Source organism: Amborella trichopoda, chromosome 1, assembly GCF_054954075.1.
Source record: "Amborella trichopoda isolate Santa Cruz 75 chromosome 1, AtrichopodaSantaCruz75HAP2 v2.0, whole genome shotgun sequence".
In the NCBI taxonomy this organism is placed as follows: domain Eukaryota; kingdom Viridiplantae; phylum Streptophyta; class Magnoliopsida; order Amborellales; family Amborellaceae; genus Amborella; species Amborella trichopoda.
In genome coordinates this window covers 19,053,187-19,125,275 of record NC_142336.1, presented here as the reverse complement: position 1 = coordinate 19,125,275, position 72,089 = coordinate 19,053,187, and the positions used below count along the sequence as shown (strand labels likewise).

The following is a 72,089-nucleotide window of genomic DNA, read 5'->3' as shown; positions in this document are numbered from 1 at the left end:
GGAAGAGATTATACAATATTTGAGTTCAGAGAAGCTCAAAAAGATAGAAAATAGTAGAGCAGCCAAGACTCTTAGGGCCTCATCTGCACATAGTAAGGGCGAGGAAGATGCAAATTTAGAAGAAATAGAGGAGGAAAAACGTTATATTGAAGAGGGAGATGACTCTGATGATGATGACCTCGAATCTAATGCATATGATGACGCTTACCCTACTCCTTCTGATGATGATGATGATGACTAAAGAATAAAGAGTTGAAGATGCTTGAGTGCTTGACACATAAAATTCTAGTTAAATATTAGGCATTCTTTAGATTTTTCTTAATCCTCAAGCATTTTCATAATTTATATTCTCTTCCATCAGCGTTGAAGCAATGCGCCTCAAGACCAGACCCATTGTTCTCTGGTTGATGTTTGATCAGGTCCTAGCAATATGGATTTTGTGGGATTTTTTCAATTATTTTCATTTGTTTTCAATTGTTGTAAGAGTAATGTTAATACATAATGATGAATAATCGCCAGAGTTCTTTTAATTAATGAAGGGTGTAGATAACTGCAACCTTAATTGTACACAAACCCCAGCAAAGCATGTGGTAAGTAATAAAACTCAAAATTCTTTCTGGGATATATCCTTGGAAAAAGTATATATAAGGGTGAGGCCCCAAACAATCAAATTAAGGCACACCTCAAAAATTCATTAGAAAAGGTTGTTTTGATGCTGAAAAACCCTTCATTCGATCATCTTGACCTCAAGATGTATGGAAATGAGAAAAAAATAGATTTCAAGTCTTAGAAATAGTGCATCTCGTAGTGTATTATCTAGACCGCCAATTTTCAAAGATATTCAATTGTTCATAGATCTGTTCGATCTATACTATTTTTCAACTCTAAATTTTATAATTACAGATGAAAATAAATTTTCAGGCCATCATAAAGAACATGTCTCGGGACTATTTAAAGGTGCACCCTACTTTGATTGTTTAGGGTATCTTTTGTTGAAAAAAAAAACAGAGAGAGACAGACCAGTAATCAATATGAACCTCAGCAAGACCAAACATGCTGAACAATCCAACAAAAGCGTACAAAAAAATTGACACCATTGATTTAGGGAAGAAACTCATCAAAGCAAAGTAGTTCCTTTTTTATAGCAACCAACTCAATAATTTCAAATTTTTCAAGTAACAATACACAGCCATATTACCAGCGTTTACCATTAAACAAGTTCCACAGCTGCGAAAATTCCTTTAGAAATTTTTACCGAACTGTCCATTTTCTCTCTTTGTTTGTATGAAATAAAAGTGTACATTTGCTCCTAACAATAGATCAATTCTTCATCTCTTCATTCTGGTAAGAAAACACAAAGAACTTTCACTAGAAAACATACATGCTCTGCACGAATAAAAAGGAAAGTTTCAACCTCATCTTAAATTTTAATTGAACAATTTAAAGATAAAGCCATCAAAATCTTCAAAATCTTCAAATAAATTAGAGGGAGAAAGAGAGAATCAAGATACAACAATCAATAATTGGAAAGCTTCAACTTTCAACCGAGAATTCAATTGCAAAATTCAAAATCCATAACCATTAAGATCTATGGAAAATTACGTACACAGAGAAACATAAAGAGAGAGACATCATGCAAATATAATCAAATAGAACAAGAGAGAAATAAAATAACCCATGAAAACCCAAAACTCATAATCCAAAAAATGAAACTAGACAGATATCACCTATTAAAACCGAACTATCAAACATATGAGAAAACAAGAAAACCCTAATGAGTAAGCTTCAATTTCTGCGCAGAGAACTCACCGCAATGATATCACGATCTGTAACTGGGAGTTCATCTCCACTTGAAAAGAAGGAACCAACCGACTCAAAGAATTTCCCAATCTTTGCATCCATCTCTTCTCTCTCTGCAACTTCAATGAGGCGATCAATAACAAACAATAATAATAACTGGAATCCTATTTCCTATTTCTAGGGTTTTTGTTGGGGTTTGAAAATGGAAGGAGAAATGAGAAGTGATTCAGGGTAGTGTGATTCCTTTAGGACCAAGTTTTCTTTCCTTGCGTCCTCCCCATATGAACTCCATGGAAGCGGTACTATTACTACGCTGTTTCTTTCGTGGCCAATGTGTGTATGGTACTGCCGAGGGAGCTCACTATACATTTAATCCCGCGGGGACTACATTACAATGAGGTCATCATTGCTTACAATTTCATATTTTTTAGAGGTTGGATTTGGAAAATTGTTTAATGCAGGCTGGACTGCATTTTTGTATTTTCCTCATGCATGAGAATTCCTCACGGCGTCTATGAGGTGGCTGATTCGCTCATTATTTCTAATGATATAATTGTTTCTATGTAATTTTTTTCCATTAATAAAATTTTGAACATTTGTCACCATTATTATGGTAGCATAGAGTAATTTCTCTCATTAATGCTTGCCTTTCCTACCAAATCACCATTAGTATGGTAGCAGAGGCTAAATTTTCTCATTAGTGCTTGGATGGATTGGTTCTAATTCTCTTTCACCCTCTTGTGCCTTTCCTATCAAATCACCATTATTATGGTAGTAGAGACCTTCTAGAGTTTGTCAAGGAACTCAAAGAACTTTCTTTTTTGGATAGTTCAGTGAGGATAGGGTCTCTTATCAAAAGTAGATATGGAACTCAAGATGTCATGTTGTGGTAAGTCACAATCATACTATCTAGCCTTGAGTCTTTTTTAGAGATAAATTTGATTATTTTTAACACACTATTAAAGATTTACTTGCGATAAATAAACGTTAAAAAGTAACCCTTCCAATGATAAATAGGATGATTTGACCCATAATGATTTTGTAAAGTAGCGTGACCAACGCACACAGCTTATCTCTTTTCTTTCTCTTTTCCTCCTCTTTAAATAAAGTCTATCCTAAAAAATCTAAAGAAAACAAACATAAATAATAGTTAGTTCTATAAAGGAGTTGGCAAATGGTTAGAATTTAAATAGTAGATCAAAATATGAAATTTTAAGAGAAATTATATATATATATATATATCTTCATGTCCCCTATTTTTAAGTTTCATATCTCTATGAACCCAATATTTAAATCTTATGTTTTTATATCTTCTAACTCCTTAGACTAACTTTTCTCACTTTAATCTGATTTTTCTAACCCAAATAAATTATAAAATAACAAACATTTTTAAACCTATATTTTCTCTCTCATCCCTCAAACTTATCGCTCTTTCTCTCTCCCCAAGCCCCTTCTCTCTCTCCCCCAAGCCCCTTCTCTCTCTCCCCCATGTAGTACCCCAACTCTCTCTCTCCCCAGTCAGTCCCTAAGCCCCTTCTCTCTCTCCCCCGTAAGTCCCCAAGCCCCTTCTCTTTCTTCCCCCCTTATGGCCCTCTCTCTCTCTCTCTGTATGGCCCCCTCTCTTTCCATATTACCCCCGCTCTTTATTTGTCTCTTTCCCTTGTGTTTCCCCAAACCGCTCTCTTTCTCTCTCTCCCCCAATGTCACGACCCCGCTCCCCGACCCCTGCCCCCCGCCATCCCATACCAGAAAGTGACAAAGCGCGGAATCGCGAACACAGAAGTTGCGGATGTCACTCAAGTGGGAGTGGCTCAACGCATAATTTAATTTGGAATCACAGCAAACCATGAAATAAAGCAAAAACTCATACAAAACAAAATCCAAAACTGAGTAAAATAACGTCATTTATATACCTATTCAGACTCCAAAATTTCCTGTTACAACAAGTTAAAGGCACAACAGGCCTGATCACGAAAATTCCAGAATCCTTCAAAATACAATTTCACACATCCACCAGACACCTACCATCAAAAGAGTCAGCAACTGGAACTTTCAAAACGATTGCCACCACCGTCCAGCTGTCCACACTAGGGTATCAGATCTCACTCTACACAGAGGAAAAAAAGAGTAATATGAGCTAAAGGCTTAGTAAGCAAATTCAGCACCCTTGCATTCCAACCTAAATGCACTCCTAAAGGATAACAGACCCACAACTATCACAGTTCATGTAAGATCACATAATACAATCATACATTAATATATACAGACATAGTGAGCAGAAAATTTCAGATCTCAAGGCTTTCCATATTTTATGAACTAAATGGTCATACATACATATATCACTATCACACAGTCAGAAGCTTGGCTAGGGCATCCAGTTCAGACAGATAGAAATTAATAGGGCGTACTCTCGAAGTAGAACTCACATTGACCAGGCTATGCCAGTCCTGTAACTTGTGACTTCTACCCTCATTCAGGAAGGAGGACAATGACAAGTGGGGGCCTCACTTCGTAATGTCCTCACTCACGTACGCAGTCCCCAGCGCGCTTTGAGTTTACCATAGGCTGAGGCCTTGCAAGACACGACCCTCCTTTGATGCCGTCAGGCGAGAGGGCGTTGCACTACCATTGGAGGACCCAATATGTAGTGCTCATAATAAAGTGGGGGGCGCGACCCTCCAGTTATTTACAGTTACATCTCGACTCCTCTCCTATCATAGGAGTTGAGGTATAGTATATACCCCACTACCAATGGAGGACCCATTGAGTACCAATCAATTATCAGAATTACAGTACCCAATGGAGAGCCCATTGCGTAGTAGCCAGAATCAAAACCAGAATCATAAGCAAAATCAGATAACATAGATATAGTATCCACTACCAATGGAAGACCCATTGCGTAGTGGCCAGAATCAGAATTATATAGGTATCAGACCTAATACAAGCATGCTTAAATATTCACTCATTTCAAGAGGTTAAGAACATTCATGGTACCATAAGTATGCCATTTCAGTATCATCTTACAAAAGAATCAACCATATTCAACATATCAAAGCATAGCAGACGTATGATCTACTCAATGACTAGGAATTCATTATAATTCTTATCATAAATATGCATGTGCAAGGTGAGACACAACATCCAACTTATGAGGGAAATTTACTTCTTTTCAATTGCTCTTTCAGATTGAGTATGAGCCTCCCTCAATCACAGAAAGTATGAAGTGTAATTGAGCATGACCAATTCAGGGCTAATATAGAGTCTTGAGATTCTCAAATGTCATATTAGGGTATGTTTCATAATCTGGGATATAAACATCAATTTTATACAGAATTTCAATATAATTCCAAAACAAACTTTCAAGTTAACATTCTTAGCTTTCATGTGATAGTAATTTGAGATTATTTTGACCTCATTTGGTCCGTCAAAAGCATAAAGTGACAAAAGCAATAGTTTTGGAAATTTATGAGTTTGGTCCTCATAATTTGATGTATAACTCTTGATTTAGAAATAATTTCAAAATTCTTTGAACATGTGAATTCAAAAGGACACATAGACCTTTCAAATAAAAGTGGTACAGTCCTGGAAAATCATGGCTTATTCTAGCATGCTATCATACATTCTCAAGCTTGTATTCAAACAAAAACTATGAAAGCATGGATGCTATAATCCACTTACCTGTGCCAAGAGACCTCCAGGTTTACCCAAGTTTCTAATGGTGGTTGAATAGAAAGCCTTAAAATTCTAAGGCCAAGGAAGGTGGCGTGAGGGAGAGGGAGAGAGAGAGGGAGAAAGGGTGTAGCATTTGGAGTGAGGTTGGGGCTTAACATGGGTAGGGAGAGGAGGGGTGGCAGCATTCCACAACTAAGTGGCAAACAAGGGGGGGAGGGGGGGCACGGGGTGAACAAAGAAGATGAAAGAGAAGGAAAAGAGGTAGTCCCTTGAACTACCCTATTTAATTGTGCATTGTGATAACACATTACGTACGGTTTCCACGCACGGTGTTTCTCCTGTGTCGTCCACTCGCCTGTGAAAAGCAATATGCTGAAAAAATTCGGGCCCCAACATCATCCCCCCCTTTAGAGGATTTTGTCCCCAAAATCATAATTCTGTTAATCGACTAAATAGGGAAACTTATCCCGAATATCATTCTCCCGTTCCCAGATTGACTCATCTCGGGAATGGTATTGCAACAAAAGATGGACGAGAGGAATTTCTTTATTGCATAGTATCTGCACTCTCCTATCTAGAATCTTAATTGGCTACTCAACATACATTCAATCCTCCCAGATGGGAATTAGCTCATATTTCAAGACATGGGATGGATCTTGCTGAAACCTTCTTGACAAAGATATCAGCCTGGTGGCAACACAAAGCCGATAAGCCATACTTCCAACCCTCTCCAAAATTTCAAAAGGCCCAATAAACTGTGGGCTCAACTTTCCCTTCTTTCCAAATCTCAAAACACCCTTAGTCGGTGATACCTTCAAGAAAACTCGATCATTTACTTCAAAGTAGAGGTCTCTTCTTCGATTGTCGTCGTAACTCTTTTGCCCACTTTGAGCAGTCTTAAGTCTTTCCTGAATCAAGGCAATTTTTTCTGAGGTAACTTGAACAATTTCTGGCCCTAACGGCCTTCTCTCACCTACCTCATGCCAACAAATAGAGGATCTACATTTCCTCCCATGCAAAGCTTCAAAAGGCGTCATCTGAATACTGGATTGGAAGCTGTTATTATAAGCAAATTCGATCAGAGGCAGATGATCCTCCCAGCTTCCTTTGAAGTCAGTAATACAAGCTCTCAACATGTCTTCCAGAGTTTGAATTGTTCTTTCTGATTGTCCATCAGTCTGAGGGTGAAAAGCAGTGCTAAAAGTAAGTATCCTCCCTAGGGATGATTGCACACTGTTCCAAAATCTTGAAGTAAATCTGGTGTCCTTGTCGGACACGATGCTGACAGGTGTTCCATGTAACCTCACAATCTCTTTAATGTACAAATGGGCAAGTCTATCCAAGGTATAAGTCGTGCGGACCGGTAAGAAATGGGCTGCTTTAGTCAACCGGTCCACAATGACCCAAATACTATCATGCCCGGCACCTGTCCTAGGTAACAAAATCCACGGTGATGTGCTCCCACTTCCAATCGGGTACTGGAGACAAACTGTGCCACTTGGAGACATCTCAAGCACTTGCTGACATCTCAAGCACTTGGAGACAAACTGTGCCACTTCTCTCTTCATATTATTCCACCAGAAAGTTTTCTTCAGGTCTTGATATATCTTGGTTGTAACAATCCTAAAATTTCAAAAAAAAAAAAAGGGGCGAAAAGATGCTTTTAAATAGGTGATGGTCTGTTTGAGTATGATGGTCTTTGGGGACCATCACTATTTTCAAAAACTTTTACTTAGTTTAAAACTTTTGCTGCTGCTTTTGTTTGCAGCCTTTGCAGTTGCTGCTTGCAGCTGGCAACGTCCTTTAGCGGACGTGGTCTTTGTATGTTGAAAACAGACGCTTAACGCGACACCTCAGGTATGAGGTAGAGCGTAATAAAATATTATAATAATACGTTATAAGAATTTAAATAGGGGATGTGAGCACTCCCACCCTAGAAAATTTTGAGATCTCTCTCTCTCTGGTCGAAACACAGTGAACTCCTCTCTCGAACCGAATTTTTTATCGGAAGCTCCCTCTCAAACATTTGTGGGTAAGTGACATCGTCTTTCTGAAAAATAGTCTATTTTTAATAAATAGTGATATTTCTGTCTAGGATCTTTATTTTATTAGTTTATGTATAAGTGACATCATTGTCTCGAAAAATAATCCATTCTTTTTAAAAATAAAATGAAATAATTATTTCTGCTTATTATCATGAATTTTAGGCACGATAAATTTTATGCGCACACGACCTCATTATCTTGAAAAATAATCTTTTTAATAAAAATTGTGATATTTTATCTATGTTAGAAATTTTGAATGCTGTAAATTAGAAAAATAAATTTATTTATTTTTCTTGTCTATTGTTAGAAATAAATGTGATATTTCTGCTGTTAGTAAAATTGTGATATTTCTTTCTACTGTTTTGAATATTTAGACATTGAAAAATTCATGTGCAAATGATTGCCTTATTATTTAAAAAATGACATTTTTGCAATTGATTATAGTATTGTTGTGAAATGTTTATTTGTGGATTGATATCCCATAAATTGTGATAATTTTGTATTCTTGAATTTCTATAAGAGTGTTTCTATACATATTAAATTGGAAATTATGCTAGAATGCCTTTACAAACTGCTACCTTTCTAAATTTGAGCCCAAAATATTTGATTGGTTATTTTTGAAATGTTATAGAGAGTGATTGTTATTAATGGTTTAAGTGAAATTCATATTAATGATTTCAGTGATATGTTGAGTACATGATATTGCTGCTTTCGAATGTTTAAAGAGATTTAGAAATAATTTAAGTATGCAAGTGGACTCATCCGGTTCACCGGTGAGGTATAAGTGGACCTATCTGGGATGCCGGTAGGGATTAAGTGGACTCATCCGGTACGCCGGTGAGGTATAAGTGGACCTGCAGGGATTAAGTGGACCTATCTGGGACGCCGATAGGGATTAAGTGGACCCATCAGGACGCTGATGGGGTATATAGGTGACCTACTTGGGACGCCAGTAGGGTACTTTGTGAAATCCTTTGAATTATGTACGGCCGTTAAAAGTGTTTTAAGCATTTCAATTACTCGGATTATACTTAATTATGCATTTATTGAAAGTGAAACTGTTGATGCATTTTTGTTAATAGATCTCCTTTAAGAAAATATTGATATCTTTCAATCGTGATTATTTTTAGGAATATGATGATCACTTACTGAGTAGCCAAACTCATCATACTATGGTAAACATTTTTCAGGATAACTGCGGATTCATTTTGAGTGCTAGTCAAGATCAACCTTGGAAGATACTGTTGTTGTGCTAGCTTTCTTTATTTACTTTATAAGACCTCGCCACTGTAAATTTGTCCTATCAATAGATGTATATATGTTTTATCTGTCACATCTCAGGAATAACAGTATTGTAAATTCTTGGGGTGTGACAATTATGGTATCAGAGCAATAGGTTTAAGATCCTTAGGAAATTTAAAAAGAATGTACTTAAAATCACATTTATTGTGTGTACAGATCGAGATAAAGTCAAGATCCAGAATAGCTAAAGCCAATACGGAAGGAATTCACAAAGCCTTGGAAAATATGGTTGCTCTAATGCAGTATCAGATGGAAAACAACAATCCACCCAGGCAGTCAGTTACAGGAAATGGTGGGAGCAATATCGAACAATTTAAGAAATTAAACCCACCTTCTTTTAAGGGTGCTGTAAACCCACTGGAAGCCGAGGGATGGATTATGCTATTGAAAAAAATATTCAAGGTTATGGAATGTCCTGATGACAGGAAGGTGGCCTTGGCAGTTTTTATGTTAGAAGGTGACGCACAACGCTGGTGGCGAATGGCAAAAGGAGTATTGGTCAAAGAAAATAAAGCCTTGACTTGGGAAGTATTTCTAGAGGCATTTAATGAAAAGTATTTCCCAGATTTTATTCAAGACCAAAAAGAAATGGAATTTCTAGAATTAATCCAAGGAAATAGGACAATAGCACAGTACGAGGCCAAGTTTACTGAATTAACCAGGTTTGCACCACATATGATTAACAATGAGGCAAGAAAGGTGAAGAAATTTGAAAGGGGTCTCAGGCCAGCTATTAGAAGCAGAATATCAGTCTTGAAATTAAGAACTTATGCTGAAATAGTGGATCGTGCCCAAATTGTCGAAAAAGATTTTGAAGATTACCAAAAGACGAAAAATCAGAACAGTCATGTTAAACCTACATCATCTAATCGACAACAGTTTGAGAGGCCAAACAAGAAGCCAAGGCCCTCGCCATTTCAAAACCCAATAGAACGATGTAGAAAATGTGGGAACAATCATGGATCAAGCCCTTGTTATTGGAATACCGGAGCCTGTTTTAAATATGGAAAATTGGGACACCAGATTAAACAATGTCCTAGCTTACAGACACAACAGCTTCAAAAACAGGGAGAGATAGCTCCAAAGCCTCAGATGAAGGGAAGAGTATTTGCGATTACCGAGCAAGACGCTCAGGCCTCAAAATCGGTGATCCAAGGTACTCTTACTATCTTCCAAAAAGTAGCTCATGTTTTGATTGATCCTGGATCTACTCATTCATTTGTGTCACAACACTTTGCATGCCACTTAAAGGTAGAACCAGAACAATTAGAATACATTCTAGAGGTAGCCACACCGCTGGGAGATTCAATTAACACCAATATAATGTACAAATCATGTGTAATAAAGATAGAAGAAAAGGAACTGTTGGTTGATTTAATACTCCTAGAAATTCAAGATTTTGATGTAATCTTAGGCATGGATTGACTTTCTGCATACCATGCAAGTATTGATTGTTATAAGAAAATTGTTACTTTTAGTATTCCGAATCAACCAGTATTTTACTTCAATGGTGTCAAAGAAGACTCCCCATCATATTTAATCTCTTGTATTCGAGCTAATCGCCTCCTTCGAAAAGGATGTCAAGGCTTTCTTGCCTATATCAAAGAAGATAAGAAGGAAGAAATAAATTTGGATACCACTCCGGTTATCCGAGAATTTCCCGACGTTTTTCCTGAAGAATTGCCAGGATTACCGCCGAATAGGGAAATTGAATTCTCCAATGAATTAGTGCCAGGGGTAGCACCAATTTCTAAGGCACCTTACAGAATGGCTCCTACAGAACTTAAAGAACTGAAACAACAATTGGAAGAATTATTAGATAAAGGTTTTATCAGGCCCAATGTGTCACCTTGGGGTGCTCCAGTACTGTTTGTCAAAAAGAGAGATGGGACTATGAGATTGTGTATTGATTATAGACAGTTGAACCAAGTGACAGTGAAAAATAAGTATCCATTACCTAGAATTGATGATTTATTTGATCAATTACAAGGATCACAAGTGTTTTCAAAAATTGATCTTAGATCTGGATACCATCAGCTTAAGATTAAAAGTGAAGATGTACTCAAGACACCTTTCAGAACAAGGTATGGCCATTATGAATTTTTAGTCATGCCTTTTGGATTAACCAATGCACCGGCTGCATTTATGGATTTGATGAATCGAATCTTTAGGCCCTTTTTGGATAAATTTATTGTGGTATTCATCGATGATAATTTAATTTATTCCAAGAATCAAAAGGAACATGAGCAGCATGTAAGAATGGCATTGCAAATATTAAGAGAAAATAAATTGTATGCCAAACTTAGTAAATGTGAATTTTGGCTTGAACAAGTAACATTTTTAGGACATGTCATATCAAAGAAAGGTCTATCAGTTGATCCTTCAAAGGTTGAAGCCGTTGTTAAAAGGAAACAACCAAGTAATGTGATTGAAGTTCGAAGCTTTTTGGGATTGGCAGGAAATTACAGAAAATTTGTAGAAGGATTTTCTCGAATTGCAACCCCATTGACTCGATTGACACAGAAAAATGTCAAATTTGAATGGACAAGTGAATGTGAAGAGAGTTTTCAAGAACTAAAAGTTCGTTTAACTTCAGCACCTATTTTAACTATTCCTGAGGGAGTGGGGGATTTGTGATTTATAGTGATGCTTCACATAAAGGTTTGGGCTGTGTATTAATGCAATATGGGAAAGTAGTGGCATATGCATCCAGACAGTTGAAAGAATATGAGAAAAAATATCTAATTCATGATTCGGAGCTAGCCGCAATAGTATTCGCTTTGAAAATATGGAGGCATTATCTATATGGTGAGTAATTCGTAATATACACGGATCATAAGAGTTTGAAATACCTTTTCTCTCAGAAGGATTTAAATATGCGGCAGATAAGATGGATGGATTTCTTAAAAGATTATGATTGTACAATCCATTATCATTCAGGAAAAGCTAACGTTGTGGCAGACGCTCTAAGTAGAAAATCAACGGGAGTCTTAGCTCATCTAATGATCCAAGAAATGCGATTGTTAAAGGAAATAGTGGATTGGCATCCAACTCCGTCCATTAATGGTGTGGTAAGTATGATTGCCAATATTAAGGCGAAACCCCAATTAATCCAACAGATTCGATTGGCACAAAAGAAAGACCCTCAGCTTATAACAATTATAGAAGAGGTGAAGCAAGGAAAGAGAGATGAATTCTCTATATGCAATGAGGATTTGCTAAAATTCAAGGGTCGGGTTTGTGTCCCGAATGACGAGAGTGTAAAGAAAGCTGTCTTAGAAGAAGCACATCATTCTCGTCATACAATACATCCCGGAAGTATTAAAATGTATCAAGACCTGAAGAAAACCTTTTGGTGGAATAATATGAAAAAAGAGGTAGCACTATTTGTGTCTAAATGCCTAACATGCCAGCAAGTAAAAGCTGAACATCAAAGGCCTGCTGGGTTGTTGCAGCCTTTACCGGTGCCAGAATGGAAATGGGAGCACATCTCTATGGATTTTGTCTCTGGCTTGCCTAGAATAAATTCAGGACATGATAGCACTTGGGTCATTGTGGACCGGTTAACCAAAGCTGCCCACTTTCTACCGATTCGCACGACGTACACTTTGGATCGACTGGCTCAACTGTACATTAAGGAGATAGTGCGGTTGCATGGAGTTCCTGTCAGTATTGTATCGGACAGGGATACTCGGTTTACTTCTAAATTTTGGGCTAGACTACAGTACACCTTTAGTACTGCTTTTCACCCCCAACTGATGGACAATCGGAGAGGACCATCCAAACCTTGGAAGATATGCTGAGGGCCTGTGTTATTGACCTTACAGGAAGCTGGAATGACCATTTACCCCTGATTGAGTTTGCTTATAATAATAGTTTCCAAGCCAGTATTCAGATGGCACCATATGAAGCCCTGTATGGAAGGAAATGCAGGTCACCCATATGTTGGGACGAGGTTGGTGAAAGAAAGCTTTTGGGGCCCGAAATTGTCAAGATAACCACAGATAAAATAACATTAATTCGTGAAAGGCTCAGGACAGCTCAATGTCGGCAAAAGTGTTATGCCGATAACCGAAGGAGAGATCTTGAATTTGAGGAAGGTAATCGAGTTTTCCTAAAAATCTCACCAATAAAGGGTATAATGAGATTCGGCAAGAAAGGAAAGTTGAGCCTACGTTACATCGGACCATTTGAAATCCTGAAAAGAATCGGAGGAGTCGCTTATAGACTTGCCTTACCACCCGAATTGGCAAATGTCCATAATGTCTTTCATGTATCTTCACTACGAAAATATCAGCCCGACCCGTCCCATATCTTAAAATATGAACCTTTACCGATCAGGAAGGACCTATCCTTCATTGAGCAGCCAACTTTGATACTGGATAGAAGGGTGCAAGTGTTGCGTAACAAGGAGATTCCTTTGGTCCGTGTATTATGGCAGTACCATTCAAGAGAAGAATCGACTTGGGAACGAGAAGACGAAATCAGAGAAAAATACCCCTATCTTTTTCAGTAATCAGGTACACGAATTTAGAGGACTAAATTTCTTCAAGAGGGGAAGAATCTAACAATCCTAAAATTTCAAAAAAAAAAAAAAAAAAAAAACGGAGAAAAGATGCTTTTAAATAGGTGATGGTCTGTTTGAGTATGATGGTCCTTGGGGACCATCACTATTTTCAAAAACTTTTACTTAGTTTAAAACTTTTGCTGCTGCTTTTGTTTGCTGCCTTTGCAGTTGCTGCTCGCTGCTGGCAACGTCCTTTAGCGGACGTGGTCTTCGTATGTTGAAAACTGACGCTTAACGCAACACCTCAGGTATGAGGTAGAGCGTAATAAAATATTATAATAATACGTTATAAGAATTTAAATAGGGGATGTGAGCACTCCCACCCTAGAAAATTTTGAGATCTCTCTCTCTCTGGTCGAAACACAGTGAACTCCTCTCTCGAACCGAATTTTTTATCGGAAGCTCCCTCTCAAACATTTGTGGGTAAGTGACATCGTCTTTCTGAAAAATAGTCTATTTTTAATAAATAGTGATATTTCCGTCTAGGATCTTTATTTTATTAGTTTTATGTGTAAGTGACCTCATTGTCTCGAAAAATAATCCATTCTTTTTAAAAATAAAATGAAATAATTATTTCTGCTTATTATCATGAATTTTAGGCACGATAAATTTTATGCGCACACGACCTCATTATCTTGAAAAATAATCTTTTTAATAAAAATTGTGATATTTTATCTATGTTAGAAATTTTGAATGCTGTAAATTAGAAAAATAAATTTATTTATTTTTCTTGTCTATTGTTAGAAATAAATGTGTTATTTCTGCTGTTAGTAAAATTGTGATATTTCTTTCTACTGTTTTGAATATTTAGACATTGAAAAATTCATGTGCAAATGACTGCCTTATTATTTAAAAATTGACATTTTTGCAATTGATTATAGTATTGTTGTGAAATGTTTATTTGTGGATTGATATCCCATAAATTGTGATAATTCCGTATTCTTGAATTTCTATAAGAGTTTTTCTATACATATTAAATTGGAAATTATGCTAGAATGCCTTTACAAACTGCCACCTTTCTAAATTTGAGCCCAAAATATTTGATTGGTTATTTTTGAAATGTTATAGAGAGTGATTGTTATTAATGGTTTAAGTGAAATTCATATTAATGATTTCAGTGATATGTTGAGTACATGATATTGCTGCTTTCGAATGTTTAAAGAGATTTAGAAATAATTTAAGTATGCAAGTGGACTCATCCGGTTCGCCGGTGAGGTATAAGTGGACCTATCTGAGACGCCGGTAGGGATTAAGTGGACTCATCCGGTACGCCGGTGAGGTATAAGTGGACCTGCAGGGATTAAGTGGACCTATCTGGGACGCCGATAGGGATTAAGTGGACCCATCAGGACGCTGATGGGGTATATAGGTGACCTACTTGGGACGCCAGTAGGGTATTTTGTGAAATCCTTTGAATTATGTGCGGCCGTTAAAAGTGTTATAAACATTTCAATTACTCGGATTATACTTAATTATGCATTTATTGAAAGTGAAACTGTTGATGCATTTCTGTTAATAGATCTCATTTAGGAAAATATTGATATCTTTCAATCATGATTATTTTTAGGATTATGATGATCACTTACTGAGTAGCCAAACTCATCAAACTATGGTAAACATTTTTCAGGATAACTGCGGATTCATTTTGAGTGCTAGTCAAGATCACCCTTGGAAGATACGGTTGTTGTGCTAGCTTTCTTTATTTACTTTGTAAGACCTCGCCACTGTAAATTTGTCCTATCAATAGATGTATAAATGTTTTGTCTGTCACATCTCAGGAATAACAGTATTGTAAATTCTTGGGGTGTGACATTGGTACTCTCTGGGTGCACAATTTAATGGGAGTGGTGTGCTTCTTCTAAAATAGCCCGTTTTATACCATAATCATTTGGAACACATATCTGATCGTTGAACCTTACTAGATCTGCTAATAGAGAAACTATCTTTTCTCCCCAGCTTTATTTTCATGACATGAGGATCCTCTTTCTGTGCCTTAAGAATTTGTTGAAAGAGCTGGGGCTCCAACCTTATACCAGCAGTCATTCCTACCCCATTTCCAAGGGGTGGATATGGGTGTCATTTCACTGCATCTTCTATCAGTTTCATTTGTCGAAACATCAGATGTGTTGTTGATGCCACCGACTTCCGACTCAAAGCGTTAGCTACTACATTAGTTTTTCCCGATTGGTAATTGATGATACAATCATAATCATTCAGTAGGTTCATCCATCTTCTTTGCCTCATGTTCAACTCTCTCTAGGAAAACAGATACTTGAGGCTTTTATGGTCTGTAAATATCTTAAACTGGGCCCCGTAGAGATAATGTCTTCATATTTCTAAAGCAAAAACTACCGCTGCGAGTTCCAAGTCATGAGTAGGGTAGTTTTTCTCGTACGGCTTTAACTGCCTGGAGGCATAAGCTATGACCTTTCCTCGCTGCATCAACACACATCCAAGCCCTTTAAGTGAGGCATCAGAATATACCACAAAATCTTCGTTTCCTTCGGGCAAGGTTAGTATCGGGGCTATAGTCAATCTCCTCTTCAATTCCTGAAAACTCTTCTCACAATCAACTGACCATAAAAAATTCCCCTCTTTCTGAGTTAGGCGGGTCAAAGGGAGCGCTATCTTTGAAAACCCTTTAACAAAGCGCCTATACTATCCAGCCAGTCCCATAAAACTGCGGACCTCAGTCACATTTGTCGGTCTTCCCCACTTCAGAATAGCTTCAACCTTACAAGGATCAACTACGACCCCGTCCTTAAAAATAATGTGCCCAAGGAAGGACATGCTACTGAGCCAGAACTCACTCTTCCCCAACTTGGCATACAATTTTTTTGTTTTCAGGGTTTGGAGGACTGTTCTTAAGTGCTACCCATGCTCTTCTAGGTTTATTGAATATATCAAAATATCATCTATAAAGACTACCACAAAATCATCCAGAAATGATCTAAACACCCTATTCATCAAATCCATAAAGACTGCCGAGGCGTTGGTTAATCCAAATGGCATTATAGAGAACTCATAGTGGCCATACCGGGTTCTAAATGGGGTCTTAGGGACTTCCCCTTCCTTGACCCGTAGTTGATGATAACCCGATCGGAGGTCAATTTTAGAAAATACTTGGGCCCCTTGTAGTTGATCAAAAAGGTCATCAATTCTAGGCAAGGGGTACTTGTTCTTTATAGTGACCTGGTTCAGCTGTCTGTAATCCATAAAAAGTCTTAAAGATCCATCTTTCTTTTTCACAAACAGGACCGGTGCACCCCAAGGTGACACACTAAGTCGAATGACCCTTTTTCGAATAATTCTTGCAATTGCTCCTTTAAATCTTTCAATTCAGAAACCACATCTATTTCAAACTCTATCTATCTGACTAGAGGTGGAGAGGTTAACTCTTCGAAAAAACTTTCGGATACTCCCTCACCAATGGTATCTCCTCCGACTTGGACTGGACATCCCGATTTTCTAGTACATATGCCAGATACCCAACACATCCTTTGGCTAATAAGTGGGAAGCCAGAAGGGCCGAGATAAGGTGTATAGGGAAAACATCTTTAATACCAACAAAATTCAACTCAGGTAAATTTGGGCGTCTGAAGGTCACAGTTTTATAACAATTTACTGTAGCATAATACGTGGACAACCAGTCCATGCCCAAAATTATATCAAAATCTTAAATGCTTAGCAATATTAAGTCTATAGGCAAAATACATCCTTCAACCAGAACTTCACAGTGTTTATAAACAGTATCAGTTTCTATAGACTGCCACATAGGTGTACCAACAACCAATATCCAATTAAGCAATGCAGGTTTGACATTTATGTGGCATGCAAAGTGAGGTGCAACCAAAGAATGCATGGATCAAGGGTCAATCAGAATTTTAGCTTCCCAACCATAGACAGGGAGCGTACCTCTAATAACTGAAGTTGATGCCTTAGCCTCCTGCTCAGTGAGAGCAAATACCCGACCTTGAGTCTTGGGTCGGTTTTCAGGTCCCCTCACTGGGCAATCTCTAATTTGGTGGCCCGACTTGCCACATCTAAAACATGCCCCAGTCTTCCTACAGTAATCGGTCGCCGAATGGTTATCCTTCCCATAGTGTGGGCACATCTGGCATCAACCCACTCTTACATCACCTGCCATGATTTTTAGATCTTCCTGCCCCCTCGGATTTTCTCCTCCCCTAAGGCTCCTCTTAAGTCGTGGACAAGCTTTCCTCCCTAAATTTCCAAACTGAGCTGGTCTCATCTTCCAGTTTCCCCAAACTTGGGATCCTTCACAGTCCCTTTCAATTTTTATAGCTAAGTCTACCAAAAGGGAGAAGACCTTCAAATCTGCGGATATTACCTTCCCCCTTATCTCTGACCTAAGGCCCCTCTCAAACTTATTCGCCTTCTACGCCTCGGTATTGATGATGTGGGTGCATACTTTGATAACTCCGCAAACTTGGTTGCATACTGTTCCACAGTTAAATTTCCCTGTTGCAGCTTGATAAACTCTACTTCTTTTCTTTCCCTTACTGAATCGAGAAATTACTTCTCGTGGAAGGCTCCAAGAAAGTTTCCCCAGTTTGTTTCCGTTTCTGCTTCTGCCCAAGACTGTTTCGTTTAGCCCCACCAATGCTCAGCGTCCCCTTTTAGCATAAAGGCTTCCAGCCTGACCTTCTGTTCTTCTGTGCATTGCAATACTTCAAAGATCTTCTCCATTTGTTTTCTCCATCTTTCAGCCTTTTCGACTCCCCCAAGCCCTAAGAAGGTTGGAGGAGCCAACCTCTTAAATTTCTCTGTCAAACTACTATCATTTGAGTCAGGGGTAGGGGTAGATGGGGCTGACATAGTTTCCTTCATCATTTGCATCATAGCCCCTAAAGTCCTAACAAACTCCCCGAGGGCATGAATATTTTCGTTACTGGAACTTATATCATTGGCTCTTGTTCTCGGCATCTTCAACCTAAAACAGTTGCACCCAATCACCAACTTACACAAAAACTACTCTAAAGACACTTCTACAACACTTTAAACCAAGAATCCTAACCTGCTGCTCTGATACCATAACTGTCACGACCCCGCACCCCGACCCCCACTGTCCCATACCGGAGGGCGACAGAGTGCAGGATCACAAACACAGAGGTTGCGGATGTCACTCAGGTGGAAGTGGCTCAACGCATAATTTAATTTGGAAGCACAGCAAACCATGAAATAAAGCAAAAACTCATACAAAACAAAATCCAAAACTGAGTAAAATAACACCATTTATATACCTATTCAAACTCAAAAACCTCCTATTACAACAAGTTCAAGGCACAATAGGCCTGATCACAAAAAATCCAGAATCCTTCAAAATACAATTTCACACATCCACCAAAAGAGTCACCAACTGGAACTTTAAGCTTCAAAACAACTGCCACCACCGTCTAGCTATCCACACTAGGGTATCAGATCACACTCTACACAGAGGGGAAAAAGAGTGGTATGAGCTAAAGGCTCAAGAAGAGAGGTCAGCACCCTTCCATTCCAACCTAGATGCACTCCTAAAGGATAACAGACCCACAACTATCACAGTTCATGCAAGATCACAGAATACAATCATACATTAATAGATACAGACAGAGTGAGCAGAAAAAGTCTACATCTCAAAGCTTTCCATATTGCATGAACTAAATGGTCATACATACATATATCACTATCACACAGTCAGAAGCTTGGCTAGGGCATACAGTTCAGACAAACAGAAATTAATAGGGTCTACTCCCAAAGTAGAAGTCACATCAATCAGGCTAAGCCAGTCTTGTAACTTGTGACTTCTACCCTCATTCAGGAAGGACAATGACAAGTGGGGACCCCACTTTGTAATGTCCTCACTCACCCATAAAGTTCCCAACGCACTTTGGGGTTTACGATAGGCTGAAGCCTTGCAAGACACCCCCTGGTGCCGTTAGGCGAGAGGGCGTTACACTACCATTGGAGGACCCAATATGTAATGCCCATAACAGAGTGGGGGGCGCGACCCTCCCAGTTATTTATAGTTACATCTCGACTCCTCTCCTATCATAGGAGTCGAGGTATAGTATATACCCCACTACCAATGGAGGACCCATTGAGTAGTAAGCAATTATCAGAATTACAGTACTCAATGGAGAGCCCATAGTGTAGTGGCCAGAATCACAACCAGAATCATAAGCAGAATCAGATAACATAAATACAGTATCCACTACCAATGGAAGACCCATTGCGTAGTGGCCAGAATCAGAATTATATAGGTATCATACCTAATACAAGCATGCATAAACATTCACTCATTTCAAGAGGTCAAGAACATTCATTGTATCATAAGTATGCGATTTCAGTATCATCTTACAAAAGAATCAAGCCATATTCACCATATCGAAGCATAGCAGATGTATGATCTACTCAATGACTAAGAATTCATTACAATTCTTATCATAAATATGCATGTGCAAGGTGAGACATAACATCCAACTTATGAGGGAAATTTTCTTCTTTTCAATTGCTCTTTCAGAGTGAGTATGAGCCTCCCTCAATCACAGAAAGTATGAAGTTTAATTGAGTATGACCAATTCAGGGCTAATATAGAGTCTTGAGATTCTGAAATGTCATATTGGGGTATGTTTCTTAATCTGAGATATAAACATCAATTTTATACGGATTTTCAATATAATTCCAAACAAACTTTCAAGTTAACATTCTTAGCTTTCATGTGATAGTAATTTGAGAGCATTTGGACCCCATTTGATCCGTCAAAAGCTTAAAGTAACAAAAGCAATAGTTTTGGAAATTGCTGAGTTTAGTCATCAGTGACGTATTCTCATAATTTGATGTCTAACTCTTGATTTAGAAATAATTTCAAAATGCTTTGAATATGTGAATTCAAATGGACACATAGACCTTTCAAATAAAAGTTGTTTGAAGGAAATTGAACCCCATTTGATTATTTAAAACTTATGAAAGCAAGAACAAAATTTATGTGTTTTCTTCAATCTGTCAACAAATACATGTCCATATACTTTAAAACACAACTCTCAAATTATACTAAATTTGGGCAAGTTAAAACATGAAACTCATAGTAAACTAGTGTATCTTTCAAATGGTTGTGGTTATGAGTAATTTGGATTTCATTTGGCCAAACAAAACATCAGCACAACAGGAATGATATTTCTGAAATCTGCTGAAATTTGATAATAGTGACATGTACTCAGAAACATAAACATAGCTCTCAATCTGTATAGAATTTCAACTGAGATTAAACAGAAAAATCATAGTAGACACACATAAATTTCATTTAAACTGGGTTTTAACTCATTTTGATGTATATAAGTCAATGAAAATTTCAATTTACAAAGCATGCATCTTTCTGGAAAATTGTTGAATTTCATACCCAACTTTTGGCATACTTCAATAGTAACTTTCAAACTAAAATAGGCATTAATGCAATGTTACTTTCAGCTTGAACCAGATTCACAAGGGTGTTTACCCACCGATTTTTATAGCCAACAAAAATGCGTTTAAGGCTTAATCTATCATGCAAATAAGAGGTATAGTCCTGGAAAATCAGGGCTTATTCTAGCATGCTGTCATACATGCTCATGCTTGTATTCAAACAAAAACTATGAAAGCATGGATGCTATAATCCACTTACCTGTGCCAAGAGACCTCCACGTTTACCCAAGCTTCTAATGGTGGTTGAATAGAAAGCCTTAAAATTCGAAGGCCAAGGAAGGTGGCGTGAGGGAGAGAGAGAGAGAGAGGGAGAGAGGGTGTAGCATTTGGATTGAGGTTGGGGCTTAACATGGGTAGGGAGAGGAGGGGTGGCAGCATGCCACAACTAAGTGGCAAACAAGGGGGGGGGGGGGGGGGGAGCGGCACTTGGTGAACAAGGGAGAGGAAAAAGAAGGAAAAGAGGTAGTCCCTTGGACTACACTATTTAATTGTGCATGGTGGTAGCACATCACGCATAGTTTTCTACGCGCGGTGTTTCTCCTATGCTGTCCACTCGCCTATGAAAAGGAATATGCTGAAAAAGTTCGGGCCCTAACACCCAACCCCTCTCTCCCTCCATATTTGCCCTTGTGTCTACATTAAGCTATGATATGGATTGTACCCATATTGTCCCCTTTTACTAGTTCATATGTTTTGACCAATGGCATTGGGATCTGCATTCGTAGGGACCTTGCAATTTTATCTGTCCCACCGAAATTAGGTTTTCTTATGGACCTTACAATTTTCCATATGGTCTTGACTGGATTTACCTATTGAACCTCTAATTCTCCACTGCTGAACCTTCAAATCCTTAATCAATCCTCAATTCACCATTGAACTTTTTAAGCCCTAGTCAACCACCTATGAAAATTGAGTAAACTAGGGTTCACTGCATCAAACAATGAGAGAGAGGGGTAATACGGAGGGAGAGAAAGAGTGTGATTGGGTAATACACGAAGAGAGAGAGGGAGAGAGAAGGGCCTTGGGGGGAGTAGAGGGAGACGTTTGGGGGATGAGAGAGAAATGATAGGTTTAAAAAGGTTTGTCATTTTATAATTTGTTTGGGTTATAAAAATAGAATTAAAGTGGTAAAAGTTAGTCTAGAGAGTAGAAGATATAAAACCTAGAATTTTTATGGCCCAATATATGTTTTGAAATCTTGGGTCTGTAGAGATATAAAACTTAAAAATAGGGGATGAAAATAATTTTCCCTCAAAAAATAGAAAAAAAAATTACAAGAAAATTACCAAGCCAACTCAAAATCACAATATCAACTGGGGATGTTGTTGGGTAAAATAGTGGAACATAAACTTAATAGGAGTGTGGTCCCTTGTGGACCATACTAAGCAAACGATGTTTGCTGATACCGGACTGTGCTTGACAGTCTAGGCCAGTCAATTGGGAAAAACTCATGTTATCGAGACATAGAATATAAACCGATAATGAATCTAATGGGTCATCCCTTGATGAGGTCAGAATAAGCCCAGATGAGTGAGCTAAGGGACTGTGTGACCCTTGTGTGTGATGGTGGCCTTCAAAAATGGGGGCTAAAGCGTCATCCATGTATCATCACACGACATGCATATTGATAAACCGTTTCGGGAAAGCAAGCCCCCTTTTAGAGTGAAACGTATGTATATGCGATAGATACCCCTATGCGTCATAGGAGCTATGGTCGGATCTGGTCTAAGTGACATTGGCCCGTCTTTAGGGAAGAACTAAAAATCCACAGACCGGGATTACGACCCCTTGACTCATCAGCCAAACTTTGGTGACCCACTGATGAGCCCCTGCATGGACTGTGGGTCTTGGGAAACATTAGGTCGATTTGATAAAGCAAGTATGATCCATAGTCCACAGTTGAAGGTGTAGTGCCCCAAATTATTTATTTCTAGACCATATGGATTCTTATCACATCTAATGAAATTAATTGTGTTTATTTTATAATGATATAATTTTAGAATTATTATATGAATTTTTCTAGATCTCTGGATATTTTATTTATAAAATTTAGATTTATAAAAATAGAGATATTAATTTTAAATATTTTAAATATTCAAGTTAATTCTAAAATCATTTTATTGATTTTTAAATATTTAAAACTAGTATTGGTCCCATTGTGCAGATGGCCTACCATGCCCTAAATTGGTGGGGGCAACAAAAGCCACCACATTGGTGGCACGCCCCAATTTTTGGGGCTTCCACTTCCAATGGGGTGGCACACCCCACTTTTAGGGAGGTTCCTATCTTTTATTGTTTAAAAGAGACAAGCCAAGGAAAACCCTAATAAACTCTAATATTGTTTAAAGCCTATAAAAATAGGATGGTCTCTACCCAAAATCTCTACGCCTTATCTTTTTATTTCTTCTAAGAAAGTTTCTCTCTTTCATGAAAGCCCAAAGGGGGCACACCCCACTTTTTCATCTTTGATCTCTCTTTCTCAAGGCTAAGGGTTTTAGGGTATAGCAAAAAAAGAATTCATCTCTCTCAAACTATGTTGTTAAAGAAATTCACCTAGGGCCGTTTGGGTACCTAGAAATCTATTACGTGATAATAGATTACAAGGAAATATGACATTTCCACTGTTTGGATACATTTAATCGTAAAGAAATAGAAAGAGATTACGTCAAATTTCTCCAAAAATCAGAAAATCTATTACGCATGATGATAGGTAAAAAATCAGAAAATCCATTACCCACGGTGATGGGTACTTTTGGGAAATCTTTGGCCTGCATTTTTGCCTAACCTATCCTCATTTAAAAAATCTTCTCTTATAAGCTCTCTCTTCATAATAACTAGGTGATTCCTCCCTTTTGAAGCTCGTCCCAACATCTGAAGGCATCAACTGTCATAAAAAAACAACAATAATAAAAATCAAAATTAGTAATCAATGATAAATTACACAATACAATCATAATAAAAAAGCTCATCCCCTCATCTGAACGCATCAGCTGTCATATAAAAAAATAATAATAAAAATAAAAATTAGTAATTAATAATAAATTACATAACACAATAATAATAAAATATTTCACACAACATAATCCTCATAAGAGATTACTAAAATCTCAATTGAAATGACATACATCTTTAGTCTCCTCCAATACCTCAAAATTGTATACTCCAATTACCAAACCTTCTAGTTTACTAATCAAACTTCTGCATATTTTTTAACTCGTACCATAGAGATTTTGAATTTAATATCTTAAATTTATTGTTTATTTGAAATTATATAGAGAGACAATTGAAAGACTTCTATAAAACATACATAAAAATAAGGCTTATCATAATAAGATCATGTTAGTCCAATCATATTGTTCCAATGACTTATCATGTTGAAACCAATGTCATGTTAGAAGGCATGTGATTCCATGTAAGTACCAAAGGTATGACTGTAAAATGGTACAAGTTATTATTAAAAAATATTTTTGGAATGGTGATGATGTTATTATTAGAAATCTTTTTGGAATGATGTGATAATGATTTTAATTCCGTATTTTAGTGAAATTTTGTGACAAAAGAGAAAGAATTGATAATTCTGCATTTTAGTAGGATTTTGTGACAAAAAAGAAAGAAATGATAATTTGTAGGCATGTGTTGGTAAAATGTTGGTAATGCATTTCCTATATTTCTTTCAAACATAGCTAAACAATAACTATGTATTTCCCAGGTTGCATCTAAATACTAAGTAACAATCAATTTACATGTAATGCATTACGCAAACAATATTTTCCAGTTATCCAAACGGCCCTCTAGGGTTTGAGTTTGTGGTCAAAGGGGTTCAGATTTTATTGGTGTGGCTTGGCCTAAACTTGCTTTCTCGGTTGATCATTGATCATGTGCCATCGGATGGTGGTGACTTTGTGTGCGGTATAATAAGCTCGGTTGAGGTAACTTCCGACACTTTCTTTTTTTTTTCTTGATATATTTAATTATATTATTTATATATTTCCAAAGATATGAATTGTAGATATTTTCTTTGATTAAAGGAAAATTGGTTTAATGGCATCAAGGTTTTTAAGATTTTAGATTTGTTAGTTTAATTTTCTTTGAAGCAAAAGTTATTGAAATAAGACAGTTGTAAGTGATCTTTGCCAAAAGAAAAAGAAACTAAAAAAGGGGGTAAAAAGAAGAAAATAAAAATAAAAATATTTCCTGATAATATCACACAGTCTATTTTTTAGATAACACCCGATACCTCCCATTTTTTGGGGAAAGAAAATAAATAAAAAGAGTTTCCCTTCTTCTTTTTTCATAAACAATTCATCTCCCCCATATTTAAACCCCAATTTCATTCCCCTTACATAAATCCATCTCTATTAGCCCCTAAAACTCATTTTGGGTTCTGAAGTTTCTTTCGGAGAGATTTTTTATCAAAATCTCATCATTTTTTACCTTAAAACCCCAATTACACCATTTTTACATTCTCTCAATGAAATAGTTTGAAATTTGTTTCAAATTGTTCTTCTTTGAACCCACAAAAAAAACCCATATCAATTTTTGGAAAGTAAAATAGATATGGGGAGTCCAAATTTTCAAGCGCTATACCTCATTTTAGGTTCTAAAGTTTCTTTTGGAGAGATTTTTTATCAAAATCTCATCATGTTTTACCTTAAAAACCCAATTACACCATTTTTACATTCTCTCAATTAAATAGTTTGAAATTTGTTTCAAATTGTGCATCTTTGAACCCAAAAAAAAACCATAGCAATTTTTTGGAAAACAAAATTGATATGGAGAGTCCAAATTTCGAGCGCTAACAAAAACCTTAGTACTAGTTTCATTAAACTAATTCAAATTTGTCCAAAAACATTATTATCACGTTGATTACTTGGATTTAGGAGCCGTTTGGGTATGAAAATATATTACGTGACAATATATTACAAGAAAATATGACATTTACACTGTTTGGGTATACTTTAATAGTAAGGAAATAGAAAGAAATTACACGAGATTATCCGATATTTCCCAAAAATCACTAAATCCATTATGCACGGTGAAAGGTGAAAAATCTATTATGAGGTTTACGGTTTATCTTTGGAAATCTTTTGTTGCCCTATGCTGCCTTATCCTAGTCCAAAAAAATATTTCCCTATATTGTACAATTATTAAGGGTAAGTAGAAAGTGGAAAAATCTATTAAGGGTAAGTAGAAAGTGGAAAAATCTATTACGAGGTTGACAGGTTATCTTTGGAAATCTTTTGAAAGTAGAGGATATGAAAAGGGAAACCTTAATTGATTTTAACAGGTGTGCAAGGACAATTTTCTATTGCAATCATAATAAAAAATTTATACATCTTTCTATCCCCAATTTGAGTTGTAACCCTCATCTTCTATTGCAATCATAATAAAAAATTTATACAACCCCCTATCCCCAATTTGAGTTATCATCTGACTCTCATATAAAAGCAAATTTTTTTAATAATTGGTAAGTGAAAGTAAATGAAAATCAAAATTGATTTGAACAGTTCTAGAATTTGAATTGGGACAATTTTCTACTGCCATCATAATACAAAACATTTCTACAAGCCTGCCATTCTCAATTTAGGTGGTAGCTGCCATTAGTTCTCGTATAAAAAACAAAAATAATAAAAATAATAATTGATAATCAATGAAAAATTACACAACACAATCTTAATAAAAAATTTTACACAACATAATCCTCATAAGAGATTAGTAAAAGCTCAATTGAAATAAGATACATTTTTATTCTCCTCCAATGCTTAAAAATTTTCTATTCCAATTACCAAACCTTTTAATTTGTTAATCAAACTTCTTCCCAAACTTTCTAGTTTACTAATCAAACTTCTTTCCATTTTTTAACTTGTACCATAAAGATTTTGATTTTGATATCATAAGTTTATTGCTTATTTGGAATTATATATAGAGACATTTGAAAAACTTCTATAAAACATAAATAAAAATAAGGCTTAACACAATAAAATCATGTTATTCCAATCATATTATTCCAATAACTTATCTTGTTGAAACCATAGTCTAATCATGTTAGCCAAACATAGCCATATTTTTCATATTTGGATGGTAATGCATTTCTCATATTTATTCCAATATTAGAGAAGCCCTAACAAAAGTTTTTGAATCAAAGCCAAAAATCTCCTTTTTATCATTTCTTTTTCAGTTTCCCCCCAAAACTTTTTCTTTATTTCAATTTTGTATTTGATTTATTGCTCCAATTAGATGAAATAAAATATTTGATTTTAGTTTTACTTATTCATACATGGTTACTTGCTTTTTAGTTCTCCTTTCTCATTTTTTAAAACATCGGCCACGTTGGTTAAGTGGATTCAACAATTCTACCCGTTCAGCTCGCCCGATGTTTGTCCAATTTGACCTACCGGTAAGCATTTTTAAACATTGACAAAAAGATAACAGTAAAGTAGATAAAGAAATGGAAAAACATATAATTACAAAGTGTTCGCAATTAATCTTGACCATTGGATGTAAAACTAGATAGCTGTTTTATTCCATGACCAATTTCAAACTTTCGAAAAAAAATTTCGAACTTTGTGACACACCCAAATATCAAATTTCAAATGGATATATGACCTTTTTTCAACAAAGGTAAATGGTATCATTGTATACAATCCATAAATAAATAAATTACTAATATCTCATTTAGATTAAAGAAAATATATCAATAGCTACGCAATGATAATGAGTAGTGATATAGGTAAAATCTAAATCATCAGATCCTCATCATGTAGTTCAAAATACATGTTATTATATGAATTTTAATATTTTTTTTAATAATCGGATCATAATAAAATTTTAAACATGAGTACTAAAAAATAAGGCACACAATTAAAAAATATTTTTCAAAATATAAAATAACCAAAATACCCCTAAAAATGATGAGACAATTTGATCATTTTAAATTATTGAAAATAATATTTTTATATTTTATATGGTACACAATAGTGTTAAGTATATACATCCAAAATTTCATTTTAATCAGATTTATAAAAAAAAAATTAAAATTCATATAGTGATCTGCATTTTTAACCACATGATGAAGATCTAACAGCTAAGATTCTACCTATACTACTATTAATTATAGCTGCCAAGCAATTGTAAGGTTTACTCTTAGATTAAATATGATAAACAAATAAAACAACCAAAAGTAAATAAAACAATAATGTATTAGTATCTCATTTCGGATTAAATATGACAATTTTTTGCCATCTAATTTCTCAACTGGATCGATGTACCATAAGCAACAAATTAGAAAGAAAAAAAAAAAAACTTATGAACCTTCCCAGATAGACAGAGAGATAGACTAATCAAATAAAAATCAGCTGGGAGAAGTGTAAAAAATAAAATAAAATAAAAAATCAGGGACTCGCCCAGGCTTAGATCAGTGCCTTGGCATTTCTGGAGGCAAAACTGTGGCCACTACTTGCCCGAGCCCCTGCTCCAACCTTAGTTTCTTTGTGTGAAAATCACCAGCCGGCTAAGCAAGTGCTGGAGCTGTGGGACCCTCACGAGCCCAAGCCTGTAATTTTCAACACTGGCTGGAAGAGAAGATCGAAGCCCACTATCTACGAACCATTAGGTGAAGTGGTCATCAACTAATGCAAATAATTTTCATAAAAGACTTCTTTATCACCTAGCAGCTCATATAGAATCCAGAGTACTACTCACCGCTTCAAGTATAAGGGCACCCAAAGATTCATCACCTGTGCTAATTACACTACTGCTCCCACTAATATCTATAACAGCCTTGTTGGGTTCACTTACATGTATCTTGCAAGAAAACCCAGAACTAGTTTCATGTTTTACTAAAGTGCCATTAATGCCCCTTTCTTCCAAGGCCACTAATAACATACTTGGATCCATAGAACCCCAGTGTACTACCCGATTATGGAAGATTCTAGAAGATTTTTCTGCCAGAACCGGAAGGTCACCTCTTCTCTGGAAGATTCTGGAATTCTCAACTGAAACTACATCCATCAAGTCCTTCTCGTCCTCGTGTTGAAATGTCCTGGAAGGTTCTGGAACTGGCCCTAATAGATGTCTTCCAAGATTTAGATTTATCTTGCCTTTGACCCTTGCTATGGCCATGCTTCCATTTTTCAGTAGTTTGGGCTTAAGCCCAATGGCTAGGTCTTTTGATAGTTCAGCTTCAATCTCATTTCTAAGGCATGGGATCCTCACAGTTTCATTTTTGGTGTAGTATAGGATCGTATAGAGATTTCGGTCATCAGGCAAAACCCTTATTCTAGAATCCTCTGGATACTGTAGCAGAAATGAAAATGGTTAAATAATCGTAATGGGAGAAAATATACTGTAACCCAATGGTCTATGAAAACGATGGAGGAGTGCAATGCAGGTATGACCCTGCTGATCAATCCCACTCTCCATCACCATTCACCATTTCATGGGGCGGTGATGACCTCAATGGCATAGGATTTTCCATAGACCATCAGATTGTGGTATTTGTTCCCATGTAGAAATGGTGAAACTTTGGAGTACCAGTCAATACAATGGTAGATGCAAATGGGCAGAACATATTTACCAGCACAATCTTTGGCTGTAACTTTTCCATTAACGGCTGAACTTTGTCCAACCTGGACAGCAAATAGAAGCATACTCTTAGCATGAGTAAGCAGAGAATAAGTCTATGTCCGGAGTTATATAAGGATATCAGAAACAAAGAAATTCATATGCTGTTTTTATCTTTGAAAGCACAAATTAATCATTTGACAAAATCAAACCATTTCTCACCCATATCTAGCCTCTAATTTACCAAGTTATCAGGTACGCAATTTCCCAATATCTAGAAGTCTACATATTGCAAATGCCCTAAACATTTCCAGACATTAACTTTGCACAAATCTATGGAGTACCATCACTTTATACCTGAATTTATCAAGTAGACCCTCATTGCAAATGATAAATTCATCACTCATCCATTAAGCAATTCAGATTTATAGTTATTATAACTGTAAAATTTGCCTACAAATACTCTGGGTGAAACATACTAACTACTAGATATGAAATGCATATTTGCAGAAGATAACCTTACATAAGTCACAGCTTTACGAAATGCACTATTTTCCAAAAGACTGCCCTTGGAATGCCCTAAAATTTTCCCAATCAAGGTTTCAATGGTTGGGATTCAAACCAATGTTATCCAACTTGCTCGGCTTCGGTCAAAGCCTTCGGATTTTAAACATGAACTGAAGCAAAGACATGCATGGTGTTGCCACTTCGGTTAGATTAGGGGTGCTTCGCGCAGCTTCGGGCTGATTCGAGTCTCTTCGGGACTGCTTCAGCTAGAAAAGAAATACCTATATAAAAGCATTTAAAAAAATAATAATAATTTTTTAAAATAATTTTTTTATCTTTTTTACTTTTTCCATTATTTTTATATATTTTATACATGGGAAAAGTTTATATAAGGTTGCAACCTTAAAATGTAAAAACCACGGATGCACCTCAAAAATCCATCGGAAAAGGTTGTTTTAATATTGAAAAATCCTCTAATTGATCATGTTGACATCGAGATGAATGACTATGAAAAAGAAAAGGATTTTGAGTCCCAGAAATGGTACATCTTACAACACATTATCTAGACGGTCCATTTTCAAGATTTTCATATATTTATAGATCTACTTGATTTTAATTATTTTTGGAGTTTAAAATTTTATAATTAGATATGAAAATAGATTTTGAGATAATCTTAAGAATATTTCACATCAAAATAATATGTAATTTGAAGGTACACCTTAAATGGATTGTTTAAGGTTGCAACATTATGGAAAATACACCCTTTATATATAAATCTGTAATTTATTTACATTAAATTTTTAAAAAAAAGTCCAAAGTCTTCCTCCGAATCGAAGAAAACTCCAAAGCGAATATGCCAACATTGATTCAAACCACCAAACAAGCTTCCAATTCCATGTTAAAAAGAGAGAAAGAAGATATCATATAGAAATGGGGAATTCAATCCCTTGGCAGAGAATCAACATCGCACCCTTGAAGGTAACATATAGACATAAATGCAAAATGTCATTGATACGTATCAATGTAAAACAAATACATGATGTACATATATTTTAACAATTTTTTCCAACAAACCAAGCCAATTTTCCTCAAATTTCTTAAGTTTGGAACTACTGAGAAAACCACGTGGGGCTTTTCAAATTGAACAAGATCAGATGATGCTCCTCCTTACCTAGGCACCTACAGGGCCACTTTTAATTACAAGGACACAACATTGAAGTCTCTTGCCACCTATTAAAGACAGGTTGTGGTCCAATAATAACTCCCACAGAAATATTCAAAACTTAATATTGCTGACAAATACTTGAATTTATACCAGGACCAGTAATTTTTTTTTGCACAATAAATTGCCATTTTTAGACCTACCAAAATCTATTTTGAAGGGTGAATAATCAATGTATATTTTCTATACTGAGTGGTTGATGGATACACTTCTAATTTTGAAGTTTTCACCTCATTGTTATAGTACGTATGCTCGTGCCGGGCCTAGAACATCGTGATTCATTTCAATAACAAGCATTTAGGTTTTCATAAAAGGAAAACTACTACAAGGCATCATTGTTGTGGAACAATGCTAAGTCCCTATCAATTTAAAAACAGTAAACAAATCAGTGATTACCTTATGCCAGACAAAAAAGAACATTGGAGGACCTTCATCGCTAAAGGCTTGAAAGGCAAGAGGGCTATATCAGTATCCATCATATGCTGCAAGTTAATAAAATGGCTTCCAGCATCAAAATGTGGCTTGAACAATTGCAGCAGCTAGATTTGTGAAGTATATCATAAAACATTTTGAGCAATTTGGCTCAGTCATTTCCCAGATATAAAAAACCGAAGTATGCTATGATCCAATGAACTATTTGGAACCAGCGTCCGTTGGTTCATTACCATCCAATGAAATCATTGATGTTGATGGGGAGATAATGGAAGCCACCAGAACAGGACATGATCTCAATTGTGGGTTGCACTCTCTCCCCATCACCATCCATCATTTGCTGGATAGTGATAATCCCAACAGATTACAAGTATACCACAGTCCATTAGATATAACATGCATTCCCAAAATAAGAAAGTTACAAAGAATACCTCTATAACAAGCAAACATTTTTCATTCCCCCGCCAACGTCGAAGTAAATGAACAACTGGACCAATCCGCAGATTCCAATGTGGGGAGAATACTATGCAAGGTTCCTGCCATGCGTTTCTATATAAAACAAAATTACAAGGATCAATTTTCCCAAGATGGAAATAGAGATATCACAGTTATGAAACCAATGCACACATTGATGGGGGAAAATTGAAGATTAGAAAAACAGCAATTTTCAGGCAAAACACAAGCAATCTCCCAAAGAAACCTCTGGTTTCTCCTACACAAAACCCTAACTATAGCACACCAAAGCACAAAGCTTCCTCTTTTTCAAAAACAAGTCATGCAGATGAGCCATAAAATCTCCATGCACTTCTATTTATATTTTAATTATGGTACAAAGTCCAAAAGGCCTTAGCCAAACACATAACTCACTAAATATTCCTAACGTAAAAATAAAATTTGTAATGATTTTTTTACCTCTGATAAAACACAATTTTTTATAACCATTACAACTACTTTACTGAACAACAGCTAAAAACACCTTCTTCTTTGTTGGCTCAAAGATTGTTCGTGATAAGAAGAAATCCTCAAGAAAATGGATCCTTATATATATATTGAGGAATCAATCCAAATTTATCAAATTTGGCTATCCCTAAACTTGTGTAGGGAAACTTCGAACTCAATTTTCTGGCTTTTAAAGGCTTTCTCAATATCTATTATTTGAAGTTTATGATTCTACCATGCTTATGTTGCACTACTTTGATTCCAATGCCCTAAATCTCTTGAATGCTTTACCTCTTCTATATCCTTGAGATCTTCAATGGCCTTGTTTTTTATTAGTCCCCATACTGTCTCCTCACCATATGCTTCACAAGCAAGATCGTCTTCCGAGCATCTTCATCTTCTTCTTGAATCTTTTCGTAAATCAGATCTCCCAAGAGATCTTGTTGATCATCCGTGTATGTATCGTAGATTGGTTGCAAATCCCAATCTACAACCTGTTGACTTTGGATACAACCAATATTCTTGCAGCTTCCTCCATCAATCATGACATTACAAAACCTTCCCATATGTGGTGTATTGAGTGTGGAAGATATCTATGAGCAACCACTCTTCTTCTCCACTGCCTGAGGTGTGATCATGCTGCACCAAATCACCAGGGCTTACCCATGGTCACTAAATGTCACTTTAGGCTCAATCTTCTTCAGGTACCTCATCATAAATAGGGACTCCATCAAATCATAGCTTGTTGTCCTCTTCTAAAACTTCCTCAGAAAGGTTCATAAATTTTCCTAATTGGGCGCTGAGAAGAGACATGGCCGATTACCGAAAACTTAAAAGTACTTCATAAAATTGCTATTTGAGCGATTCACCCGACAAGAATTGCCCCCAACACCCACAGTATCCTGCAGTTTCATGCCGTGAGATCTGTCCAGCCACACTAGGGAAAAATTCCACGACCACTTGTACCACCCTAAGCAGTGGCCCACCTAGACTATGGGGGCCTTTGTTGATCCTCAACCTTGGCCGTAGGGTTTTAAGCTTCATCTAAGGCCCAGTAGCATTGTAGCACCGCCACATCTTGTATTGATGTTCTCAGCCCACCAACATAGTTGTATTGATGTTCTCAGCCCACCAACAAAGAGAGCTAGGGCTTAATTCCTTTCTTTCAAGTTTCAACCCAATCACTTCAAGCCATCAACTGATGAAAGTCATATACGTACCCTTCCACAATTTTTACTCCCACAATTTTTACTCCTTGACAAAGGTTATTTGTCCTTTGGTAAAGGAACTGCAGATCATTTTCAGGTAGTATTTTTCCTTCAATTTATTTTTCATCTTCTCCCAAGTATTAATTTTGGGCTTTTCCATTTTCTCCTTTCTAGCCCTAAGTTGATTCTACCATGCCGAGGCACCTTTCTTCAATTTTATGGCAATAATTTTTTATTTTTGGGGGGACCTCCTTATAACCAAAACTCCTTCTATAGTGTTTAACCAGCCTATAAACTCCTAGCTTGAGGATTAACCATCAAAATTGGGAATATCAACCTTCATGTCAGAATCCCTAGAGTGGTGCCTCCCACGCTTAGGCCTTCCATCATTGTCCTGACTCTACACGAGGAACACAACAATGAAACAGATTGTACTCGAGATCTTCTTGGGCCAAAAGATCACCGTCTTGCCCATGATTGATACTCGCTAACTTCTACACCAACTGTGCACTTGCCTTCTGAGGTCTTCAATCGCCTCAACCCTTGGATCATGGTATAGATCTATGAAAAACCTCTTCCACAGCCCCTTCTCGCTGCCATGAGCTTACTGAAATTGCAAACCCAAGGTAGAAAATCAATAAAACCTAGCTGAAATCAGTAAGATCTAGGCTGAAATTGGCAAATTCAGCACTAAAATAACCAAAATTTTGGCCAAATCAACAAACCTTAACCCAAAGTCAACAAACCCTAGACTTAGTTGTAGTTCCCTGGCTGGGTTGTTCAAGAAACCTAGGCTCTAATACCAAATTGATGTAGGATAATTGAAGAACAGAAAAACAGCAATTTTCAAGCAAAACACAAGCAATCTCCTGAAAAAAACAAAAAAAAAATATATGAGCTTGTTCTCCTACACAAAACCCTAACCAGGGTACACCAAAACACAAAAGCTAAACAAGTCACTCGATTGAGCCATAAAGACCCCACATACCTCTATTTATATTTTAATTGAGGTACAAAGTCCAAAATAGCAAAAGAAAATTGACTAAATAGTCCTAACTTAAAAATAAAATTCGTAATAACATGTTTACCCCTAATAAAACAAAATATTCCATAAGCACTTCAATATTTTTCTAAACAACTTCTAAAATCCTAAAAAAAAAAATCTAGAATTCCTTTAAAAAAACTTAAAATCCCTAAAACATAACCCTAGAAAATTGCAAAAAATACAACCCCAAAATTTAATAAGAAAATTTTGAAAATAAGAGGCATCTTGTCCTGCCTTACATATCAATTGCAGGTGTTTTTTTTTTTGGATAGTTCAGTTGTAGGAGTGGAACTTGGGATGTAATGTTGCTTATGTCAACTGCTAGCCACTCAAACCCAAGCCCTATTCCATATGAATTGAATGTTTAGTTTGTAAGAAACATGGACTGGAAATACACCTAGAAGCCCTGAAAATCATCAGAAACATTGATATCCCACAAATACTAGAAGAGAAAATATATCATCTGCTGCCTGTTTATCGTTTATAATATAAAGCTGGGCTTCCCCATGCAATGCCCTATTTTTATTGATTGGCTCCATCCTACCTTCCAAACATGACCACAATCTTATCCCAAACCTCTGCAAAGATAATGCAAAAATAATGGCCTACCCTTTCATAAAGGAAAAGGATCACTTCTCTTTCAATGCCAGAGTACATCTTAACATCCCCTAGAAGAATATCATTAGGTGACACGTGCATGTCCAAGTTCTTACCATAGGCCAATATATCATCCAATTGTCGACCATTAACAACTGTTCTAGGCAGGTTGCTACAAACTTGTCTCATTACATACCACTTCACGAACCATCAATCTGAATAATCAAATTTAACTTTTTATCAGTTAACAACATATCAGTGATCCACTCACGCTAAACCTGGAAGCCTACAAGACCAAATCAGTTCAATAATGTCTAGACCTCCTTAAGATATGTTTAGTACATCCAAGACTCTAAATTTAAAAAAACTATTGCAGCCTCATTCTTCTGCCAGAGCAACAAATAGGATATTAATACCCTAATCTTGTAAAACTTATTCTGTAATTACCAGGCAATTCAACATTTTGTAGGAAATGATAGTTCTTCATGTTTGTCATGTGAACAAATTTTAAAGAGAAGAGGGGATTCCAACCAAAGGACTTCACGATGACGTGCAATCACAGAATGCGTGTGGCCCCCGAAGGTTCATAACAATGGATTTGTAAAGTTTGAAGTTGAATGACCACACATGATATAGGAGATTGAAAAGGGACAGAAGCAACCACCCAAGAATGATTTTGAGAAAGGTCGTGGCATGACCATAGTTGGCAAGTCGGGAATTTTCAATAAATCGGCTTACCTTAAAATCGGGAAAAAATCGTTTTTATTTTAAAAAATCGGATGAAAATATCAAATAAAAAATACAGATCGGCAAAAATACTTCATGTAAAGATATCACCAATATATCGGACTAGGCTAAAAAAATTGGAGTAAAAAAATCGGATAAGTTAACAAAGATCACAACTACTTCATACCAAAAAAAAAAATACACGATATAAATTTTCACATTAAATAATTTAACAAAGATCACAACCACTTAAAAAAACCAAAAATAAGTACACCATATAAATTTTCACATTAAATACTTCAACAAATATCATATCTACTTAAATATCAACATACCCAAAAAAAGGCACAATTTTTTTTTACAAATATCAAATCTCTTTAAATATCAACATACCCAACATACACCATATAAATCTTCACATTGAATACTTCAACAAATATCAAATCTACTTAAATATCACTATACCCAAAAAAAAACGGCACAATTAAATATCAACAAATATCAAATCTACTTCAATATCAACATACCCAAAATCTACTTTAAAAACCCAAATCTACTTAAATACTTTAGCAAATATCAATATACCCAAAAAAATGCACAATTTTTTTTTTATCTTTAAATGCTTTAACTATGGTTAAGTCACTTATAACTATGGTTAATATAAAGGTTACTTTATACTTTATATAGTTGTTTTCATTGAAAACCGCTTCTTCAAAACCATTTGTGAGCTTTAAAACTTTTGGGAAAAAGATGGAGCAAGGCTTTGGAAGACTTGAGAAAGAGGAAGAAGCGCGATAGAACTCTCTTCTCCCTTGATCTCACTAATAAGGAAGCTCGATAGAACAGCAAGGTCTTTGAAAGACCTGCGTTTCATTGAAAACAGGGTATGCTTCTTCAAAATTGGGGATGGGGGTTTGCTTTGTGAGTTTGGAAAAGCTCAAAATTGGGGATGGGGGTTTTCTCTGCTAGACAGAAAATCAAATGGGGTTCTTGGGGATGGGGGTTTTCAGGAGCATGAAGATTATGAAATTTGCAGGAACATGAAGATTAGGTTTGTTGATGGAAATAATACGTTTTTTCAGGAACATGAAGATTATGAAATTTGCAGGAACAGGGGTTTTCTCTGTTATGATTTTTTTTATGGAAATAATACGTTTTTTTAGAAATTACACATATCAAGATTTTTTTTTTCTTTTTAAAAAAAATACAAGTAAAAATGCGTTTTTTTGGGGCCCGTTTAATTCGTTCTCCAAAAAAACGCATTTTTAACGTTTGAATGAATAAAACGCGATTTTTTGACAAACTTTTCAAAAAAAACGTTGTTTAAACGTTTTTCAAACAAACGCCGAATTTTTCAAAAAATTGGCAATTAATCGCCAATTTGCTAACTACGGGCATGACAGATGTAAATGCAAGGCGATTAGGGACAAATGTAATTGCAAGGTTGCTATTTTGATATTTTTGTGCAGAGGAATAACCAAGAAATGCACACTTCTTGGAAGTCGAAGCATGTTTCTCCAAATTAACAGGATGCAAACAAATTCAATCATGAATAAGTGTATCTAGAAGGTCGTTCAGAGTTTCCAAAGAGGAGATGGACGACAGAAGATGTGGGTCGGTGTTAGATAGATACTGACACGGTTGTCATGTCCAGTACATGCCTCGGGTGTCTAGTACTTGGACCCAAAAACCAAGTACCAACCCAACATCTGCATAATCATTTATATATATTTAGCATATCTGAAAATTGGACAGTCTTTGGTCAATTTTGGACATTATTTTGTTTAGGTACATACAATGCAATTTGAAATTCTTTATCTAAGGCTTGTCACTAGGTTGAAGAGGTTACATCCTCAAAATTTGGGGTCCTAAAGCTACTCCCAGATTAGGTTTTACCCAAGGGAGTAAATGGACAATATGCTCCCGAGGGAGCACGAAACATTTTGACTATAAAGTTTGAAACATTTTGACAATATGCCACGAAGCCACGAGTAAAAGCGTTCAAAAATAAAACCAGGCATGGTGCAAACCCCAAAGGGCGCCATGAGTAAAAATAGAAAGGCGGACGTGACCATGAAGTCACGGGTAAAAGAGCCTAATAAAAGGGACTTGGTGAAAACCTCTCTGTGGTACCCTGCCCACCCAGTTCAGGTGAAAACCCGAAAGGGTGCTTGGGCCAATAAGAAGGTTGATGCAGCGATCGCCTTCATAGGCGGCTTCAACCAGCGCCTTCATGCAAAAGTCCGATAGTATGGGAGTAGGCAATACCCCTCACAAAGGTACCCTACTATCAGAACAAAAAAGAGCTCAAGAAAAGCTTCAACTTGGGTCAACCTCCAAAGGGCTCCTGAAAGTCGGAAAAATCACAAAGGTGGCAAATCGCTCAAAGGATTTCCTCCTCAAGAAGTCAATCATAGCAAAGTCATGAAGACAATTTGGGCTATTGATTGCTAAGCTGGATGAATACCCCCGACAAAAAGGGTAATCATCTTATTAAGGTTCCCAATTAATGATTGGCTTAGAGTTTCGGGAAGGCCACTAAAAAGCCCATGACTAAGCCCAGTAGATTGGGGTTCAAGCTCCAAAGAGGCCGTCTTATTAAGGTTCTCAGTTGTCGATAGGTTTAGATTTTCGAGATGGCCACTAAAAAGCCCCTGACTAAACCGGATAAGACTGGGGTTCAAGCCCCAAAGAGACACCCTCAAGTCCACCAATTCAAATCATGGTAAAGCAACACATGCGCTCGCTAAGGCGACGTTTACAGAAGTGGGAAGGAAGCCCTTAAGCAAAGTAGCCATAGAAATCCTGACAGATTGGGAAGGAAGCCCTTAAGCAAGGCCCCCAACTGCCAGACAAATCATGATTCTGACAAGACTGGGTCACAAGCCCTTAAACAAGGCCCCCAGTTGTTGGAACCAAAAGTAGCCACTGAAGTGGGAAGAAAGCCCTTAAGCAAGGCCCCCACCAGCGGATTAAATCTCTTCTCCCACAAAAGTCCTAGCGGTACTGGGTCTACAGGCCCTTAAAAAAGGCTCCCAGAACATCCCCCAAGGAAGAAGCTTTGCATGATTTCCTCTCAAAGGTCATGTTGGTGTCGGTGATCGGAAAGAAAGTAAAACTTGAGAGACCAGTTTTGTTCCGAATGTTACACTTCTCGCTTCTCTCGAAGAGCAACATTCGGCGAGGCAAGTTGTTGTAGGGTATTTTTGACGCGCTTGTATCCCCAGTACGAATAATGAAGAGGCCAATGGTGACCTAGACCCGCAAGTACCAAAATGCATGTGGACTATGGAAACCCTGATCAGAATAATCCTAATTTTGAAAGGATTTAAAAAGATGCAGAATTGACCTCAAAAACCATGAAAGGGTGGTATTTGGTGTTTTAAGAGTACACACCAAGTTTCGTCCCAATCCGATCAAGATAAACCAGATAAGGACGAAATTTACATTTCGTAGAACCGCTCTCTATCATGCTGAAAAATACCTCATAACTGAAGCTATATTGTCAAGGTCTCAAATGAGTACTAGACCACCGCCATTGGATACGAAAGGCCTAAAACCCCTCAGATACCATTGTCGGCTCGTTTGGATGCTTTTGGACCATCCTAGGGCCAACTTACCCAAACTGGGTGGGTTTCACACTATTCACATGTTACTTCAATGAACCAATTTCTATTTACGGAAATGCTCCTTTCAATTTCGGGATTGACTTCCAAAGCTCATAACTCACTCATCCGAAGGCCAATCGAGCTCAAATTTGGATATGTAGTAGATGTCATCAAGCCGCACATTTTGATATAAGATACAACTCGTCAATACCCGGATTGAGAGAAATCATAGAGAGAAGTTGGATTTCGAAACTCAAGTACTACAAATTTTTAAAGAGAAACATCCGCCCATTTGAATGTGCATATCTCGAAGTTTCGGTATTGGATAGCTTCAAATATAGGTCTCTTCTCTTCTCTTCTTCTCTTCTCTCCTTCTTCTCCTCTCTTCTTCTTCTCTTCTCCTTCTCCTTCTTCTCTCCTCTCCTCTCCTCTCCTCTCCTCTCCTTCTCCTTCTCCTTGTCCTTGTCCTTGTCCTTGTCCTTCTCCTCCTCCTCCTCCTCCTCCTCCTCCTCTCCTCTCCTCTCCCTCTCCCTCTCCCTCTCCCTCTCCTTCTCCTTCTCCTTCTTCTCTTTTTCTTCTTCCTCTCTCCCTCTCCCCCCATCAAGCCAGCGGCTTCAACGCTGCCCCATTCTCTTTCCCTCTCTCTTTTCTCTCTTCTCTCTCTCTCTCTCTCTCTCTCTCTCTCTCGTGTCAACGGCCTAACCGCTGCCCCACTCTCCTCTCCCACTCTCTCTCTCCCCCATAGGGTTAGCGGCCTAGCTGCTGCACCACTCTCTTCTCCCCTCTCTTTTCTCCCTTCTCTTCCCCTCCTCTCCTTTTCTCTTTCTTTCTCTCTAAGAGCAGCGGGCTAGCTGCTGCCCCAATCTCTCTTTATCTCCCTCCCTCACTCTCACATCTTCTCTTTCCCCCCTCTTCTTTTCTCCTCTTCTCCCTCCTCTCTTCTCTTTCCCCCAATCTTTCGTCTCGCTCACTCTCACATCCCCCTCTCTCCCCCTTTTCTTCTCTCTTCCTCTCTCTCTCTCACGTCCCTCTCTTCTCTCTCTCTCTCTTTCCCTCTTCTCCCCTTTTCTCTCTTTCACACCCGACTTCTTCCCTCTCTTATCTTCCACTTCTCCTCTCTTTCTCTTCTCTCTCTTTACACCTCTCCTTCATCTTATCCTCTCTCTCCCGAAACACTTCTCAGTTGTAAGTCCTCTGATTAAGGGGCATTCAAAGGAAGGTAAGTCCGAGGTGAGCGAGATTCTCTTCTCTTCTCTTTCTCTCTTTTCTCTCTTTACACTTCGTCTCTTTCATCTCATCTCCTCTCTCTCCTGAAACGCATCTCTATTGTAAGTCATCTGACCAAGGCCAAGGAAGGTCAGTCTAAGGTGGGAGGGGTGCTCTTCCCCTTTTCTTCTCCCTCTTTACTTTTCTTCTCTTTCATCTCATCTTATCTCTCTTCATGTTATAGTTCTTGGAAGAGCCTCCTAGTAGATGGGAGGATGAGAAGGGGAAGGAGAGAAGAGAAGCCTCCTAAAGAACAATAGAAAAAAAGGTAGATGAGAGGATGAGAAGAAGGGGAAGAAGAAAGAAGAGAAGAATAAAAGAGGGAAGTGAAAAGTGGACCCGGTACGTATGTGGGTGAGGTGGTGCTCGAATCCTCGGGTTAGGTGCGCTCCCCAAGTCCCTTGAAGATGCTTGAGAGAGGGCTAGGACCCTTGTCAAGAGGCTAGGGTGTAAGTTTATGGCTTGACTGGGGAGTAATGGCTTCTCTGCATGAGACAAATGAGACTCCCTGGGGAAAATGGTTTACCTCATGAAATGGGTGAGGTATAGGCTCACTGGGAATTGAGGGATTGTTTCACGAAGCAGATAAGACTTCCTAGGGATAATGGTTTACCTCATAGAATGGGTGAGGCAGAGGCTCACGGGGAGTGATGGTGGTGTGATTTGTTTGAGGCGGTGGTGGTTTGTGAATGGAGCGACTCATTGGTGAAATGGGTGTTTGGGTGGAGCGTTCATTCACATTTTTGAATGATGCTCAGTGGGGTGATAAAAAAAAAGGTCGAGCCCTTTGTGGTGAAGTAGTCAAAATAGGGGTGCCCATTCAAGGGTTTGAACGGTGCAAGTTGCGATGACACGATGCATGAAAGCATGCGAGTGATGTTGGGGCTCAAGGGTGGTGAATGAGTCACGAGAGATGAGGAGTGAGCATGTCTAAGTAAAATGGGTCGAGCTCCTGGGTAAACCGTGGGCTCGACCTTGTGTGCAAGTGATGTGAAGTGAACAGTAGAGGAGGGAGAAAGAGATGAAAGCTAGGGAGGGGGAAGATGTGTGTGTGCCCATGGGTAAGCCATGAGCTCTGAGATGAAAGAGAGAGAGACGAGATTAGGAGAGTGTACTTGTGCCCATGGCTAAGCCATGGGCTTTGAGATGAAAGGTGAGTATAAAAGGATGTGTGCCCACGACTAAGCCATGGGTTCGAAGTGAAAGAGGTGAGACTAAGAGAGGGTGAGAGAGAGACGAGCAAGAGAGTGTGCCCACAGCTTAACCGTGGGCATGAGTATAGAAGAAGAGAGGGAGAGAAAGACTAAGACAAGAGAGAGAGTGTGCCCGCAGCTAAGCCGTGGACACGGTATAGACGAAGAGAGGGAGAGAGAGACAAAGACGAAAGAGCGAGAGTGTGCCCACGACAAGGTACATGAAGAGAGGGAGGGGAGCGATGAAGTAGGGGGAGAAAGAGAGAGCAGGCCAACAGCTAGCCTGCTGGCCCCAAACGAGAGGGAGAGAGACGAAGTAGAATGAGAGAGGGAGTGGAGGGGAGAGACAAAAGCATCGAGCCAGGGGCTAGGCTGCCTGGCCCGAGTGAGGGAGAGAGACGTGAGAGGGTAAAGAGAGAAAATGGGGGTCCGTCCCCCCTCTTTTGAGCATAGCGGACTGGGCTAGAGGCCCCTTTTTGACATGAGCCCGACCATTCTTGACTAGGCCGGGCTCAATCTTTGCAATGGGCCTGGTCTCATTCAATTCCGAGACCGTTTGAGTGGTTATGCCCCTAGGGGATTTTTACCTTGCAGGCTTGAATGAGGGGCATGGGTGGTCTTTTGGGCCCTTCCCTTTTACTTCATTGCCCTTCAACTTCTTCAAAAGGTCAAGTTGGCTAGAGACCTTTTTGGGATTGGGGAGTTGTAGGGACTTATAGGATAATTATCCTTTTTCACCTTTTTCACCTTTTTCACCACTTCTCATTTTCTTACTTTTTAGAGAGAGAGAGGTGAAAGCACCTTAGAGAGAGAGGGGCTTTGAAAGACTTGTGGGTTTTGGTGAGCTTTGGATCACATAGCAAGTTCATCTCGGGCCCCCGAGGAAGGAAAGCTCAATCTTTCCCCTTTCTTCTCTTTATTTGTGGAAATATGCATGCTCTTTTATGCTTTTCCTACGATTTTGGATCCTTTTTCCATATCTTCCCATGCTTTTTAAATAGCAAGGGGGTTCTTCTAGGGGGCATCTTGAATGGGCATGACCCTCCAGTATAGCCCCCTCTGAATCCTCCCGAAGAGGTGGGGACCAACACTTATACCGGAGTTGTTCTTGCGAGGGGACAGTATCTCAAGCCTATCATCCCCATTCGTGAGCTAAAGTGGCCACTAAGTATCACCTATATGGGTGATAATGTCAGTTTCCATCTCCGTGAGACCAAGGATGGGGAGCCAGTGGAGGGTGACGGGATGTCCATGTTTCACTTCCCTCATTGGGATTATGGTTCAAGCCTAAACCTCTCCACCCTTGGAAAGATAATGACGAAGAATAAGGGCTTGGTGTGGTCCCCTAATGGCCTTCGATTTGAAGGCGAGCATTAGTATTTGAGAGGGTATTGCTCTTGGATGCTAGATGTTTTGCGCCACCATGAAGAGCGCCTTAGGAAATGCTCTTTACTTGTGGCTTGCCAATGCTCGATAGGCTACTATGATCGTTGTTCAAATACCATGAGGGCCTTGTTAGAAACTTGGAGTTACATAAGCAACTCTTGAGCTTTCGATTATGAGCCCAAACGATGGATTCAATAAGTTCTTGCCAATACCCGCGGTCGTTGAATAGAAACATTAAACTAAAGGCCCAAACAAAATGAGCACCTAGGAAAAAAAGGCCATATGCGGATAATGAAGAACCATAAGACTGGATCACCTGAGAGGCATGTACCCATAGAAAAGATGGCAAGTCACCACCTCCTAGGCTTCGCGAGCTATTTGAGACATATCAACTCTTGAGCTCAGAGTAGGCGGATGGACATGTAAGCTTTTCGTAGTGGCAGTCTTTCTTCTTTGGGACCCGGAGAGACAAAGGGGAGCCCAACTATAACATCATTGGCGGGAAGTCTTTTCCTGATAAGGACGTTGAAGAAAAAGGGAAAGAGTAGGCAGAATCTAGAGTTCCACCGCGAAGGCCTGAGAAAGACCAGGTAAATTTGACTGCTTACCTAGCTTTATTTTTATGCAAATTTGCTCTCCCTGAGTCGAGAGGCATTCGCATTTGTGTCGGATGCTTGTACATGGCCTGTGAGATGGCTGATGGGCATGAGTACGCCTTAGCACAGCCAGTCTTGTGCAGTATTTACCACGGTTTGGGGGCAATTGCTCGTGGTAAGCCCGCGAGACTCACGAATGAGTGTGGGTCATCAAGAGGAGAGGCTCTCCCTGGTCTGTTCAAGACCGCATTCCCAGTGCACTATGTCTTTGGGTGGCTCTCAGCTTATTTGCCTGAGACTTATCAGATGGATGGCCGGCTGTCAGGGTTTTCATGCCCCCAACTCATGCAGATTGTAGGGAAGAAGGCCTTCTTTCGTACACCAAGTGATGAGCGGAGCCTCTTTGGTGGAGATTCCTTTTTCAGGCATGCTATCCCCTTCCCCATTGGTGGCCCTACTGATCGGGCCTTTTCAAATGATTTTGGTGAGGTTCTTGATGGGGCCACTACTGAGGCTCACGAGCTGATGTACCTCTTGAGTGTGAGGGGGTGCATCTTGCCATTTCGCACAACTAGTGACAAGAAGCTTGAAGCTTACTACCCCCATCGGTTTGCTCGCCAACATGGCCTTGATCAAGGATGTTCATACCCTGTGCTTTTTGAAAAGCGGTACAGGAAAATCGGCTCTTCACAGGGGAGGGATGCTCTTGGTGTAAAGCGCAAGGCATGGACTGAGAGGCATATGAGAATGGCTTGGGCCACCTAACTTGAGTTTATCAGAATGAACAAGTTTGTTGTTCCTTGGTATGGTGGCATGGGCCGTGCTATTGAAGCATATTGGAGGTGGTAGAATACCACCAACCATTCTTACTGGCGAGCAGATCACAATTGGAAAGGCGAGAACGCTCCTGTGAAGTGGAGACGAAGCATGGGCATAATTTTACCCCGCTCAGTTTCTCAAAGATCTTTGAGCTCGACTATCCCAATGACTGGAAGACGATTGGGATCCCCAGGTTGATGGCCACCGATGAGCAGTTCCGTGAATTCCTTTCTCTCCAGGGTAGGCCAAGCCCTTGTTTGATGGTCTTCGATCCATTTTTAGATGGAAGGAGGGGTGTGTCGTGAGTCGGGTTGAGGGACAGCACAAGACTTGAACATCTTGATTGGTAGTGGTGCTCATTCTCCACCTGCTGCCACACGTACTTATGATTGCCATGATGGGGAAGCCATGGCAGAGAAGGCAAAGAAGAAGAGAAAGGGGGCTCCAGAAGACACTGAAGCTGAAGAGATTGCGAGGCTTGTGCTCCAAAAGAGTGCTCGATTGAAGAAGCAAGCTCATCCGGTGCATCTTGCTCTTGGTACTGCTTGTTCACCATCCCTTGCCCTGAGCAAATCTCAGTCTCTGCCACCAAACTCCTTGAAGTATACCAAGCGTGTGGCTCAAGTGGTTTCTCCTGATCCACCTTCATCACCGGGGGCAGCTCCTGTCATCGAGTTGGTCATAGCTTTACCGATTCCTCCTCGACATGTTACTTTCAGTCTGAGTTGTCGCCCAAGGGAGGGCAGCCCTGCTCCTATGGTGGATGTGGTTCATGTGGTGACGACAACTGATGATGTTACACTTGATGCCCCGAGTGAAGACATGCCTACCTGATGCCCCGAGTAGAAGACCAAACTTTCTTGACGGATATACCGAATATTGAGTCATGGAGCTCCCATTAATTGCACTTTCAGGAAAATAATGCATCCATATTTCCAATGTTTTGGATTCAAAACATTAACCTTATCATGACTTTCAGTCTCCATATTTTGTTTGGAGTTCGGATATTACAGTGCAGTTCCAATCAATGCAATCATTTCGCACCCTTTAGACAGCTATAAGCATCCCTATTGTTTCTATATGTGTAAACACCATGGAAAGTTGCATGCGTGTTTGTGTATAAACAATATGGAAAGGTTTAGGTGGTGCCCTAAGACCACCAAAAATTGGTGCTCCCGATGTCATCCATGACTTTTGATTGGGTGAATAGCCTACAATTGCTCCAGAAAGCCTGCATATCAGTCTCCTCCAAATAGGATTTGACTTGTAGCTCGAAAGCACCTGAATCATCCATCCATCCCAATGGACAGTCCAGATTTGATTTTGCAGTGGCAATGACTTCGGAGATGGAGCTCCAACCAATTCTATGTTGGAGAGGACTGATTTTGCAGTGGAGGAGATTGATTTGAAGCTTTTTTGTGTCAACCTGATCAAAACTTGTGCATGAGGTGGAATTGTAAAGGTAAATACAGAAATTGCTATCGTTCTATATAAACTATACACATGCATGCACATACACACATACTCACATGGATATACATATAGATCGTAGATATAGATATGAAAGCTAAGGGGAAAGGAAAATATCTCACATTAGACCAGGAGAATCAACTCCAGGGAACACATGAATCTTTTTTGCACCTAGGAGCTCTGTGTGACTAAATAATGCCTCACCAGAATACAACTGAAAGTAAAATTGATGACATAACAAATATTAGATGGCTTTAAGGGACATCTATTAGAGATTACAAGGGATATTTACAGAAATCAGGGACTTGTGTAATCATTGTCAATACTCAATATCATGTATATACCAGGCATATATAGGAACAATATATTTTGTTTTGTAACTTGTTGTAATGAAATATAATGAACCACTTTCCCAAATAAATAAATTTATAAATAAAATTTATCAAGGAAAACGGAAACCATGAGCCACAAAAAATGACACCTTCTGTTGACGCTGATTGCAAAGCCATTCTGGAATAACATTAGAAAATGCCAACATTTCTTCAGCACTGGTTGACAATAAAAATATTGGAATCTGCATTACAGGAGAGGCATAAATCTTAAATAGTGTTAAAAAACAAGGATAACATGAAACTAATCAACAAAAACCAAGAAATGTCAATTGCTTCAAGGCATGTGAATCAAAAACACAAAGTTCATACCTGATAGACCAATTGAAAACTAGTGCAAAAGTGATTAATCAAATAATAGAAGATACAAACACAAAAATACAAGGCAGAAATTACATTCTTATTGGAGACGTGTTTCAGGCACGGCAAAGGGCCCACAACTATAGGGTCTGGTAAACTGGAACTCGAATATTGGACGTTAGTGCCACAACCTTTATGCTCAGCACTATGCCAAGAGGTTGCAGCCTAGAACCCAAAGACATAAGACAAATATTAGAATCACCAATACAGCCTGGCTTGTCCACCTTACAATAATCCTCCATGTGATTAAAGTAAAAAATTATCAATAACATTGAATAGAGCCACCCTATCAGTAACCTCTACTGTTTTCAGTCTCTAATCAGACAAATGACTACAAAACTCAATGCAGGATGACTAGTCCAAGTTAAGATCAAAAGCCGTAAGCCAACATTTTTGCCTTAAGCTCTATTGTTTTCTACTGTTGACTACAGAACATTTTTGCCTTAAGCTCTATCAGTAACCTCTACTGTTTTCTGCTCTATCAAGGGTCATACTCTCAATCAGACCGTAAGCCAACATTTTTCTTCTCACTAGTTCCATTTGTGTCTTCATCTTCCTTTTTCCTTGACTTCCTTTTGCCCTTTTAGATCCTTCCACTTGAAACAAATCGCCCCTACTAACCGGTACAACTAGAGATATCATGTATGTATACAATCTAATAACTCAAGATTTGAAAAAGTAAACTAATAGAAAATTCATAACATTAAACAGCCAAGGTTCATGAACAATAGTCAGGTGGGTAACTTAGAGATAAGTTTCTTTAGTTGGAAAGCAAGAAATTTCTAAGAAAAAGTAACTTTAAATTAGTTTAAGGTGTTTTTAGGTAGGATAAAGTTTCTACAAGGTCTAGGCTTTATGAAAACAAAATAAAGCCTCACCTCAAATCCTCATCTGGAAAGCAATTTCGGCAACAAAAATCTCTATGATGGCTCAAAATCAATTTCCAAAACCGACAATAAAATTTAAAACTCAAAAAATGATGCAAATCTTGCAGATCTATGAACAATTATTGTTAGGGCAAAATGGACGGTCTAGATAATTTATTACAATATACACTATTTTTAGAGCTTAAATTCCTAATTTGTTTTCACAACCATGATGTTCAAGCTGAGATGATCGATGCAATGGTTTTTCAATGATTGAATTGTAATTTTCAAGGTGAGGCTTTACTTATTTTGATAAGATTGCAGCCCTATCAAACCACTTTCCTTTTAAATATCCAAAACTTTTTGTTTTTGACAAGGTTACATAGGAATGGAACTTGAGACGTTGGGCAAGGAAAACCTAGCATCTATCATCTTGACCCAAGCCCGTTTCCTAGATATCCAAAACTTTTTTTTTCTCCAAAACTTTATTTTGTCAAAATGTTTCTAAAGACAAAACCTTAAGTTACTTTACCCAAAAAAAGAAAAAGAAAAAGGCCTTTTTAAATGGATAGGAATGTTTCAGGGACATCACACAAATAGTTCGAAAAGATTAAGTTTTGGTTTTGAGAATCTAAAGAAGTCAAGGCAAATCTTTCAAGGAAAAAATTTTATATAAGGGTGAGGCCCTAAACAATCAAATTAAGGCGCACCTCAAAAATTCATTTGAAAAGGTTGTTTCTATGTTGAAAAACCCTCAATTCGATCATCTTGACCTCAATGTGTATGGTCACGAGAAAAACAATAAATTTCAAGTCTTGGAAATAGTGCATCTTGTAATGTATTATCTGAACCCTCAATTTTCAAGATTTTCAAGATTTTCAAGTGTTCATAGATCTGCTGAATCTACATAATTTTTTAACTTTAAATTTTATAATTAGAAATGAAAACAAATTTTAAGGCCATCATAAAGATTTATGATACTGAAACAACAAATTTCGACACTATTTGAAGGTGTGCCCTATGTTGATTGTTTTGGGCCTCAGCCTTATACAAACCACACCCATTTTTTAATGAATTTCATCATAATTTCTGGATAAAAAATATTTTAGGAATAGGAGGGTTAATTTTATAACCTGGTCCTAGAATATGTTATAACTTGGCTGTAGAATAAGTTCTTCATATGAAACTTCGGAGAAAGCTTATGTTCGATGTTCTTTTAGTGGTTAAAAAAAGTTGAAATTTCTGAATTGCAAAAAAAGAATTAGGAGAATGGTTTAGAAAGGAAATTAAAGAGGGTTGCTACTGTTTTTTTGTGAAGCTTTTGGGAAGAAGATGGACTTCAAAAGACTCTTACATGGATGCAACTTCATTTTTCAAATTATAGCTGGTCTTCTTGAGTGGGAGTGTTTAATTTTTTATTGGAGGCACGTAGAAAAGCAATCCTTTCTCACAGCTCTTAAGATTATATTGTTGTTTTTATATCTAATTGAAAAGATTTTACAGCACGTGCTAATTATATAATCCATCAAAATATGGAGACAATGTTAAACCAATTTACTCCATTAGGTGACGTGCAATGGCATAATCATTGAGGTGAGTTAGGGACCTTGCACCTTCCTTACAACTTCTATAATGTCATGGAGGAGCAAAACTCAAAGGTGATTTCATGAGTCAGTCGTGAAGTTGAATGCCATCTCTAGGAAGCCTCTATGTATCAATACCCTAAAAACGATTTCTGGAGCTAGACTAAAAGGGAGAAGACTCACAAACTAACCACTAGGCTGAAGTCCCACCATCAAAATCAAACATCGGTACTACAAGCACCCAAGTCTCTTTGATTAATGATCTCCAAACAAAACATGCCAACAATACCTGATTTGGTTAATATATTTTAATCAATGTAATAAAGATATCCTCAGAAGCTCATGCTAAAAGAACAAACATGAGATAAAATTTGTTTACATGAAAAACTCAAGGGCAAGTCGAAATCCCCTATGGAAATGAAAGAATGCAATCAATATATCAAATCATTTTGACTAAACAAAAGCCCAACAAAATAATTATACATGACTAACAAAATAAACAAATTCTAGAAACGATACCTTAAGGTCTGAAGAGTCCAGCATTAGTGATAACTGTTCTAAAAGCACAAGGGAAGATCCTATTCTGCCAATTGATATTAAAACACAACCTCCTGCTTTAACAGAGTTTACTGCACATGAGCATATAAAGCCAATTTTCTGCATCTCTTTCAAGCTCTCACTATTATCAGATAAAAGTTCAGCAGCATTATTGGCCCGGTCAGAATAACAATCACTGAAACATGGATTGGAAAGTGTAAATAATTGTCTGATAACGTACTTACAAATACATTAGTGACAGGGAAATTGGTGTTTGAAGTATCATATTATATATGAGCTACTCATACCTGCTTAGAGAGGCACTGGAAGTGCAAGGCACTTTATACTCCGTATTATGGACATATGAGCAATCTGAAAATAAAATTACATCACTTCCCTGAAGTGATCTATAATCGAAATCCATTGTGTGATCAGATTCAAAGACAGAGCTTGTCAGGTACATTAAGTTTCTCCTTGGCCCACTTATTCTCCAATTTGAAGAGCCTATCTCTAATCCAGAGCTGAATGGCTTAATTATTAAAGTGTTATCATAGCAAACTTCCTCAGCATATCTAAGAGTATGGACCTTCTTCAAGCAAACCTTGACATCCGCTGCACTGACACACACAGCTTATCACAATACTAGAAAAGCTGTCCCAAAAAGTTAGATTGAAGTAACAATCTAACAATCTCATCTGAGCACAACAAGTAATGATTGAAAAATTGAGTAACATAGACAAGGCACACCCTCTCACAGGCACAAATGAAAAACGACCATGAGTTCATGGAAACATAAAAATATAAAGGACCCGTGCAAAAGGCCAATCTATAAGAAACAAAAAGCAATCCACCAAAAGTATTAGACCAACAGGGAAATTGAAAATTTGAAAATAGAAGCACTTTCTATAATATGTAAACTGAGAGATTGGCCTGATATTGAACTGTAGACCCCCTTCTTTATCCTTCTAGTTATATTTAATTTTCTTTTGCCAACCCAGAAGACACGGACAATGAACATAACTCTAATGAAACATTCTCCCTATCAAAAGAAAAACTCGAAGCACATGAACTTATAGTGCCAGAACATGTCTAAAGACTCAAACTAACAAACCCAGAAGACAAACAAAAAGCCCCAAACCCCACTGAGTGACTACCGTATGCTCAATAGGTACTCTACACACCAACACAAAACTGCAGAAATTTCAAAATTGAATGTCCCACTGTGGTGAATGGTTCCATGGAAGTATCTTGTCCCTAGTGGATTACTCCTTTCCCTCTTCTCAAATAATGGCACACCGTATCCACTCTACTCACAGTCACACATAATAAATCCCTCAACTATTGACAGTTTGAGACATCCTCTCCATTCACAACAAGAAAACTAGCACGTTGCTAAAGTTGAATGCCAAAGCTCAACCACCGAAACATCCAAATTGAATATTTGTGCCCTGTATGAAAAGTCCTATAAATGTATTTCATATAATTCCCACCTTCCATGAACCATGCTAAGATGTTCTTAGGAACCTTTTTTCCTTTCCAATATATAAAATAAATCCTAAAATCACTACTAGTGCTCAAAATTTGAAATCAGTCCTTGACTCAGATGGAGTCAAAACCAAGTTAAAAAACCAATAACAATCGAACTCGAGTCCAGCCTAAAGAATAAAGGTCATACCGTAACAAAAACCACAAACTGTTTGCATGTAAACTTCAGGATGTTTAACATAGAAGTACATAAACTCAACCCAAATCCGATTTTTCCAGAAGTTGTTCATGTGCCAACTGAGTCGATCCCGGGGTGTCAACTAGAAGTGGATAGAGCTCTCAAACATAGAAAACAACTAAGTAATGAAACATACCCAACACCTAATAAACAAGATACTTAACAAGGATGAAAACATTACTACAATTGAAGCTTCACCTGTACAAGCACTGCCAATTCACAAGATCCAAGCCATTCATCCCAGCCACAATCTCTCTCAATGCTTTGGGTAGTAAATCAAGTCCCTCACTACACATCCAATGAGGGCAACCAGGCTCCTGGGGGCCATAAAGTTGCCTGAACTCTTCATGCATCGAAACAAGCTCCTCCATCATCAATTGTCCAAGCTTTGCAACAGGCATTGTTGCATAAACCTGAAATGCCCATAAAAAATACAGCAAAATTAATGATAGTTTAAATTTCAATCAACCAACAATAGCATGTCGCATAAACATCATCAAGCCATCAGTACTAGTATTGAACAAAAAGCAAAAAAAAAAACAAAAAAAAAAAGTGAAATCAATAGCCACGTGAAATACTCACTTTAGTAATTAAACAGAATATATATATGTATCCAGGAAATATGTAAAAACAATCAATTTAGCTACAAAAGCAACAAAATCAACACCCACCTAGGAAAAATCAATTTGGATAAAACAAAAATATATGTATTCAAGTAGGAAAATCGAATCAGCCACACACATGATATAAATTCAATACAAGAAAAATCAATTTAGAAACAAAAGACAATGAACACCCACATACAAATAATCAATTTGGTGAAAATGGAGGATTGTTTAAATAAATACCTTGCCCGAGAACCTCTTGTCACGTGTTAGGAAGGGCAAACCAAGCATGCCCAAGGGGCTCGATACTAAAACCACATCGATCATTGAAATATCCCATTGATGCAAACAAGCAGTTTTATACCAGGGTTCAGCACAAATTAATTCACTTCCTTTCAAAACTTCAAAAGCGTCATTAGAATCCGTAGTTTCGTCAAATTTAGGTTCTTCTTCACTATCAATCTTTCTCCTCTTGCATAGCTTCAAAACTTTCCCCGGAGATGAATCGTCTCGAGTGGGCGCTCGACCGATATTGATAGGGGAAAACACGCTAGTGGCCGATAAATCAAGTGGAAACTCCAATAAAATCTGAACCCCACAAATATGAAGCATATGGCATGGTGGGAAGTAAAATCCCTTGCCCTGGTTGAGGCACGTCTGAAAGTGAGAAAAGGAGAAAAAATAAAATTAGGTAAAATAGACAAAACCCATTTTCCAAAACTACAAGTCACTAAGGAATTTGGACATGAGTAATGAAGATTTCATCTTCATTGTGATGGTTGACTGTGATTTAAAAAAAAAAGGAAGGGGGGGGGGGGTGTGGTGTTTCGAATTTCTGTGTTCAAATATTGACAGAATAGGGGTGGTACTCACAAGCTTCATTCCGAACCAAGCTTCATTCCGAACCAAATTTGAGACGAGCTGAAGCCCCACAGAACAGATTGAAAAAGCTTTTCGTCGAGCTTCTCTCTCTTAAACCCCCAACGACGCTCTCTCTCTCTGAAGTGAACGCCATCCTTTCGTATTTTCTACTTCAAAATGGGAGAACATCGAAAGGGTGAAAGTTTGCGACCCTCCTTTTGTATTGTAGAGGTAAGTTGCACCTCTAAATTTTGATAGGAGATCTAGTTATATGACGGACTTAAAATCTAGTTTTATTTTAGTTATAAAATTTAAAATATCAAAAATTGTATAGATCTAGTTTTATACTAGTTATAAAATTTAAAATATCAAAAATTTATTGACCGAAATGATCTATAGCTACTTAACAATCAAAATCTAGCTTTATACTAGTTATAAATTTTAAAATATCAAAAATTATATAGACGTAATGGATGAGTTTGGATAACTTATTATAAGATGCAGTATTTTTAGAACTTTAAATTCTTTTCTTTCTTTTTTTCAATCCACGCATATTGAAGTCAAGATAATTTGATGGTTCTTTAATATTGGGACACTCTCTTAGAGGATTTTTGAGGTGTACTTCACTTTAATGGAATAAAGTTGTAAGTTTATATAAACTTTTTCCCGTATCAACAAGGTGTCGAAACCCATTACATTATTACTAAAGGAGTTAAAAGAGCATGAATTACATTTGAAGGTATATTTTTAAATTTTTATATTAATCAGATACACTCTCAATAAAAAAAATATTAAAAATTTCCAAACTACCCCTATTGATGTTGAGAAGCATGCATAGATTGAAGTACTTTAATAATTTTATCCCCAAATAAGCATTAATTGATTGATAACAGGAGATAAAATTACCCAAGTACGTCCAATTATTCTAGCTTCTTAACATCAAAAAGGGGATAATTTGAGAATTTTATCGAAACGCACTTGATTGATATAGAAATTTAAAAGCAAACCTTTAAGTGTAACTTGTTTTCTTTTGACCCCTTTAATGATTTTTTAAGGTGTTTCAACCCCTTTTTTGATAATTTCCCTTTGAAATTTGGTAAAATATACTATGATCCAGTGATCATAGAAAAATGAATGGTCATTAGCAAAGTTTAAAAAAACAGGTCGGTGACTCACATTGATCACACCCATACCCATGACAGATCGGGTGAATCAGTGGATCGGATTGGAAGAATAGACAGAATTGGTAATTTTTGTTTCAATTTTTATAAAAAAATAATTCAAGAAAAACTTTTTCATCCTTTTTTTTCGCTTGACTCGGTGAAGAATCGGTCGGAATCGATGAAGAATCGGTCGTAATCGGTCAAGAATCAGGTGGACTTGATGAAGAATTGGTAGTTCCGCAAAAAAATCGGTGATTCTACTATTTGAAACCACTCGAATCCTATTTTTTGGCCTAATCCGGAGCGTTCTGGGCTATTCTCGATTTGGATAGCCCGATTCCGGATATGGTCACCGATTTTTTAAAACTTGGTCGTTAGTACTATCACCATAAAACAACTAATCAAGCATTGATCATAGAATACTTATCATTGTTTTTTAAATATTCAGCAGCATGATTGCATACTTTGTTATTTATTAGGAAATTTCGAATAAAAACTTACATATTTTGCAAAACTAAAATCGATATCATATATTTTATTTTCTGCTTAAGTACTTGTTTTATCATATCTTTCCCCAAAATACATACATGTTCGACACTTTTAACCCGAACCCGGTTGAAAAGAAGTTGCCGTACCCATGTTCTTACTTAAAAGTGTTGTACACATGGCTCGTCAGACTAAAACTCAATCTAGATGCATATTCTGGTATGAAATGAATGTATGCTCAGTTATGATATGAAAGAATAATCTGTTGTGATATGAAAGCATGATAATGACATATGCTCTGTTATGATATAGAAGCATGCAGTAAGACATGCTCTATTATGATATGTGTACATGATCATGATACATACTCTGTTGTGACAATGTGTATGATTTTTGAGACAGTTATGTGACATGTGATATGTGATATGTGATAAGATTTATGTGGTCAGTTATGTGATATGTGATCAGATCTGTGTGGTTAGTTATGTGACATGTGATATGTGATAAAACCTATGTGGTCAGTTATGTGATATTTGATAAGACCTGTGTGGTTAGTTATGTGATATGTGATAAGACTTGTGTGATGTAGGTAGAGTCCTGGTTTCCCTCCGTGCGGGGGTGAGGAAACCTTCTTTCGAACAACTGCAGAGATCCAGCATGCGGGGGACATGCGGGCCCTCTTACTTGCAGATAGGAAGCCGATGGTGAGAGAGGTTTTTATGATTGGAGCGCGAATCACTCTTACGCCGCTTGGGGGTTCGGGGACGCGCCTGGGCAGATGGCCTTCTTAGAGCAATTACGAAGCCCTCCAGTTGTTCATCAACATGGTTTGGACAGGAGCCCTCCTCAAGTTCTCAATGTCTCTCTCTTCTTTTACTCTCTTCGTGCTATCAAAATGGGATCCTGATGTCCCTCCTCCTTGGATGCCCTTTCAAAAGGATTTGTTGGCCGCTAAAGGGGGTGTGGGTAGAAGTCGAGGGCAGAGGCCTGCAGGTTAGCACACGTCCGTGGGCTCACGGACGGGGGCGGGCTTCTGCGTGGAGGGGGTCATGGGCGGAAGTGGGAGGAGAGAGAGAGAGAGAGAGAAGGAATGACTCGGCTTAGGAGAAATGGGATGACCCGCGCGATCGGGATGTCTATGAGACCACGCACTCAAGGGTACCGTCCTTCCCAAAGTTTACTCTCTCTTTCTCTCTCCTCTCTCGAATGGACTAGGGGCTCACAAAATAAGACAAAACAAGAATAAACTAGCCTCGATTCTTCCCAACCTTTGGGGCATTGGAGCTTTTGAAAAGGGGACCCCTTTTACAAATGAGCTAACCTTGTTTATATCGAGGATTCACCAAACATGGGTGAATGCTCAAAAGCCAAGCTTAATTACAATTAAAGAAATTGAAAACAAATCCAAAAATTAGGTGCGAATGACCAAAATGTCCCTGTGATCTTTTGCCCGAATGACGAGACCGTCCCTGCATGCAGGCTGCTCCGTCATGGGAAGACCTTGGAAGCTGGTCCTGCAACTTACGGCAACTGTTCAGCGTTTTCAGCAACATATCTTCGTTCTTCTTTCGATTGCAAGCATTTTGATGCCCTTTAATCGTGTTGCGGTGGCCTTCTTCCTCGAGGTGAAACTCCGACCAATTTTGCGAACTTTGTTTGCCAATGCATCTCCGAGTTGAGTCATTTTAGCTCCTGGCTCTACTTGCAAGTCAGATAGGAGGTCGTTGCAGTCGTTTTACACCAAGTTGGGCCCGATTTGGTGCAGATTTGCATCTTCGGCTATTTTGAAAGGTTACAAGGGAAAGGGATTCCGACAACCGACTGGATTTGCTTTTTTGGTGACCTGAGGACTTGCATCCGTTGAATAAGGGATTGAATACAAGGTTCATACCATAATGTAGCTCTGTGTGAGGTGGTTCTTTTGAACTCATCCTCACGTTAATCCATGACCTGGATTTTGAGCTATGCTTCACCAAATCCAGAGCCTGCTGAACCTTTTTTTGTCCTAGTTTCTCCGGGTGCTTTCCTCTTCAGAGCAATAGGGGTCCCTGGTCACACCACAGTGAGTGCTTTAGGTCAAAATGATGGGGCTAGCGTGATTTAGAACATGTCAATGTTTGAGTTCTATGTGATTTCAAATGAAGGAGCCATGGGTTGGAGAAGTTGTTGCTGGAAAACATTGTCGCAGTCTCTATTTTCAAGACTGGTTTGGTGAAGCCGCATCACACTATGGTAAAACCCATGAGTTGCGAGGCCGCATGAACATAGACCCTTCTAGAGGGGTCCGATTGAGCTCAAATTTGGTCCTGGGGGGTTTTTCGACATTCTAAACACAACGGAGATGGTATGGTGCCCTGTTGTAGCCACTATCATAGGGCTACAATGGAGGGTCCTTCTTTGGTGCAAGGGCACTACACCTAGGTCACTAGGCTGGAGGCTTTATTTTTTGGCACAATCCTGGGCTGCAGATGTCTCTTGAACCCGCAAGACCAGACTGTTGTTGGCTCTCTCCTTATTCGCATGGAGGTACGTCAAAAATAATATAACAACTTGCTCTATCGGATGTTGCTCTTCGAGAGAAGCAAGAAGTGGAACATTTGGAAAAATTTAACGTCGTAGCTCCTCTGACAAATTCTTGCCAAACGTGTTTATTGTCTCTCGATCATAGTTTTTTTCTTGATCACCGGCACAACACAATCCTCGAGGGGTAGCCCTTGCTGAGCTTTTCCCTTGACCGAGGGGCGACCAAAGTGGTTTTCAATGGTCTGGTGCCTTGTAGAGATGCTTTCTTCGGGTCACGCCAGAATTCGTTTTCCATTTTGGGAGATCACGTTAATATTCTGTCGTCGGCAGGCTTACGATATCTCAACGCGGACTCCCGGTTTTCCAGCCATTGGGGGCCCTTCTTGTGAGCTTTTTCCTATTCTGGGCGAGGATGTCTTGACATTCCAGTTGGCGGGGGCCTTCTTGTGAGCTTTATCCCTATCCTATCCAACTAAAAATGCCAGGAGCAAATAAGGTACTTCTTGGCTCACGTCCTACAGGTCCAGTTGGGGGTCTCTCGAATTACCCAAACATGAAAGGAGGCTAGCCTTCGAGGCGGTCCCATTTTAATGGACTTCACCCTGGATGCTTGAGTTTGATGGAAGAGAAGAGGAGGAGAGGATTTTTTTTTTTTTGTGGCCGCACTAGGGCCCAAAATAAAAGGGTGGCATCGGAGCACTAAGGCTCCAGTGCCGAAAATAGGAAGGCGACACTAAGGCCTATGATAAAAGGGTGGCACCAGAGCACTAAGGCTCAGGTGCCAAAAATAGGAAGGCGGCACTTAGGCCCGGGATAAAAAGGTGGCACCAGAGCGCGAAGGCTACGGTGCCAAAAATAGGAAGGCGGCAGTAAGGCCCGAGATAAAAGGGTGGCACTGGGGCCGAAAATTTTTTTTGGGAGGCACTAGGGCCAGAGTTTCTGTTGCTATTGTTTTTTTTTTTGTAAAGGCAATGGGGTGGAGTTTTTTTTTTTTTGGAAGGCACTGGGCTGGAGTTTTTTTTTTGGAAGGAACTGGGGCCGAAGAGTTTTTTTTTCTAGAAGGCACATGGGCCAGAGTTTTTTTTTTTTCTTTTTGGAAGGAAGGCACTAGGGCTGGAGTTTTTTAGGAGGCACAGGGGCCGGAGTTTTTTTTTTTTGGAAGGAAGGCATTGAGGCTGGAGTTTTTTTGGGAGGCACAGGCCAAAAAAAAAAATTTTCTGAAGGAGGTCCCGAGTTTTTTGGGAGGCATAGGGGCCAGAGTTTTTGTTTTTGGAAGGCACAGGGGTCGAAGGATTTCTTTTTGAAGGCACTGGGGCCGAAGTTTTTTTGGAGGCAAAGGGGTTTCAGATTTTTTTTTTGGAAGGCATAAGTGCCATAATGAGGAGGTTTAGCCCGAAGGCTAGCAGCAGGAGGTTCGGTCCAGGTGCCCATTGCAAGTTTTCACTAGGACCGAGGAGTTTGGCACCATATCCCCTCGGCCCTAGTGAAAACCCGCAATGGGCACCTGGACCGAACCTCCTGCTGCCAGCCTTCGGGCCAAACCTCCTCATTCTGGCACCTGCGGTTTTCACAATATCCTTTGTTGGTGTGCTTTTACCCGTGACTTCGAGGTCACGTCCACCCGTCAGTTTCCTCTTTTGCTCATGATGCCCTTTGATGGTTTTCGCCATGCCCGGATTTTTTTTCTCATGACTCTTTTACTCATGGCTTCATGACCATGCCCGCTTTACTCATGGTGCCCTTTGTAGGTTTTCACCATGCCCCTATTTGTTTTTTGGCGATTTTTACCCATAGCCCCTTTTTTGGGCCATGTCCACCAGAAGCTCCTTTTCTTTTACTTGCAATGATTACCATCGCTCCCGGCTTCTCTTTTTTTTTTTTTTATTGGGGAGAAAGAGGCCACTAACATAGTGAACCTTGACGGAGGAGTCTTGAGAGTCTTGAGGATGTGGCTCTGCCTGGGTTGATGTAGTGGCTGGGGGCCGAGGCAGGGTGTGTGGAATGAAGACGACACCCGCGGGGGGTGGTGAAGAGAGCACCCATGGGGAGTGGGGGTGGTGAAGAGAGCACTCATGGGGAGTGGGGGTGGTGAAGAGAGCACCCGGGGGGGGGAATGAAGATGTGGGGGGGTGGTGAAGAGAGCATCCACGGGGTGGGGGGGCGGGGGGGGGGGCGCCTGGAAAGAAGATGACATCCGCAGGTGGTGGTATGAAGATGACACCCGCAGGGGGTGGTGAAGAGAGCACTCGCCGAGGGGATGGAATGAACATGACACCTGAGGTGGGGTGGTGAAGAGAACACCCGTGAAGACATTTCCTCGTGCGGAGGCAAGATGGACCCATGACAGAGGGCGAGCGTTTTGCTCCGGAGCTCCTCTATTTGTGTGGGACCCAACGTGAGGCCCACGACCGTGTATGAGGTGTCGAGGGCCTGTTGACGCTGTTGGTGAGGGTGGTGCATGTAGACCTGGCGTGTGTATTACCCCCTCTGCGGAGACTGTAGCTCTTTACCTTCTTTGTCAAACGAAAGGGGAATGCCCCCCCCCCCCCCCCCCCCCCCCCTCTGGTTCTTGGAAGGTAGGAAACCCACTTTAGGATGGGAATAATTCCTCGTACCTACTATTATTGTAACTACGATTCTGTAATCTTTTACATTCATGAAATAAATTTCCTTTTTGAGCTAGCCGTTTGTGGTTGCCTTGCACGCCTTTGTTTGTCACTTCTTTTTTCTCTCCTGCTTGTTGTGGGTCGGCACAGTCCTTATCTCTGCTAATGATGGGGATAAGGAATGGCTGATGGAATGGCCGTTCTACCCATGGGGTGATTGCTGCTTGCTGCGTGATGATGGGCAAGGGGGAGACCACAGGGGGTCCCGTACGTGGGCAAGACAAGGAACAGGGTTTGCTTGCCCGTGGAGTACAGCGGTGCAGAGGCGTGCCCCAAGAGCTCTGAGTGGGCCCTTGCTATTGGCAGGCTGAGTGGAGTTGGGTTGCATGCATGAGCTGAGCGGTGTTTAGACGGCGATAGGCACGCCGTTCCTGCCAAGCCAAGTCATTCATGCAGCAGTTAATGCCGAGCAGGTGAGGCAGCGTTGATGTCATACGATGGTTCGATTACGTGCCCTTAGTGCTTTCTTGGGACTGAGCGTAATCTTCTACACATGTGTCACGTCATTTGGCGTGTTATTCATACAATCGTACATTCAAGGCGTGTGGCGCTGGCTCGTGTGACGCTTCGATTTGCACGTTGGCTCGTGTGATGCTTCGATTTGCACGCTGGCAGCACCTCGGTGCCTGGCCCCCAATGCTTCACTTCATGTGCCGTCGGCGTTCTTTTGCGATTGGGTGGGGGGGTTCCCATTGATTGGCCCTTCTGCTGACAGACTTTATAAAAGGAGGGGTGTTTGCTTTTTGTTCCTACCTAGGGTATGGATCCCAGGTAAAAGCAAACACCCTTAGCGCCTTTTGCTCCGGCCTCCTTTCCGGTGTTCGCCTCTTCCCGAAGTAACATTTTCGAGCAGTGACCATGTCCAGCAGGAGTCTGCCTCCTTCTCCACCAGGTAATGCTGTCTGTTTGGGTCTGGGTCATGTGGCTGGCGCATCGTTTTGATTTGAACCGCTTGGTTTCTTCCCCTCTGTTTGACAGCAGCGAAACCCGTGAGGTTTGTTGCTGATGAGACCTCAGCTTCATCTCCTAGGGCATCTGCAACGGCTGGTGCCGAAAGTCAGTGAGCAGCTGACGAGCCCTCTTTAGAGCCTCCAGTTGCTTCCTTCGGGTCTTTAGCCCTTATGGTTGGGAGGCCTATCCTTGACGTTCCTCCAATTGCTTCAGTGAGTTCCTCGGTTCTGGCTTCATCACTGTTGGGCTTTAAGCGCAGACTCTGCATGCTTCAGACAAGTCTTGAGGGTTTGAAGGAATGCTCCCTTTCCGACCTCCAAGAGGGGATTGAGGGTTTCAGGGCCTGTGCGGCTAGCCGCTGGACCGTGGGCTTGGATGCAGAGACTTTTGATTGGGTACATGAGTTACTACGGAACCTCGCTGATTAGGGGGCTGAGGCTCAATTATCGGACTTCTCGACGTAAACGTCTTGCTCAGCAAGTCTGGCCTCCCTGAGGGCAAACCTGGCAACTCAGCAAGTCCTCGTGAGGGGTCGTGAGGAGAAGAGAGAGAGAATTGCTTCTCGCCATGCTTGGATTGTGAGGTAGGAGGCATAAATAAAAGAAGAGACGTAGAGCGCTGTGGACAAGATCTTTCTGTTACAGACCCACATGGCTGACTAGAAGGGGTGACTAAAGAGCTATCATGAGGTGATGGCTATGAACTCGCGCCGCTTGGAGAAGTTGGGTTCAGACATAACAGCGGTCACCATTCTGTCTGAGTCGGTCACCATGGAGATCACCTGTGGTGAGGAGGTGATGCAGGTTGTGCTGAAGAGAGCGCAGGAACTGAAGGCAAGGATGCAGGAGATGCCCGACCGCGTTCAACATTCTCTTTTCTCATTGTGAATGGGTCAATGATCCACTCAGATTTTGTAACCTCTTTTGAATATGAAGAAGACAATCAATTTTCTTATTCTTTCTATTTGATGTGTCCGAGGTTTCTTCTTTCGACGCCTTTTATTTTTTATTTCATGCCTCCCCCTCTTTTTTGGAGAGAGAGAGGGGCAATAACCGCGAAAATTGAGGCACTTACCAAGAGGGTGCCTGATCATTCTCCCGAGGTGCTTTGGACCACTACCGGTGCACGGTTTTGTTAGGAGGTAGTTTTAGAGTCATACCCCCACGACTGTAGTAGGGCCTACTTAAGTCCCACCCTTGGGACTGACAATAGCGTGCATCTTTATGTCCTTAAGCCCGTGTAGGGAGAACCCTGAGGGGTTCTTGCGGTGGAATGCTGACCTTCCTTGCCAAAGAGGATTTGCCTCGGGATAAAGTCACATAGGGTAGGTCGAGGGGGTAAGAGCTCTGCCTCGTCCGGGTGTAGGGGAGACTGGGTGTCTCGAGTTAGCATGACTGGCTCCTCCCGATCGTGTCTCTCTATTCCGAGCGAGTGGGGCTCTTGTGAATGGGGTGTGAACATCATGCCCGCACAATTAGTTGTGCTGCCGCTGGTGATCTTCAGCCTTCGGCAGGCATGATACACCTGCCATGGTGCCAAAGCATCGGAGGTAAAAGACTCAGAAGCGCTGGTCTGGTAACAGAACTTCGAGCCCTCTCTGTTCCTAGATTGGGGTAAGGACATTGATGGGGTATTCCATCTCGAGACAAAGCTTGTTCATCAATCAGGGCTATCCATCCATCTTGAATGTATCCTTGAAGGATGTCTAGGAACCCATAGCAGTGGCACAAGTCGTGGCCACTCAGCTAGTGGTACCTGGCTTTTGTTAACCAATCGCCTTCATGTCTTAGGGGCATGAGGCACGATCATCTCGTGTTGCACCATCGCATCAAAAAGAGTAGGGAGCTAGCAGAGCTGTGGCTCGGGCTCAGGAACTTCATAGTCCAGCTTTTCGTGGATCGTGACCACATGACATGCTTCAGGTTCTCGAAAGCCTTCTTGAGGTCCTCCAAATTGATCTTCCCCTTTTGGATCAGGGCTTCAATATAGTCCTTGAGCTGGATACAGTCCTCAATGGAATGCCCCAGCATTTGGTGAAACACGCAGTAGTTAGGATGATCAATCCATTCTGCGTGGTCTAGCTGTTTACTAAGCGGGAGGGTCACCATGTCTTGCTCAATTAACATGCTGAGGAAGGTCGACACTCATGCCCTGTTGAAGCTATATTGTTGATTGATCTTTCGCCTGAACTCTTTAGTTCGTTGGTAGCTAGGTGGCGGAGGCACCCTACTGTAATCCTGCTTTTGTGCCGACCCCTGGATCCACAGTTGCAGCCCCTTGGAGGTGTCCAACATTCGTAAGGGGTTGCATTGGGTTTGGGTTGGGAAGCGGTCATCACTGCCAAGCTAATTTGATTCTTGGGTTGACCGATGCGGGGGTTAGCCCTGCTGCCCTAGAATTGGCCCCCTGCTGAGGTTTGGGCCGAGTCTCCGCCGTTATCATTTCAGAGAAGGTGGTGGGTTAGAAGCCTCAACATTCAGGGAGATTTCTCTCCTCATGTTTCTGATGCATGTCTAGATGGCTTCTACCTCGCTCATGGGGTTGGTTTGGTGCATTGCAAGGTCTCTCCATCGTTGAATATATTGGCCCACCGATTTGTCGGGGTTTTGGGCCATGGTGAGGAGTTCTATGACCTGCACGTCCAGCTCTGCTTCGTAGAAGCATTTGTAGAAGAGTCATTCCATCTCCTTCTAGGAGTGGACTGAGTTGGGTGGCAGGCGGGCTTACCATTTGAAAGCAGGCCCGACCAAGGTCTCCACGAACTGTTGAAGCAACAATCTATTGACAGGCCGACACGAAGTGGGCTATGTGCTGCTGAGGCGAGCCCGTGCCATCAAAAAGTGGCAACCTTCCCTTTTGATACCCCACGGGAAAGGGTACTTGATCAACGGAAGGCGGATATGGCTTTTGATACGGGAGATTGTCCCATGTTTTTGACACCTGTAGCTCTTAGATGCTTTTGTTGATCATCCGCTGGACGTCCTCCTGTGTAAACATCGATGGCGTGACTTGAGGGGACATATCGGGTTAGACCTCAAAAGAGGGGGGAGGATTCGGGGATCTTGGTGCTGGAGCTGGAGGGGGAGGTTGAGGTCTTTTTTCCCTCCCAGCGGTGGATCAAGGGGAGAATTTGTCTCTTGGTGGGAGGAGACTCGATCCCTTTAAGCTTGTCTATGATGCTGTTCAGAAGGCTCTCGAGGCGAGCCGTCAAGCTTTCGAGCCCTTCTTCATTATGGCATACCACCATGACCTCAATAGATCGGTCGGAGTCAGGTAGTTCGTAGGGAGGGGTGACCTTGGTCCTCTTTGTGCTCCGGTCGAGAATCTGGAGAGCAGAGGTTGGTCTTGCCCCATCTGGGCTTGGACTTGCTTGAGGGCCCAAGTAAGTACGGGTTCGAGGAGACCTAGCGGGCAGCCTGTTGTGGGATTGGCTCTTGAAGGCCTTGAGGCCCATCTTCCTCTGCCAGCTCTTGAAGGACTTAGGGCCGAAGGTCTGGTGAAACGGGGCCACCTTCTTGTGCTCCGACAACGTTAGAGTGGGCAACGCTGCTGGTTAGGTACCTCGATCTCACCCTCCAGATCTAGGTGATTTGGTGGCATGTGTCTCGAGTCTCTGGTGGACCCGAGATTTGAGATCGTCTCTCGGAACCTCGCTCGAAGGGCAGGTATACTAACCAATGAGAGAGGAATTTTAGGTGAGTTCGAGACTTACTCGGGCTGGCTCACGTGGGTGCCCTCTTAGATCACGAAAAAAGCCCCCCAGCTGCTTGAGCTAGTTCGAAATAGCTTCCCTTGACCTGTAATCCTCATGTTTTTCTAAACAATAGTTCTATGGTTAATTTGTAAGACAAGTGGGTCGAAAAGACTCACCCTTGTCTTAGGGTAATGCCCGTTCATGGGAGAAGGCGATGAAGTGCAAGGTTAGACGAAAGGTAGAAAGGTGAAGAGAACTTGACAGAAGGGTGAGACTAGCATGACGGCAAAACTACTCAAAACTGAGGTCGACGCGACCATGTTAATCTATGCCCACCCTTAGTCAAGTGAGAAGAGAAAAAGGTGAAGAGAAGAGGGCAAGGCAGTAAAGGGGGGGCAAGTTCGGACATCAATAAGCATTGCGGTTTACAACACGAGGAGGCGACACATCCTTTGTGGATGGCGCTATCTCCTAACGAGGCACATGACGATGGTTTTTCTTAGGTCGCACGGCGACAAGCGTGGTACACGGGGAGAACGGTGATAGGCACCGGACGCATGAAGGAAGCTCGCAGACGGCGATGGGTGTTGTCAATGCCTCTAGCAGGCAGCGATAGGTATCACCGTCTACATTAGCTGCACAACAGAGGAAGACTCCTACAGGCGGCAACACGTTTCGTTGTCTAAGTTGTTCACCAAGACACCAAAGCTACATCTGTAGGCGGCGATGGGCAACGCCGTCTACAGACTTCACTGAGAGAAAGAGATAGACGAGAAGGAGGGGAGGAAGACTCGCGCATGGTGTTGTCATCGTCATGCCCGACCTGTGAGACCAAGGGAGAGGTATGCACGACACTGCCACTGCCGTGCACGACCTCCGCGAGGGACTCAGATGAAGAAGAGGGGGAAGAGACGGGAGAAGGGTGAGAGAAGAAGAAAAGAAAAAAAGAGAGAGAAGATTTACCTCAACCCTAGGGTACCGGTCGAAAGTTTCTCTCAACTCACCCTCTCTCTCAAGCGTAACACCATAATGGTAAACAAGAGAAACTTGTATTAATTGAAAACTCTCTCTTGTGTGTGTATGTGTCTGCCTTCTCTTTTTTTTACGTAAAATAGTGGTACGTATATATAGAAGTGTGCCCCAAATATGGGTGGATGGTCAAAATTAACTCTAATTGCTGGAAATTAATATTAAATTGATTTAAAAGAAATTAGAAAATAGGGTGCAAATGATAGATTTGGCCTTCCTAACAAGTTGTGGAATTTTAGAACAATCCCTGTGTTGCCCTAGAACTTGCGTGTTCTTGCATGGCTGATCCGGGGTTGTTCTGATGCCTGATTAATCGTTAGATGATTGTTTTCTTGTAGGGCTCGACATGGCAAACGATTTGATACTAACTTTGAGCCATGGATCGTATTTTTGGTGCACGATCATGTGACTTGAATTTTGAGTAGATCTTGAAACTTCAAATCGATAGTGTGTTCGTTCCTTGATTTTTTTTATATTTGCTTTGCTAAATCACATTGAGCATGCTTCTACGATCACGGGGCACCAAACGCAACTCGATTACGTGGCTGAATGAAGATTTTGCAAGTTTGGAATTTTGGTCGGAATCAAGGATTTCAGCGACACAATTTGCAGGCTATTCATCGGGTTCATGTGTAGAATGTGACCATTCATCATTTACGGGGTTTGGGTCAGAGATGGCCCGAGACCTTACACTTGTAATGGAATTGGTGTCGCATCGATCGGGGTCGCAAGCAACGTGATTTGACCGCTAGAGCGAGGCACGACGCTGTTGAATTTCCTACACTTTCTTCATGGATCAGCAACATGCTCACTAAATTTGAGCATGATCCGATGTGGGATGACTGAGATATGAGCATCGAAAGCCACTGGTCGTGACTATCCCTTTAATGGTGTAGTGTTGCATCGTGGCCGCACGAGAATAACATGCAGCTACTCTTGTTTCACTCCTTCACCTATAACTTCTTCTTGAAGTGTCTGTTTGGGTTGAAACTTGACCCACTGGGGTTTGAAAAACCGTGTCGGATCTAATGGTGGTGGTCCCATAGAATTTTGAGATGCTGAAATGTAGCTCTAGTTACAAGGGTCTGTTTCAGGGTGCTAAAAGTCAATTCAACAGGAATTGTTTCTCAATCTGCACTGCCTTAGACATGTTGGAATGAGACAAAACTTGGCAAGAGACTTTTGAGAGACCTCATGAAGATCTTGGCTAGTTCTGGGGCTATTCTAAGACCATCGAAATTTTCGCTACTTGCTAGGTCATTGAGCGAGGGCCTCATGTTGACGAAAAATACCTTCCAACAGCATGCCCTGCCGTATGTTGTGCTTCGAGAGACTCGAGAAGTGCAATAATTTCAAGAAATTTGAGAGATCTTGTCGAAGTCCTCACCCTCAAGGGACTATCTGTGGTTCTGGAGCATGACGCCTTTGTCAAGACCTCCTCATATAGAACCGAGCCTTTTTGGAGGCCAAATGCTACGAACCTCTGATCGGCACTATCTGCTACTACACTAGGTTTGCCTTTGATGTGTAGGATATCCCTGTAGGTCCCGTCTAACGGAGTTCAGTCGGGTGGCTTCTGGCCAGTCCCAAAAGTCTGGTTTCTTGCTGGCTAGAGGGTTTTGGTGAGACGTACCCTGAAGTCTGTGGCATATGTGGCCTTGTCAGTCTCTTACCTTTGTGATGGTCCTTAGCATTTATGGAGGGATCTTTGCATCATCGTCCTCACCCTCAAGGGACTATCTGTGGTTCTGGAGCATGAGGCCTTTGTCAGAACCTCCTCGTACAGAACCATGCCTTTTTAAAGGCCAAATGCTGTGAACCTTTGATCGGCACTGTTTGTTGCTACACTAGGTTTGACTTTGAAGTGCAGGGTATCCTTGTAGGTCCCGTCTAACAGAGTTTAGTCGGGGGATTTTGGCTCGTCCCGAAAGTCTGGTCCCCTACTGGCTAGAGGGTTTTGGCGAGATGTACCCTGAATCCTGTGGAAACTATGGCCTTGTCAGTCTCTTGCATTCATGATGGTGCTTAAAATTTCTAGAGGGATCTTTTCATCATCGTCCTCACCCTCAAGGGACTATCTGTGATTCTGGAGCATGAGGCCTTTGTCAGGACCTCCTCGTACAGAACCAGGCCTTTTTGAAGGCCAAATGCTACGAACCTCTGGTCGACACTGACTGCTGCTACACCATGTTTGCCTTTGATGTGCAGGGTATCCCTGTAGGTCTCGTCTAGCAGAGTCCAGTCGGGGGCTTCTGGCCCGTCCCAAAAGTCTGGTCCTCTGTTAGCTAGAGGGTTTTGGTGAGACATACCCTAAATCTTGTGGCAATCGTGGCCTTGTCAGTCTCTTGCCTTCGTGATGGTCCTTAGCATTTCTAGAGGGATCTTTTCGTCATTGTCCTCACCTTCAAGGGACTATCTGTAGTTCTGGATCATGAGGCCTTTGTCAGAACCTTCTCGTACAAAACCAAGCCTTTATGAAGGCCAAATGCGACAAACCTCTGGTCGACACAATCTGTTGCTACACTAGGTTTGCCTTTGATGTGCAGGGTATCCCTGTAGGTCCCATCTAGAGGAGTCCAGTCGGAGGTTTCTGGCCAATACCGAAAGTCTGGTCCCTTGTTGGCTAGAGGGTTTTGGCGAGATGTACCCTGAATCCTGTGGCAACCGAGGCCTTGTCAGTCTCTTACCTTCGTGATGGTCCTTAGCATTTCTGGGGGGATCTTTTTGTCATCGTCCTCACCCTCAAGGACTCTTTTTATTGTTGAACTGAGGAGAACTTATGAGGCTCTCACTCCTTGACGTGCCGTTGAAACTGGAGAGATCTTGTGGGGCTCTCACTCCCTGATGAGCCGTGGAAACTGGGGAGATCTTGTGAGGCTCTCCCTCCCTGACGAGCCATGGAAACTGGGGAGATTTTATGAGGCTCTCACTCCTTAACGAGCCGTGGAAACTAGGGAGATCTTATGAGGCTCTCACTCCCTAACGAGACTTGGAAACTAGGGAGATCTTATGAGGCTCTCACTCCCTAACGAGTCATGGAAACTGGGGAGATCTTATGACGCTGTCACTCTCTGATGAGCCATGGAAACTGGGGAGACCTTATGAGGCTCTCACTCCCTAACGAGCCGTGAAGACTGGGGAGATCTTATGAGGCTCTCACTCCCTAACGAGCCATATTGCTGGGGTGTCAGCGGAGACTGTGGAAGTGCATCAACCCGCTTTGTCGTTTTAAGCGCCCTTTCATGAGTTTTCACTTGAACAAGGGAAGTGGCTCCATGAAGATCGTTTTCACTAGCTTCTGTTATTTCCAGGCTCTTTTACCCATGACTTTGTGGTCATGTCCACCCATCCATTTTTTCTCATGGTGCCCTTTTGGGTTTTCACCGTGTCTGGGTTTATTTTTCCACTGAACTCTCTTACTCATGGTTTTGTGATCATGCCCATCCGTGATTTTTACTCAAGATGTTCTGTTGTCCAGGTGTATACCATGCCCATTTTTTTGAGAGAAGGTGTGTTTTAGGGTCGTGCCTTCGAGACCTATGCGAAGCCTTTTAATGTCATGTGGTCAGAACGTGCACTATATTTTTAGGGTCATACAGCTGGAATGGCAGTCTGTAGAGGCCATAGAGTGAGTCTAGGGGTGACTTTGACTCACTAGAGAAGGTGGCATGAAGTTGCCTATAGAGAGTTGATTGGATGGTAGGTGAAAATTGGTGACCCACTAGCTGGCGGCGAGATGTCTTGCCGTTTGGTGAGCATGGGTAAGACTTACTGGGGAGGAAAGACGTGAGTGGTGATGCATATAAAGGGTGTGTGCGCACACATAGACTCACTGCGGAGGCAATAGAAGTGGTGTAGGTGGCCCGCACACACGAATGGGCCGGTTGGGGAAGACGTGTGTGGTGATGCACGTAAAGAGTGTGTACGTGTACATAGACTCACTAAAGAGGAGAAGAAGAGGGTATGCACGCACCAATGGACCGGTTAGGGAAGATGTGCATGAATATGCATGCAGAAAGGGAGGTGTGCGCGTGCATGGGGCAATTTTAAGGTCGTGCCTCCTAGACCTGGGCGACGTAGTTTAACGTCATGTGGTCAGGACATGCATTATGGTTTAAGGTCATATAGCTTGGACAGTGGTTACGTAGTTTAAAGTCATGCAACTAGGACTGTGCAGTTTAAGGTCGTGCGACTAGACCTTTGTTACAGTTTATGGTCATATAGTTTGGACCATGGCTAGGCAGTTTAAGGTCATGTAGCATGGACCGTGTACAAGTCATCATGTTAATAGGGTTGCATAGGCGATAGGTATGTGGATAACAATCTGACTCCCTAGGGATAAAGATAGTTAAGGCTATCCACATGTGAAGAGATGTAGATGAAGGTGGTGACCCTACGAGGGGTAGTTAACGGGAAAGGCTTCACTGGGGATTAGGAGGTCAGTATGACTCCATGGGGATAATAAATATCGGTGTGCATGGAACTCCGAGAGGTCAGAGCATGGATGAACCTCACCGTTAGTTGAAGGAAGGATGCCTCCAACTCTCTGGAGATGATGGGATGAGCATGACCTTACATGCATCTCTCTCTATTGAGGGCGTATGGACCATTCGGAGTGCTGCGCATTACAATTTTAGGGTCTTGTAGCTCGGACCATGGCTGTGCAGTTTAAAGTCATACAGCTAAGACCATGCAGCTTGTGGTCATGCAACTAGACCTTCACTAAAGTTTAGGGTCATATAGTTTGGATCGTGGTGCTAAGCCTTTTAACGTCGTACGGCCAGAACATGCACTATGGTTTAAGGTCACACAACTGAACCATGGTCGTAAGTTTAAAGTCATGTGACAAGGACCATGCAGTTTGAGGTCGTGCAACTAGACCTCCGTTATAGTTAAGGTCATATAGTTTGGACCATGGTCATACAGTTTTGAGTCGTGAGACAAGGACTATGGCTATGCAGTTTAGGGTCATGCAGCTTGGACCGTAGCTGTGCAGTTTAAGGTCATGAGGCATAGACCATGGCGGCGCAGTTTAACGTCATGCAGCGCAGACCATGGCGGTGCCATTTAAGGTCATGCAGCGCAAACCATGGTGATGCAATTTAAGGTCATGCTGCAAGGACCATGGAGATGCAATTTAAGGTCATGCAGCACAGACCATGGTGATGCAGTTTAAGCTCATGCAACACAGACCATGGTGATGCAGTTTAAGGTCATGCAGCACGGACCATGGGGCAAGCACCTCCATGGGGAATAGAGCCATTACTAAAAACTGGGCTCGCTGAGGGGCGAGATTGTGTAGGGGATGAACTTCCCTAGGGTACAAGCCGATGGTCTGGAGGGGAGCGCGAAGGCCTCCGTATGATGCTAACTGCAACAGCATTAGACATAGATGTTTGTGTCAAGTCCCTTGGTGAAGCGCGTGGCAGTAGCCCGTGGCCAGACATAGGGCGATAACTACTTGATGGGGCACGCGACAATAGCCTCCTGATGAAGCGCTCGGTGATAGTCCCTGAACGAGATGCGTGGCGACAACCTTCTGAACGAAGCGCGCAACGCTAGTCCCCTGGACGAAGTCTTGACGAGCACACGGTGATGCTACTTTAGGTCTCGGGCTTGGTCGCCCCGGCCTGGCCTTATCGCCATCAAGAGCTGGGGACTGGAGTGTCATTCTGAGTTTGTCAGGGGCAATCTCCGGTACTGCCGGGTATAAAAGGGGGGAGAAACCTCACATTACTGTTTTACCGGAGGGTAAAACAATAGAAAGGTTTTTTAGAGAGAGAGAGGCAACGCTCCTGGAGAGGTTTTTCAGTGAGCACTTCCCAGCCAAAACTTGCAGAGAAAGTTCCGTAGGGATTTTTTTGGCCAACTTCAGGAGGTGTGAAGCATCGCAACGTGCTTGCGAACAGTTTTTGGCCAACATCGAGGCTTTTTGAGCAACGAAGAGGATCTCTCGGGGCCTTGGTAGAATTTACAGAGGTGTTCTGCCGAAGTTCAAGTGCTTCTCCAGTCGTTTTGCTGCTGAGGGGGAGGTCGCAGAGAGCTCAAAGGGCTTTGCTCATTCCGTGTTGTCGAAGGAGAAAGAGAAGGGGCTGTATTGAGCTCATAAGAAATTTAGCAGAATTTCAGTGAGCTTTGGTGGTCTACTAAAGTGAGAACAAAACATGGGGCGAAGGGCAATCCGCCGGGTCTCAAGGAAGTATTCTGGGGACTTCCGGTGGTTTTCGTTA

The 72,089-nt window shown here is 40.4% G+C and overlaps 2 protein-coding genes and 1 long non-coding RNA gene across 9 annotated transcripts in view; all 3 read right to left on the bottom strand.

Moving 5' to 3' along the window:
- BIGYIN (Tetratricopeptide repeat (TPR)-like superfamily protein) overlaps positions 1 to 2,053 on the bottom strand; it is a 9,445-nt gene extending 7,392 nt beyond the window's left edge. Inside the window, exon 1 of the mRNA XM_006839101.4 lies at positions 1,810 to 2,053. Within this exon, the coding sequence (XP_006839164.1) occupies positions 1,810 to 1,902 (93 nt within the window). The 5' untranslated portion in view covers positions 1,903 to 2,053. The remainder of the gene's footprint in view (positions 1 to 1,809) is intronic.
- A 21,495-nt stretch (positions 2,054 to 23,548) lies between these two features.
- On the bottom strand, positions 23,549 to 53,590 carry LOC18429823 (integrator complex subunit). Of its 7 annotated transcripts, XM_088853205.1 has the most exons (13): positions 53,360 to 53,590; positions 52,730 to 53,143; positions 52,080 to 52,294; positions 50,467 to 50,775; positions 50,141 to 50,354; positions 47,209 to 47,337; positions 46,905 to 46,997; positions 46,546 to 46,637; positions 32,002 to 32,119; positions 31,535 to 31,620; positions 29,423 to 29,474; positions 28,549 to 29,142; positions 28,029 to 28,445 (listed from the first exon to the last, which is right to left on the bottom strand). In XM_088853205.1, exons 1-13 carry the CDS (start codon positions 53,366 to 53,368, stop codon positions 28,386 to 28,388), a joined length of 2,385 nt encoding a protein of 794 aa, XP_088709331.1. In that variant the 5' UTR covers positions 53,369 to 53,590; the 3' UTR covers positions 28,029 to 28,385. The 7 variants fall into 7 exon arrangements, 5 of the variants coding, with proteins under 5 accessions (XP_088709341.1, XP_088709331.1, XP_088709348.1 ...); XM_088853215.1 differs by lacking the exons at positions 28,029 to 28,445; positions 47,209 to 47,337 and adding an exon at positions 23,549 to 23,731; XM_088853222.1 differs by lacking the exon at positions 47,209 to 47,337.
- LOC148783734 (uncharacterized) lies at positions 33,877 to 34,586 on the bottom strand. Its single transcript, XR_016045491.1, has 2 exons — positions 34,443 to 34,586; positions 33,877 to 34,324 (listed from the first exon to the last, which is right to left on the bottom strand). It is a non-coding gene; the product is annotated as an uncharacterized LOC148783734 (long non-coding RNA).
- Positions 53,591 to 72,089: the final 18,499 nt, after the last annotated feature.

Bases quoted from the DNA above. Each gene is read 5' to 3' on its own strand.
- LOC18429823 (XM_088853205.1), bottom strand. The intron at 32,120-46,545 runs GTGAGATATTTT...TGTTTTATATAG, and splicing joins GTTGATTCTCCTGGTCTAAT to AAACGCATGGCAGGAACCTT. The intron at 31,621-32,001 runs GTATTCTTTGTA...ATTAACTTGCAG, and splicing joins AATGTTTGCTTGTTATAGAG to CATATGATGGATACTGATAT.